Here is a 62,752-nt window from a genome sequence, read left to right as displayed (position 1 = left end):
ATTGTTAGCAAGGAAAAATCAGAATTTTTTTGAATAAAAGTTTGATAACAAACTTTATCTCTCTCACGTTAACTTCATCATGCTTTTTTTTATTTAATTTTTTTTTAAAAGATAAATTATATTATAAAGTTAAAAAGATTAACCAACATTTCTTACTTATAAAAAAAATTAATTAAAGAAAATAAATATATATTTTTTTTTTGTAAATTTTCTTTTCTCTTGCAAATAGAAATAAAACTTATACTCAAAGAATGTGAATGTATTTTTTTCATTTTTTTTAATTAAATTTTTTTTCCTTCAAATAAGACCTATTAAGAGTAAGACAAAAGCTTAAGATATCAAGATTAGATCTAAGGGAAATATTTACACTAAAATAGTAAAAAATTCGAGTGTAGTCAAAAATTAGTTGTTCACAGCATGCACACATGACATACAGGCATAGAGATGCATTTTTCCTCATGTTGCACGGTATCACGTCATTCATGACTTTTTACACACATTGATATGTGGGCATAGAGAGGTATTTCACACTTGCTATCTGGAAAGAAAATGAAACATCTAATTTATTATGGAAAGGATTTTTTGGAAAATGTACAATTTTCAATCTATTGCATATTTTACGACGATTTCTGTAAAGGATTTGAGTTTTCACTGATGTTCTTGAAAGGTGGAACTATTTTCGGAAAACTTTGAAAAAGCTGAGCATTTTTATCTCTGAGTTACTTTCTTAGTTAGATGCTCCGCGTTGTTATGAACTGCTATTGGTTACTGGTGTTGGACCCGACCTATGTTCCGTCACTCCTTTCAACCTAAGGTTAGGTTTGTTATTTACTTAGTATATGGGGTCGGTTGTACTGATACTACGCTTCTGCACATTGCATGTTGATGTTGGCTGCAGTTGTTGCTGTGCTCGATGGTTGCCGGATTTGAAGACGTACCTGCGTTCCTGTTGTAGCTGCCTCTTGTTCATGGTAGCCTTAGATTTATAAAAACTTCGTTTATGTATTTTTCAAACAGAAGATGTATTTACTTCATATCAGCTTTGTAAATTCTATTCTTAGAAGCTCATGATTTGTATTACCAGTCCTCAGGGAAAGTATAAGATTCTGAAAAAAATCCTTTTGTTAATTGTCTTGTTAATATTATTGGAAATTGGAAAAGTTATTAGTTGGCTTACCTAGTGGGTCGGGTTAGGTGCCATCACGACTAGGGGTTTTTTGGGTCGTGACAGATTGGTATCAGAGCTCTAGGTTCCTAGGTTCTACAAGTCATGAGCAAGTGTCTAGTAGAGTCTTGCGAATCGGTATGATGACGTCCATACCTATCTTCGAGAGGCTACAGGGCATTTAGGATATACTTCCCATCTTTCATTCCTTATCGTGCGGCATTGATTCAGCTTGAAGCGTAACTCTTTGAATTCCTTCCACGCATTCGTATGCGCACATGAGCACTCGGTATTAGCTGTACATCGACGGCTTGTGATTCCCTAGATGAGGTGCGAGATGTGATTTCAGTATGCTGATGATGGGCCAGTCTAGAGGACTTGAGGCTAGGTTTTGATTGTAGCTTGAGCACAAAGGTGTTGATTGTGTGAGCATGTGCTTTTGGATTTATATGTTCGGTAGTGTCCCTATTAGTGGAATTTGTGGCTGGATGGCTACGTGATGAGTATGATGTGACTGCGAGATGTGTTCATATGGTTTGAATTTGACGAGAAGGGTTTTCTTCAGGTGCAGAAATAACTATTGGGTGCTTGATTCCGTCTTGATTTGACGTATAGTCTTGAGTTATGGGTGTGTTGAAGGATCTTTTCATGTTGTTTAGTTGAGGAGTGAAGTAGATTTTCATGTCGTGATATGAGCTCAGACTCAGGAAGATTAAGTGATTGTGTGATAGTTATGACTGTGGAAGGGAATAGAGAGATGCCAGTTTGAAGCAAAGCATGTGGCTTATCTCCTGCGGGTGTCCTGAGATTTGTGTGATCCCTATGTTGTTTTGTAGCAAGTTCTCTTTTAACAGTGAATTATATGTGTTGCAGTTTGAGTTTTGATCATTTATGAGAGCTGGCTTGACTATTACAGAGGTGAATGGGAGATTTGCAGATGATTTGCGATATTAGATGGTTTGTGTTACATGAGCTTATGGAGGATTTAGTTGAATCTCACTGCGGTATTTGGCGGTAATAAAGTATAGGCATTGTGAGTTATTGTGTGTTTTGATCTATAGCTTTGAGCCAAGTGGGGGAGGCCGCTAATGATAAGTTGATTACACGGTTGTTTGTTGTATTGGTTTTGGTTTGAGGTATACTTGTGAATAAATTATGTTCTGCAGAGGGTGAGATCGAGTAAAGAAATTTCTGGATACGGGTTGTATTATGCTTCATGAGGATATGGGAAACGTGGAATAATTGAGTTGTTATGCGTAAAGGATGTAGAGTGCGAGTGGGGTTTCACTTGGTTGCTTAGAGGTGTGGATTACTTCTTAGGGTGTTGGTGTGCAAATGGGGCAACAGGTCGTCCAGTCCGTTTGATCAGTTGATTAAGATTTAAGCAGAATGGATGACTCTCGAGGATGGTTCTAATGGATGCAAGATTTAAATGTAGCAATTGGGAACTTTAGGATTTGTATATGGCTAGAAACTGAGATTTCCAGTAGATGGTGTCGAAACTTGTGGCGTTTCTATATTCTTATGGATTCTACATTTTTGTGTTAGGAAGGTGAAAGAGCAGCTTGAAAATTCGCAGGAGGTCTCTTCGGAGTGAGTATCTCGGCTGTGGTATTTTGGGGGTGCTTAAGAGAGCATTCAGCGGCATATGGGCCTTAGGGCAGTGTGGTTTTACGCTAGGGTCTCGTGTGGTGAGTGTTAGTTGAGGATTATGGTATTATGGCGAGGTGAAGTATCAATTTGAAGGTAATTCGGGAGGAACTCGGAGAAATAGGACAGCTTGGTAGTAGGTTGGATTGGCATGGTAATGGGTATGATCGGTTCTTTGGGTTCTTATGACGTGGTGAGTTTCTACAGGTATTTTGTGGCGATACTCTTGGGTTTGATGGCCTGCATAGCTCGGTTAAGTTAGATGGATTCAGTCCTGACGGTTTGGTTATGTGCAAATGGGATTCAGAGAGTTCTTGATGGTTTCTAACACGTTTAGAGGTGTATATTTCCTACTGGTATGTGGAATATATTATGTATAGTGATTTTCTCCAGATGAAATCAAATGGAAGGTTCTTGGCTAATTGAGTATATAGTTGTTTGTGACTCGGAGTGGATTATGAAGTTGTCGTACTTTTCATATGATGGCATAATGGGTGTGGTGTGTTGTGTAGTATTGAGATTTGCAGGTGCAAGGTCACGCTTCGATTTTGGAAAGGTCTTGAATTCTTAGGCATCATGGACGATCTCAGATGATTAGATAGATGATATTACTATTAGATATGGCTTGATGAGGGTGTAGGTTTCAGAAGGGGCATTGTGTTTTGATTTATGGATACTTCATTAGTATCGTGGCACTCTCCTGGTTGATCGCCTGTTGATGTCCAAATTTCGCTTTGTGGCGCAGAAGAATTATAGAAGTATTACTCGTAGGATGATCGTGTATTAGAGAAGTGTTAGACATTCAGGCGGTGAAGTTGAGATCGGATATGGTGATTCGTGTGTTCTATGGATTTGGAGATCGGAGTTACCATGGGTAGATTGTTTCGTGGTTGTGGACTGTAAAAATGTAGCCAAGTTTAGTCATAGGATAGTATGTGTTGTGATTCAGTCATTGTGGGATTTCGGAGGGTTATTTATCTACTGTGGGTGACCAGAGTCGATTTGGGGTCCATTAGCAGGCCCAATTTGGGTGTGTATTCGACACCGAGTCGGGTTGGTTGGCTCCATACTGCTGTTGTTGAGGGATATGTCATTCGGTTGTTGTTGAGCTTATCTGTGTTCTGAAATGATCTATGAGTTACTTTTCGATGCTACGAGGAGTTGTGATTTGTTAGTTATATGCACACATGGTGCGGTTCTATTTGGGCTTTATAGCTGAATTTGAGTGAGATGAGTATTCGAGTGTTGCATGATTGATTGCGCATTGGTTATGTTCTTTCGGGCTTATGTGGCATTGCATCATTTGCTTCTCCGTGGTTATGGTAATTCACTTTGGGAACTTGATGTCAAATCGCGTATGGTTGTTGATTTTGAGCAAGGCGGCTTGAGGCATATGCCGTGGACCAGTGGTTGGATAGGGTCACGCATTGTAGCAGAGTTTTATTGGGGTATGATCCTTTGTGATAGATTCGGGTGTTTTGGTTCTACGGCGTGTGATGGGTTCTTAGCATTGTGTTGTGGTGGTAATTGTTAAGCCTGCGGGGCAGTTCTCTCATTTGAGTCATTTTCCATGATTAAGTACATTTGGAATGTTGCTAATTGGTGCACGGGTTGCACAGGTGGTGGTTTTAGATTGTATTAATGGGTCATGCCACTAGAGTGGACGGATTGGACGAGATGAGGTCATTGAACCTAGGATGGATACTATCGGATTTGATTGGGGTATATTTGGAAGGATAATATCGAAAGTCGGCTTGGAAATCTGCCATAGTTCTTGTCGGAGGAGAGGAAGCTCCACGACCTATTGATCCGGTGAACGGTTATGAGTTTCTGCGTGGTTTTGTCATCATTGGTAGTGTATGAAGGTGTTATGACAAGGCTTTGTTTGATAAGAGGTTTATTACCGGCATTGAGTTGTTTTGAGCAGCTACTGTGATTAGAAATTATTGTTATGAGCATTTGAGTTATGAGGTATATCATGTCATTGTGTCTTGGATTATGGTTATGGCTTGATACAGTTTGTTCAGACTTATACAGTGTGTAGGTTGCAGGATTCAGATCTTATAGGAAATTTAGATGTTGGAAATTGGATTCTAAGGCTTGTGGGCTTGGTTGAATTGAGAAAATTTCAGTTATGTTGTGTTATCGGACCTGTATGGGATAGGGTGACGTGGGTTCACCCTCGGGTATGTGCATGGTAAGGTTACACTACAGTTTGATGGCTTTGAGAACAACTCTACGTTTGAGGACGAACATATGTTTAAGTGGGGGAGGATGTAACGACCAGACTTGTCATTTTAAGCATTAACACTTCGCTCGCTTGTTTGAGGGCATGAGTAGCTCTGTATAATGTATTATGACTTATGTGAATCGTCGGTTTTGATTTTCAGGTTATTCGGAATTGATTTGGAAGAATGATTCTTAGCTAGAAGCTTTGAATTTGAAAGGTTTGACCAAGTTTTGACTTTTTAGTATTTGACCTCGGATTGGATTTTTGATGGTTCCGTTAGCTCCATTGGGTGTTTTTGGACTTAGGAGCGCGTCTGGATCGTGATTTTGGAGGTCCGTAGTAGAATTTGGCTTGAAATGGCGAAAGTTGGAATTTTGGAAAGTTTGACCGGGAGTGGACTTTTTGATATCGGGGTGAGATTCCGATTCTGGAAGTTGAAGCAGGTCCGTAATGTCAAATGTGACTTGTGTGCAAAATTTGATGTCAATCGGATGTGATTTGATAGGTTTCGACATCGGTTGTGAAAGTTTGAAGTTTCAAAGTTCATAGATTTCGAATTGAGGTGTGATTCATCGTTTCGATGTTGTTATGTGTGTTTTGAGGTCTCGAGTAGGTCCGTGTTATTTTATGGGACTTGTTGGTATGTTTGGACAGGGCTCCCGAGGGGCTCGGGCATGTCTCAACCTTTATCGCATTCGCGAGGCAAGGGTCGCGAATGCGTAGTGTATTTTGATGACAGTGGCATTTTCTTCATCGCGTTCGCGAATATTGGTCCGTGATCGCGAAGAGTTGGGGCTAGTCTCCTTCGCATCCGCGTATGAGAGATCGCGTTCGCGTACAGTTAAGCTGGGAGCTGGAGCTGGAGGATCTTTCTTCATCGCGTTCGCGTGGCTCGTGCCGCGTTCGCGTAGTTTTGTCTCCAGTTTGTATCGCGTTCGCAAGGCTTGTGCCGCGAATGCGTAGAGCATTTGGTGGCTGATAATATTTGTTCATCACGAACGCGATGGTTATCCCGCGTTCGTGAAAAAGAATGTCTGCCAAAAGTATAAAGTACTCTATTTCGAGGGTTTCAGTCATTTTCACATTTTTGGAGCTATGGAGTACGGATCGAGGCGATTCTTGAAGCAATTTTCACCATATAAATTGGAGTAAGTATTCTCTACTCGGTTTTGGTTATATTCCATGAATCTATCTTCGATTTTAGCTTTTGGTTGATGAATTTTAAGGAGGAAATTGGGGATTTTGGCCTAAAGTTTCATAATATGAATTTTTGAGTTTTGAACATCGAATTGGAATCGGAATTGAGTGAAACTAGTATGGTTGGACTCATAATTGAATGGGTTGTCGAATTTTGTGAGTTTTATCGGGTTCCAAGGTGCGGGCCCGGGTGTGATTTTTGGCCGGATTTGGGATTGTATTTAGGATTCGATCTTTATCATTTTGGATTGTTTCCTTGGGCTTTATTTGATGTATTTGAGTTGCTTTTGGATAGTTTTAAGCCGTTCGGAGGTCGCTACGCGCGTGATGGCATTCTTGGAGCATCGCTTGGCTTGCTCGGTATTGGAATTGGCTTGTTCGAGGTAAGTAACTCTTCTAAACTAGTGCTGAGGGTATGAAACCCCGAATTACGTGTTGTGTGATTGATGTTGAGGTGACGGGCGTGTGGGCGTGCACCCTGTGAATTATGACTCTGTTGTTTCCATGCCACTATATAATGGCCCTATTTTATTGATATTTATGGTTTCACCATGTGATAAAGTAACTGAGCTATCAATCATGCTAGATATCATGTTTAGGCTTTATGCTGAAGGAGCCCCTCCGGAGTCTGTAACACACCCCCAATGAGCGCGGATGATATTATTGAGGGATGGATTTCCCTGGACATGGATTTGTCCGAAGTACTTGATACCTGGAGAATGATTTCTCTACAGGGTTGGAGTTCCCTTTTTCTCGGTACTGGGTGACTTATAGTCAGTGTTGTATATGTTCTGGGATGGATTTCCCTGGGCCGTATGGGCCATATACAGTACTAAGTGGTTGAGCATGATGATTGGAAAGTGTGAGACAGTGAGATTAAGTACTCTGAGAGTGTGAGCACACGATTCATCTCTGAAATACATGGCATTGCATGCACACATGACATACAGGCATAGAGATGCATTTTTCCTCATGCTGCACAGTATCACGTCATTCATGACTTTTTGCACACATTGATATGTGGGCATAGAGAGGTACTTCACACTTGCTATCTGGAAAGAAAACGAAACATCTAATTTATTGTGGAAAGGATTTTTAGGAAAATGTACATTTTTCAAACTATCACATATTTTACGACGATTTTGGTAATGGATTTGAGTTTTCACTGATATTCTTGAAAGGTGGAACTATTTTCGTAAAACTGTGAAAAAGCTGAGCATTTTTATCTCTGAGTTACTTTCCTAGTTATATGCTCTACGTTGTTATGAACTGCTATTGGTTATTGGTGTTGGACCCGACCTATATTCCAGCTCATCACTGCTTTCAACCTAAGGTTAGGTTTGTTACTTACACAGTACACGGGGTCGGTTGTATAGATACTACACTTCTGCATATTGCCTACAGATGTTGGTTGTTGTTGTTGCTGTGCTCGATGGTTGCCGGATTTGAAGACGTACCTGCGTTCCTGTTGTAGCTGCCTCTTGTTCACGGTAGCCTTAGATTTATAAAAACTCTGTTTATGTACTTTTCAAACAGAAGATGTATTTACTTCATATCAGCTTTGTAAATTCTATTCTTAGAAGCTCATGATATGTACTACCAGTCTTTGGGGAAAGTATAAGATTCAGAAAAAATTCCTTTTGTTAATTGTCTTGTTAATATTATTGGAAATTGGAAAAATTATTAGTTGGCTTACCTAGAGGGTTGGGTTAGGTGCCATCACGACTAGGGGATTTTGGGTCGTGACATGTTCCTTAAGTTGGCTTAAAAGGGAAAGTTTGACTTCGGTCAACATTTTGAGTAATCAACCTTGAAATCGGGATTTGACGGTTCCAATAGGTTCGTATGATGATTTCAGACATGGGCGTATGTTCGGATCGAGTTTTGGATGACCCGGGAGCGTTTTGACGCTTAATGGTGAAAGTTAGTTTTTGAAGATTTTAGAAGTTCTTTAAATTTGGTTTGGAGCAGATTTTGGTGATATCGAGGTCCAAACATAATTCTGAGAGCGGGAATAGTTCCGTAATGTCATTTAAGACTTGAACGCAAAATTTGGTGTCATTTCGAGTAGTATAAGTACGTTTCGACGCATTGGAAGTAAATTGAAGAACTTGAAGTTCATAAGTTTGATAATTGGTTTTGGGGTGTGATTCTTAGTTTTATTGTTTTTTCGGGCGTTCTGAGAGGTCGAGCGAGTCTGTTTTATGATTACAAACTTGTTGGTGTGTTCGGGCGGGGCCCCGGGGGCCCCGAGTGTCAATCAGACGAGGCTCGGACAAAGTTGGAAATTTAGAGCAAGAGATAAAGCTACACCTATTGTCATAATCGCACCTGCGCTTGGCAAGCCGCAGGTGCGAGCCACGAGCCGCAGAAGCGAAAGAGTGAGGGCAGCCCAGGCACCGCAGGTGCAAAAGTTTTGGCGCACCTGCGCGACCGCAGGTGCGAGATCAGTGATCGCAGGTGTGGGCTGGTGCGCAGATGTGGTCCCTTGAGCCCGCATATGCGAAGCTTGGCAAGTAGGGGAAAATGCGCACTTGCGATGGCTTTTCCGCAGGTGTGGGACCATAGATTCGTCCAAGGCACCGCAAATGCAAATTCGTTGGAGGCAGTGAGGTTCATTTAATACGGGACTTAAGCCATTTTTACACATTTTCTTTCACTCTTGGGCGATTTGAGAGCTTTTAAGGAGGGGATTTCGACCTAGCTTTTGAAGGTAAGTAATTTCTACCTAATGTGAGTTTAATACATAGTTTATGGGTAGATTATAACATGTAAAATTGTGGAATTTATGGGTTAGATGGAAAACCTAGGTTTTTGATAAAAATGAGATGTAACCACGAAAATGATTATGGAACTTAGTGAAAATCATATATTTATGTTCCTAAGGTTATGGGTAACAACTTCCTTCGAAAACTTTCGGAATCCGGGCACGTGGGCACGGGGGTAAATTTTAGGAATCTCGCATTTAGGGTTGGGTAATTACTTTAATAATGGAATATGAACTTTTGAGCATAGATTGATTAATTTATATAATATTTGACTAGATTCGAGTCATTTGGCACCAAATTTGAAGGTTTGAGTTCATTCTTGAACCGGGAAGGCTTTGAGATGAGGTAAGTCTCTTTTCTAGCCTTGTAAGAGGGAATTAACCCCATAGGTGAATTAAATAAATGTGTATACCTATTTCTGGGGGCTACGTACGTACGAGCTGACGAGAGTACGTACAAGGTAACGAGAGTTCGTACGTATCTACTATTATGCTATTGTCCGGGTAGTCTAGGACCTGTACCATGCTTTATTTGAAATGTTTGCATCCCTACTTGTTGATTTAATTGCTTAAGTCATATTGGAAGTTGATAAAAGAAATTTCAAAAGGTAAAAGTTACTTACTTGAAGTCACGAATGAGACACTTGACTAAATTTGAGAATATGTGTTTTATTTGAAATATTTTCTATTTGTGGAACGGGCCGAACGCCTCGGTAGCAGATAGATGCATCTATGGTTCGTGTCGTTCGACCCTCGGCAGTGCACAGTTTAAATATTATGTTGGATCGGGCCGTACGACCTCGACATAATTTGCGCATGAAAATTCTTTGGAACTCTTCATAATTGATATTGCTTAAACATCTTGAAATGCAAGTTGTTAAATGATAAAACTGGACTTGGAATTTAACATTTGTGAAAGAAGAATTATTTATTTCTTGTTATTGAACTTTCAGTATCATTCATAAAATCCATGCTTAGCCAGTTGCATTGGCTGTACCTGAGCCTAGACCAGTTGCGGCTGGCGAGCCGCAGAAGCTTTTGGACAGATGGACTAGGCTACACCCTCATGTCTTCGGAGGTGAGCGACATGAGGATCCCCAGGACTTCATTGATAGGTGCAGGGACAGACTGCTCAACATAAGGATATTGGAGTCGCATGGGGTGGATTTCACTACTTTCCAGTTGGAGGGCAAGGCCCGTAGATGGTGGCAGTCTTATCTTCTCGGCAGGCCAGTGGGTTCTACTCCCATGACTTGGGACCAGTTTACACGCTTATTCTTGGATAGGTATATTCAACCCTCTCAAAGGGAAGAGGTACGGTTTCAATTTGAGCAGCTCCAACACGGTCAGATGTCTGTGACCGATTATGAGGCGAGATTCTATGAGTTATCTCGCCATGTACTTATGATACTTCCTACTGATGCGGAAAGAGTACAGAGGTTTGTAGCGGGGTTGCACTCGGGTATTCAGGATACTATGGCCCGGGAGGTTGAGATGAGGACTTCTTATCAGCTAGTAGTGGAGATAGCTCGGAGGATTGAGGGTTACTGTCTGTGGGGTAGAGCGCAGATGTAGAGGGACAAGAGGGTCCGTTAGTTTAGAGGTGCCTCGGCTGGGGGCCGAGGCCAGTTTGGGAGGGGTCAACCTAGTAGGCCCACATATCCAGCACCACCACCTCCTCGGGGTGCTCCGGCGCGACCCTATTTCAGCTCTATGCCAGAAAGTTCTTACCGTCCACCAGCCATTCAGGGTTCTTCCAGTGGGTACTCAGGCCACCAGGGATCTTGCAGCTCCTATTTCAGTGCCATGCCAGAGAGTTCATACCGCCCACCAGCTATTCAGGCTTCTTCCAATGGGTCTTCAGGCCATTAGGGTCAGACTTCAGGTCACCAGATCACCGCACCGAGGGGTTGTTTCAAGTGCGGAGATCTCAGTCACGTGCGGAGATTCTTCCCCAAGCTTCGGGGCAAGGCAGTGCAGCATGGCCAACAGCCCATGATCTCACACCGGCTTTCCGGCCACCTAGAGGCGGAGGGCAGGCTGGTAGGGGCCATCCTAGAGGTGGAGGCTAGGCAGGGGGAGTTTAGCTAGCTACTGTTCAGTCAGGCGGAGGCCAGCCAGCCAGCGCTCCAGCCAGGTTCTATGCCTTTCCAGCCAGACCAGATGCAGTGGCCTCAGATGCCGTGATCACATGTACTATTTTTGTCTGCAGTAGGGATGCTTTGGTATTATTTGATCCAGGATCTACCTATTGTTGTGCCCCCTTTTTCTCGCGAAATCGGGTTTATGACATTTGGTATGGAACAACTCGTTCCTTTTGGGAACTGGGTTTTGCATTTTTGAAGAGTCGCCACCTAATGATTTAAGGTGCATTAGGACATCAATAGGGTTCTAAGTTTTGTTTGAATAACCAGAGATAGGGTAAGGGCTTGAAATTATCCTAAGGGGAAGGTGTTAGGCACCCTTCAGGATCCACTAGTGTGGTTCCCGGCCAGACAGTTGATTGTGAATTTGGTTCAATTGACATATAAACAGATAAGGCTTAAATAAGAGGTGATTTTAATAAACAACTGTTTGAAAGTAAACAAAGTTTGAAAGAGAAATTAAGGCTGATTCTAAACAAGGAGTTGCAATGCTTTTAAAAGAAAAGGGAAATAAAGGAAGGGGGTCCTAGGTTTATTTAAAATATGGATCACATTAATGCAATACCCGGTAATCACTCCTCAAAAGAGGGGCTACACGTGGTATTAGCGCACCGGTCATCATATCCATATCTACCTTTCCCACCCCGTTTAAGGTACTAAAGCGCGGATTGGTCTTGACCACTATTGCATGCTATTACCCGTCCTATTCCTATCAGTCCCGGAGGAATTTAGGACTACTATTCCTAAAGGGGAGGGATATTAGGCTGATTTTGGTTTCAAAAGGTAAAAATCTAAGGAGACATACAAAACAAATAATACGGCATGTAAAGGGAAACATGTAAATAAGTAAAGCTCACGTATACCTCCTCAAACAAACACATAAATAGCATGACTTGCACATACATTCAGGGTCTGATTAAAAATACTGACAACGAGGGGAGTTCAATTGTTGGAGCAGACCAGCTTAATACATAACTCAGATAAGAAGTCCGAATCAGGCCTGCCTGCTGGTTGTAGCAATTTCTAAAGGCGGATTCAATTTTATTGCTATTACCCTAAGGCTTGCCTAAGTGTTTGGGTGAGCTCTTAGGAACCTAGTATCTACTTACTGATTTAGAAGTGTGGCAAAGCAGAACAACTTTTAAACGAATGGTTTGAGACCCTATAGGCATGCTTGCTAGACCTCGTTAAATAAGGAAATTAGATTATTTAAGACTGGTTCAGAATAAGCTGATTTTAAAACAGACTAGTTTCAGATTCTGCAGGCGATGGTATCTACTATTGCTGATTTTAAATCCTATGGACATGATATCTAACATTGAATGTGAATAGAAACGAACCAGATTTTTCTTTACTTACTTTGGGAATCTCTATAGGCATGATTTCTACGAAGGGGTACTGATTTTAATGATATCTGAATTTAACCATTTAGATCCTAATAACACGGTATCTAAAATGCAGAATTAAACATGCATAATCTAAAACAACAGATCCTATAGACATGATTTCTATTGTGGCCATTTTTAGTTCCTATAGGCATGATTTCTAAATTGCAGAATTAAACATGTAGAATCTTAAGTCCTATAGGCATGATTTCTAAATTACATAATTAAACATGCAGATCTTAGGTCCTATATGCATGATATCTACCCCCAAGCATGCATAATTCCCAACCCTTTTCACTAGCCAACCCCAGTGTTTATTACAAAAATTATTACAGACCCAGTAATGAATTACATCAGAAAAGTACTAAGAAAAGTTACAACCAGAGGAAGCCTGATTCTTGACTTCCTCTCTGAGTTATGGAATAAACCACCTCAAATGCCATTGATCCAAAGCCTTTCTCAGACTTGAGTGTGTCAAAGTTCCCTAAGGGCCTCAAGAGGACCCCGGGCAGTGCTCACACCCAAGTTACATAACCAGAATAGAGATGAGTGCAATGTGGAAATGCCAGCCCTTATGTGTCCAAGTTCAGAGGGAACTCATGGGTCCCAAGGCAAGGCTCACACAAGAGGGGCAGAACCTAAGTCTAAGAGTAGAGTGGAAGTGCAGGAATAAAGTTTTAAAACTGAGGGGGTAAAGGATAGGGGTAAAGGGTGGTAGGGAAACAGTAATTAGTAAAATACAGAGTTGATAACTTCATACAAGGGGGTCAGGGGTTGGGAATTCATTGTAAGGACTCCAAAAATCTAGCCTTGGCTTTCAGCCGTCTAAACAGACATTAGCACAAGTAGCAGTAAAGCAAGAGAGAGTTTTTGAGTGTAAGTGTGTGTTTTTAACTTAAAGTTGTTTGTCCTTGAAAGAAGAGAAGTACAGGGTATTTATCGCTTTTTTGAAAACGAGTGAAAGAGAAATAATAAGCCACAAACATGGAAACAATCACTATTCAGAATCAATTATACAAGTGACTGCCTTTAATCAAGGGATCATTTGCTTAACGGGCAGTGACAGGTTCAAAATAAGGAAAGAAATCAATTTGTAAGCAGGCTGATAGTTGCCATAAGAGAAGTAGCAAAACATTAAGTAAGCAATCGAGTCTAGGTACAGAAATACACTAATTTTGGAAAGAATTCGGTAAGGCAAGACAGGAAAAGAAATCAATTAACCTTAACAGGCGAGTGAAATCATGATTTCACAAAGGAAAAGTTTGAAATCAGTCACAAAATTGAAGGTCAATCAAAGATGGAAACTCAGCACATAAATAGAGTGCATAAACACTAGACATGCGAGGCCAAACTATTGGCAAAAAGAAACAGCGTGAAATAATAGCATAAAGTTAGCAGACAGCAAACATTCGAAGCATGATAGTCATGTAGGTCAGGTCATATTGAATCAGTAGTGAAGAAACATAGAATATCAAAGCATGTGAAGATCTCATAGTAGCAGGTGAAGAAAACCCCCTTTGAAATTTAAGGTTTCGAGCATAATCGAGTTTCGAGCAGAATCAGAAGAAACACACAAAGGAATAAGAGATTTTGAAATAAAGAACTTCAAATCGAGTCATGTACTTAAACGAACGGTCTCAGACCCAAAGCCATAGGGCTTTCAACAATAATAGAGTTTTAAAAGAGGCTAAACAAGCGAATCAGACAAAACTCAAGCAAACAAGCATTCGTCTAATAAATAGTCAAAAGAAATTAGGGCTTTTAACATGCAAACCCAGTAGAAGAACGATATAAGCAAACATAGCAAAAGAAGGGACCTCTGCGCTGGAATCGCGAACATACGCCAGATAAGCTAAACACCCCTTCTCGACCATGCGTCGAGCCTTCACATATGAGATAACACTGCGAGTGGCATGACCTGGGGTCCCTCTCCACTCCAATAGGGGCAAATCTGGCAAAGCCAAGGTCACGGTCTTGGCGTGACAATCCAAGATAGCATGATACGGGGAAAACCAATCCATCCCTAATATAACATCGAAATCCACCATGTCTAAGAGTAATAGATCAGCACGGGTCTCAAGACCCTCAAACACTACCACACAGGAATGATGAACTCGGTCGACCACTATAGAATCACCCACTGGTGTAGATACATATACAGGAACACCCAAGGCATCACTAGGCATAATCAAGTAGGATGCAAAATAGGACGACACATATGAATACGTAGACCCAGGGTCAAATAGCACTGAAGCATCCCTATCACAAACCAGAATAGTACCTGTAATGACTGTATCTGACGACTCAGCCTCTGTCCTGGCTGGCAAGGCATAACACCGGGGTTGGGCCCCACCTCCCTGAACCATGTCTCTGGGACGATCTGCTACTGGCTGACCCCTACCTCTGTCGGTCCGAACTCCACCTCTACGGTCTCTACCTCCACCTCTATGATCCCTACCCCCGCCTCTAGCTGGCTGGGCAAGCTGTGTATCACCTGGTGCCTGAATCATAGGACGAGGACCCTGCTGCTAAGAACTACCAGAGGCTCGAGGGCAAAATCTGACAATGTGACTCGGGTCACCACAACCATAACAAGCTCTCGGCTGCTGAGACTGCTGGCCCTGTCGACCTGAATATCCTCCCCGAAAACTCTGAAGTGGCGGTGCACTGATGGGCTGCTGATCAGAATAATGCTGCTGAGAACCACCACCGCCTGGAGTACCATGTGAGACCTGTAGGGCTGACTGAAAGGGCCTCGGAGAATGGCCTCTACCATAAGAATCCCTACCTCCAGACGAGGTACCACTGAACCTACCAGAATGACGAGGCCTCTTATCCGACACATGACCACCTCCCCGTGCAAGGGCCATCTCAACTCTGCGGGCCAAATTGGACGCCTCCTGAAAAGAAATCTCACTACCAGCTCCCATAGACATCTGGAGACGGATCGGCTGGATCAATCCATCAATAAACCTCCGCACCCTCTCTCGCTCTGTGGGGAGTATAACAATAGCATGGCGTGCCAAATCAATGAACCGAGTCTCATATTGAGTGACTGTCATAGAGCCCTGCTGGAGGCGCTCGAACTGCCTGCGAAGAGCCTCTCGCTGAGTAACTAGGAGAAACTTCTCCAAAAACAACTCTGCAAACTGGTCCCAAGTCAATGATGGTGACCCTGCTGGTCTGGATAAACAATAGTCTCTCCACCAAGTTTTGGCAGATCCTGCTAGACGAAAAGTGGCGAAGTCGACCCCATTGGTCTCCACAATACCCATAGTCCGAAGAACCTCATGGCAGCTATACAAGAAATCCTGGGGGTCCTCTGAAGAAGCACCGCTGAATGTGGTGGTGAAGAGCTTGGTGAACCTATCCAGTCTCCACAAAGCATCTACGGACATAGCCGCTCCATCGTCGGTCTGAGTCACAATACCCGGCTGAACTGCCACAGCTGGCTGAACCGCTGGAACCTGAGCCTGGGGAGCTACCTGCTCCGGGGTACGTGTAGCAGGAGTCTGAACTCCTCCTCCAGCCTGAAAAGTGGCTGGTGCTACTGGAAGCAAACCCGCACTAGTGACGCTCTCCACAAAGCCTACCAATCTGACCAGAGCGTCCTGAAGAACTAGGGTGGCTATGAACCCCTCTAGGACCTGAGCTGGGCCCACCGGAGCTGCTGGGGCTGGAACCTCCTCGTCATAATCAACATGAGGCTCCACCTCTGGGACTGCTGCCCGGGGCTGAGCTCTGCCCCTGCCTCGGCCTCTGCCCCTCGCAGGAGCTGCTACTAGGGGCTCGGGCTGCTGCGCGGTAGAAGAGGAAGCATGTGTTCTCGCCATCTGCGAAAGAACACATTAGAAGGACAATCAGTATTTGAGAAACAAAATCGCACGACAGGAAAGAGCAAAAGTGAAACTTTTCCTAACTCCGTAGCCTCTGGGGATAAATACAGACGTCTCCGTACCGATCCCTCAGACTCTACCAAGTTTGTCCGTGAGTAGCGAGACCTATGTAACCTAGGGCTCTGATACCAACTTGTCACGACCCAGATTTATTTCCCACCATCGGGAGTCGTGATGGCGCCTACTAACGGATCTAGGCAAGCCAAACATCTAAACATTTTCAGATAACAACACAACAATAATAAAACAACGAGTCTTTAAATAAAAGCGGAAGTCTTTAGAATATAGATAACTGAAAACCCAAAAAAAATGTGGAAGTTTAACATTTCTCTACCCAAGACTGGTGTCGCTATCTCACGAACTACTAGAGAGTGCTACAAACAAGTCTGATTAGAATTACATAAGTGTCTGTCTCGGTACAATGAAAACAAACTGAAAACATAGAAAGGGACTCCGGCCTGCGAACGCCAGCTAGGCTACCTCGTAAGTCCCTGGACTGAAGTCAGCTCCCGATCAATATCCTACTGCTGTGGTCCAAAAACTGCTCCGGTACCGTGATCTGTGCAAAAGAGCACAGAAGTGTAGCACCAGCACAACCGACCCCATGTGCTGGTAAGTGCCTGGCCTAACCCCGGCGAAGTAGTGACGAGGCTAGACAGGACTACCAATCAACAATTCAATATGCAGTTCAATGTATATATATATATATATATATGCAATGCAAGGAAAGAATACAGAAGTTAAACAGTTAAGAGGGAGGGGAGCATACTATGGGGGAGTACAGTCCGGATATAAAATCAACAATTTAAGTAAGAAACAGGGCAATAACAATAATTAATGAGAGCAGGAAAATCAACAGTTGCACGGCATCAGCCTTCGTGCTTTTACTCTCATTCTCACCAAAAACAATCAATAAAGTACACGGCATCACCCTTCGTGCTTTCCCTCACATAACTGACATATCATGGCACGGAATGTTCCTTCGTGCAATTATAATCAAATCAGAGCACGGAATGTCCCTTCGTGAATAAATAATCAAAGCATGGCACGGCATGACCCCTCGTGCAAATATAATCAAAACATGGCACGGAATGACCCTTCGTGCATTATCACTCTTCCTCACCCAAACAGTAATCACAACCAAACGGGGCGAGGGGATAAACAATTAATAAGAAATGTCCCGGCAAGGGAAAACACATTTAAACAGCTAAATCCCGGCAAGGGAGTAACAACAACAACCTTCACATCCCAGCAAGGGAGATAATCAATATACTAAAACTATCCCGGCAAGGGATTTAATCATATCTCTTTCCATTTCTTTCATTTCTTACTCAATAGTATTTTTATTGTTCGAGCCAACGCTCCAAGAATTCACAATTCATAACCAATCCTCAAACTCTTCACATTATATAGAATTCATCAATTAGCATAGAAGAGTCCCAAAAATATCAGAATAAGTACAAACAAGGACCCACGGTCATGCTGGACACCGGTGTATAGATACTCGTCACCATGCCTATACACCGTACTCGATCATTTAGCAATTAGCAATTAATAACACTCTAATCCTATTCCCTCAAGCCAAAGTTAGATCAAACACTTACCTCGAATGCTCCAAACTCAACTCAATCCTCTAGTATAGCTTTACCCCTCGAATTCACCACCAAACCGCTCGAATCTAATCACAAATTACTTGAATGTATCAACAACTGCTAATCGAATCAATTTGAATGCATGAAAAATGAATTTCCCAAAGTTTTACTCAAAAATTCCCAAAATGCCCCGGGGCCCACGTGGTCAAAACCCGAGGTTCGAACCAAAACCCGATTACCCATTCCCCCATGAACTCAGATATGTGAGTTATTTTGGAATCGGACCTCAAATTGAGGTCCAAAACCCCCAAATTTAGGAACCCTAGTTCTACCCTAAATTCCCAAATTCCCCCATTAAAATCTTTGTTTTGAAGTTGAAATTATGTTTAAGGATGTTAAGGAGTATAGAAAAATCAGTTAGAAATCACTTACCAATCGTTTTGAAGAAGTAGGATCATTTGGAAAATCGCCTCTTATGTTTTGGGTTTTGAAAAAGTGAAAAATGACTGAAAATCCCGACTTTATATACTGAACTGGAGACCCGGCGCGAACCGCACAAAATGCCCCACGGCCGCGCCGAGGAAGGGAGGGAAAACGACTCTCTGAACCTACCCAGCGCGGACCGTACTGATTTTGGTGCGCGGCCGAGCTGGAGGAATGGACCAAATTCCCACTCTCTGAATCTCCTAGCGCGGATCGCGCTGATATGGCACGCGGCCGCGCTGGGCGACCTAGGACCACTGGCCCTCTGAACCTAGCCACGCGGACCGTGCAGAAATGCATCGCGGCCGCGCGGCTTCCAGCGCGGACCGCGCGGAAATGACCGCGGCCGCGCTGGGGGCCTGCAACACCTGGACCTGCAAATTTCTGATACTTTTAAGTCTAAGACCCTCCCGGGACCCACTCAAAACTCACCCGAGCCCTCGGAGCTCCAAACCAAACATGCACATAACTCCAAAAACATCCTACGGACTCATCCGTGCGATCAAATCGCCAAAATAACATCGAATTAGGCCTCAAGACCCATGATTTCCTTCCAATTTCCATGAAACATCAAATTTTACTGCTTCTAGCTCAAAACACGTCAAATGACGTCCAAATCTAACCAAACTTCACAGCAATTGCTTAACTCATATTTAAGACTTGTGCCGGGCGTCAGAACCAAAATACGTGCCCGATACCACAGTGTTCTAAACGAATATCACTTTCCAATTTCTTTAATTATTTTCAGAAAATAATTTCACGTAAAAATTCATTCATCGGACTCGGGACCTCGGAATTTGTTTCCGGGCACACCCCCAAGTCTCATATTATCCTACGGACCCTTCGGGATTGTTGAATCACGAGTCCGGGTCCGTTTGCCCTAAACGTTGACCGAAGTCAAACTTAATCAATTAAAACATCAAAATTTTATTATCTTTCTCACAAATTCATATTTAAACGTTCCGGCTACGCGCCCGGACTGCGCACACAAATTCGAGGCAACCCCCAAGTGAGGTTTTTACTGCCTCAGAAATACAGAGTGAGTAGGAATACAGGTGATGACCCTTTGGGTCGTCACATTGTGTTGCAGTGGGACTTACTGGTTCCAATTTACTTGTTTTAGGAGTATTGACTCACATTGCATGTTTTTTTTGTTAGAATTGATAGATTAGTTTTGCCAAACATTTGAATAATGTTGTGACACTATATTTACAAATATTAATTTATTTTGTTAATCATGAATTCCATGATATTCTTACAAAACGTATATTTTTAGTTTTTGCAAGTATCTAAACTAAATATTATTATTTTAAAAAATATATATAAGACAAAAAGAATTGACCCTTGCACTTGGAGACTGGAGTATCTTCATTCTTTTCTATCAAAACTGAAATTATAGAAATTACTACTACTATGTCTATTACTATACTTGGGCCGCTTGCCTCCTAGGCTCTGCTTCTCTTTGGCTTCTGCATCGGACCTGTCGAAGTCCTCTATCAGTAACAATCATCAATTCAGTAAGAAATATTTCTTCACTTCTCCTTCTTATTGTGAAGTTTTCTCATGGCTGTAGCTTAAAATATATGTGTATGTACAGGCTTACTGGCTTAGGCAGAGAGCAAAGAAAGATGTCTAATTGGTCTGGGGGGGAAAAAGAGAAATGATATCATGGGTATGAAGTAAAAGTAAAAATCTTAGCTTACAAAATTTAGTCTTTGATGAAAGTGCATTTGGATCCTGATTGATACATGCATGTTAGATGTTCGACAATATGTTTGTCTCAGAATGGTTTTGGCCTTTCTACTGTAGAAAGTTTTATCTATTTTTAGGATGATTTTGTGATGCCTCTGAACTGGGATGAGAAACATAACAGAAATGGAGTTTCGGGATTTCTTCCTTATTTTTGTGTGAGCTTGCTCACATTGCCGGTCCCAAGCCCGGATAAATGAGGAGGGTTGCGGTAGACTGGTAGCCTACATAAAACTAGCCAAATATTGGCCTGAGATGAGTTTATATGGAGTAACATGGTCAGTGGGCGCCAACTTATTTAGGATTGAGGCATACTTGTTGTTTGAGTTTTTTTATTCTTGAGGTTAATGAGGCTTTCAGCATTTTTCGGTTACTCAAAACTCATGGATAACCAACAGTATAGCTATTTGTATGTGGATATTTCAAATTCTATTTAGCCACTCTTATGCTATATCCAAATTGAACTCTATGCTTGTGCTTTAATCTTTTTCTGTTTCTAGGGTGGCCATATCTCCAATTGATGTTTGAGTACTGGAAACATTACATGCTTTTCAGGATGCTATAGCTCAATTCATAACACATTTGAATGATGGACATGTCAGTCCTTAGTAAGATTAAGAAAAGTAAGAGTTTGTTGAACCACAATCATACCAAGTGAAAACAAAAGGTTGACAATTGAGGTTACTCTAGTATAGCTAATCACTACTAGATTAGGATTGAGGCATAGTAAAGTGGCTCTCATATCACCTTCAAAAGGTTGACGGAGAAGGTAATACTCCTAACTTTTTGTGTATCGATGTCCTTATCGCCCTCTTTTCTAAAAGTAGGCTCCTAACTTTTTGTGCATCGATATCCTTGCCACCCTCTTTCTAAAAGGTAGCAAAATTTGAGGGATTCATTTATCAACTCAACTCATACAAGCTAGACAAAGAAAAACAATGAGGAGGTAAGTGTAACTTTTGGATTAACTAAAGGAACAACTGAGTGAAAGAACTGGAGGAAGCGATAATTATAATTAGCTCTTGCTTTTCCCATTTCCTTGTACACATCCGTCATTTCTGCTTTCCTAAGTTTGTACTGGTCCACGTTGAAGCCTCTGCTTTACAATTCCATAAGAACCTATTTCATCACTCCTCCACTTTTGCAGGAACTCACTTATCTCTGTATCATATATGAATGTAAAAGATATGCAGATGCATACATGAATGTTTTTAACAAGAGAAATTGGTGAAGTCCGGTCTTGTCATCTTGGAAAAGTTTTGGCTTTGATGAATTTACAGAGCAAAAATCAAATTCCCTATACGGAAAGTGTTTCAGAGAGGAAGATTGTGCTCCTCTTCTGTAGGAAGATTTACCTTGCGTTTGGGAAACTTATCTCTTCAATGATACTTTGAGCTGGGGCTTTTTTGAGCAAGTCCTTCTCCTAGACGAGCTAAAGTAGCAAGCCAGTAACCAAATTACTGGTGCTTCAGAGAAATCAAATTTTGGATAGGCTATCAGTAAGTCAAGAAATAAGAGTTTGTTGTCTCAAGAAAGATGAGACTGCTTTCACATCACTTTAGCTCCAAGGATCTATTGTATATGGTCATGTGCTCTTCTACTTGGCTGTCAAAGGCCCAGCCACTGTCTGCCTTGTGCAATTTTAAATGCCATTATCGTGAACAACAGCCAGAGCAAGGTAGAAAACAAAATCAAGCAGGTGAAGAAAAAAAACAGAACAAGAAACAGGGACCTTCTATTGGCTCTCCAGCTCGTATCCAGAAGCTTATTGCTTCCCAATCAGATCCACTCCTTGCTAAAGAAATATTTGATTTAGCCTCTCGAGAACCCAATTTTCAGCACTCATATGCCACTTTCCACACTCTCATCCTCAAGCTTGGCCGTTCCCACCAGTTCTCTCTCATGCAGTCCGTCCTCTCTCTCCTTAAGTCACAGCAATATTCCGTCTCCCCATCTCTTTTTTCACACATCATCCAAATCTATGGTGATGCTGGCTTACCTGACAAAGCCCTTAAAACTTTCTATACTATCCTGGAATTCAATATGAAGCCCCTTCCTAAACATCTCAACCTCATTCTTGAAATACTCGTTTCTCACCGAAACTTTCTTCGCCCTGCATTTGATCTCTTCAAATCTGCACATAAATATGGAGTTTTGGCCAACACCACGTCTTACAACATTCTAATGCGGGCGTTCTGTTTGAATGATGATTTAAGTATTGCCTACTCGCTGTTTAATCAAATGTTCAAGAGGGACATTGCTCCTGATGTAGAGTCATATAGGATTCTGATGCAGGGTTTGTGCCGAAAAAGTCAGGTGAATAAAGCTGTTGACTTGCTGGAGGACATGCTGAATAAAGGGTTTGTTCCTGATGCTTTAAGTTACAGCACTCTATTGAATAGCTTGTGTCGGAAGAAGAAACTTAAGGAAGCTTACAAGATTCTTTGCAGAATGAAAGTAAAGGGTTGCAATCCAGATATTGTACATTACAATACAGTTATTCTGGGGTTCTGTCGAGAAGGTCGCGCTGCTGATGCCTGCAAGGTCCTTGAGGACATGCCATCAAATGGGTGTCTTCCCAATTTGGTCTCTTATCGGACATTAGTGGGGGGGCTAAGCGATCAGGGAATGTATGATGAGGCTAAGGATTACATGGTGGAAATGATGTCAAAAGGCTTCTCTCCACATTTTTCTGTGGTTCATGCGGTGGCGAAAGGTTTCTGTAATGTAGGTAAACTTGAGGAAGCTTGTGGAGTAGTGAGGGATATTTTGAGCCACGGCGAAGCCTTACATACATCTACATGGGGAGAAATTGTATCCCGGATCTCTGAATGGGATGGTGCTGAAATTGGGAATATCTTGGAGGAAATTATTAGAGCTGAGATAAAACCTGAAACAAGAATAGTGGAGGTTGGTTCTAGATTGGGTGAATACTTGATGAACAGAATAAAAAGTAAATCAAGAAAGGGGTGATCATTTCACAGGACAAGTATTGCTCCTGCTCAAACCTGATATATACATGTAAAGGATGTTTACCTTGGAAGATAGCAAATGCACATGAAACCTGGTAGTGTTTATACAACTGCCCAAAGGAATCGGGTTAATTTAGAATTATCTTGCTAACTTTTCTGGTCAGTTAATTGACATAATGATTTTACTAGCACTGTGCATGTTTGGCTTAAAGTGACATACTTCATTCATGGCCCATGGTTTCTCTATCCAATTCGTGAGGAAGCTGTTGATTTTTTAAGCACTGGTATAAGGAAACCTTTGAACCGATTGTAAGTTCATTGTTAGAGATACAGAGAATGAGATGCACCTGGGGAGATCGTTGTGATTTGCATAGACATAAACATCTGGAAAGTCCGCGACCGATATTATATTTGTTGCTCTTTTAGTGCTTGTAATCACCTTTTAGCCGTTTCTAGTGTCGGAACTAGGAATTTGTATAATAAGTTAAGATTTGAACGTGTGACCTAAAACAATTTAGAAACCCCTTTATCATTGTACTAAATCTCCCTTTACATCAAGGGGAATCAATAGTTTATACATTATGCATATATTATCAAGGAAAAAATATTTTTGCCTTATTTACACTACAATTTTTTTTACTACAGTGGACTTAATTTAATTGAACCTTCCCTCCACCTAGACCCGCCACTGGTTGTTTCTCTAGTTCGTTAAGAAGGTCCCTTGGGATGGTCAAAATTCCAGTGTTGTTGCAGGAGGCTATAAAAACTTTTAGTTAGTTGAACATCTTATGATAATAATAAGATAGAACTTGCCGTCTAAAGGAAAAGATATTCAAAAGGTTTGACATTTTTCTATTTTTATAATCCTTTAGAAAACTATTCAACCACTATTTCAATATTTTCTTCTGATTTCATTAACACAATACAATAATTAAATTTATACGTCAAATTTTGTACTCAATCAAATACCAACCTATAATATACACTTTTCCAATATAAAGTGCTGAAAGTGGTATTGCATCAGGGACCAGCTCTCAGCCTGTTTTTCTATGCCTTGGTTATGGATGAATTGACGCGACATGTTCAAGGGGTGGTACCTTGGTGCATGTAATTTGCGATGACATAGTATTGATTGACGAGGCGCGATGCAGTGTCACTAGTAGGCTGGAGGTTTGGAGATAGAACCTTAAGTCTAAAGGTTTCAGGTTGAGCATGACTAAAACATAATACTTGGATTGCAAGTTTAGTGACGTAACTTATGAGGCTGACGTGGAAGTGAGGCTTGATACACAATCATCCCAAAGAGATCATCTAAGATAGTGGGGAGATGAGCAATGATATCACACATCGTATTGGAGCGGGATGGATGAAATGGAGGCTCGCATCCAGCGGAAATGAGGATGTTGAGATGGATGTGCGAGCATATTAGGAGAAATAAGATTAGGAATGAAAATATTCGGGATAAGGTGGGAACGACCTCCAAGATGGAAAAAATGCGAGAAGCTAGTTGAGATGGTTCGGTCATGTGAAGAGGAGATGCACCTATGCTTTAGTGAGGACGTGTGAGAGGTTTGACAATGATGGGTCTAAGGAGGGGTAGAGGTAGGCCGAAGAAGGATTGAGAAGAGATGATTAGGCATTACATGACAAATCATCAACTTACGCGGACAAGACCCTTGATAAGAGGGTGTGGAGGTCGAACATTAGGGTAAAATGTTAGTAGATAGTCGAGTGTATTTCTTTTCCACACCAGTAATATTAGTATTATTCTCGTATTTTCTTATTCTTATATTTCTATTACTACCTATTGATTCTTTTGTTTCGACCAGCTTATTATCTTGATGTTATTACATGGCTTCCCCACCGCTATATATTTTTTCAATACTATTGTGATTACGCTTTCCTTGAGCCGATGGTCCCTCGGAAACAATCTCCTTACCTTTACAAGGTAGGGGTAAGATCTAGAGGCAAATCTAGGATTTAAATTTAATGGCTTTAATATTAAGATTATGAACATTGAATTTATTTTACCATTAAAATTATGTTTCAGATTTAATATTTGTTGAGATTTCAGAAGATTTTATATATAAATTTATATTTCATGTCAAAAGTTTTAGGTTCAGTTGAAATCGTAGCCTAAAGGCTATATCTGCCTTTTGGTAAGATCTACGCACACACTATCCTTTTAAATTCCATTTTTGAAATTACACTCAGTATATTGTTAGTGTTATGGTGTGTCCATTTCCGAGAACCAGTTTGGTTTCATGCCGGGACGGTCGACTACTGAGGCCATTCACAGTGTGAGGAGATTGGTGGAGCAGTATAGGGCGGTGAAGAAGGATTTGCATATGGTGTTCATTGAGCTAGAAAAAGCTTATGAAAAAGTCCCGAGACAGGTTCTATGGAGATGTTTGGAGGCTAGAGGAGTGTTTGTAGCATATATTAGAGTGATTCAGGACATGTATGATGGAGCTAAGACACGGGTTAGGACAACAAGAGGAGACTCTGACTATTTTCCGGTTGAGATGGGGTTGCATGAGGGATCAACACTTAGCCCGTTTTTGTTTTCCCTGGCGATGGATTCATTGACGCGACACATTCAATGGGAGGTACCTTGGTGCTTCTTATTTGCGGATGACATAGTCCTGATTGATGAGACGCAAGGTAACGTTAACGAGAGGCTGGAGGTCTAGAGACATACTCTGGAGTCTAAGGGTTTCAAGTTGAGCAGGACCAAGACAGAATACTTGAAGTACAAGTTCAGCAGTTCTACTCAGGAGACAGACGGGGATGTGAGGCTCGATACGCAAGTCATTCCCAGGAGAGAGAGTTTGAAATATCTGGGGTCTATAATGCAGAAGGATGGGGAGATAGATGAGGATGTCACACACCGTATTGGAGTAGGGTGGATGAAGTGGAGGCTCGCTTCCAGTGTCTTGTGTGATAAGAATGTGCCATTGAGACTTAAGGGTAAGTTCTACAAGGTAGTGGTTAGACCGACTATGTTGTATGGGGCAGAGTGTTGGCCAGTTAAAAACTCCCATGTCCAGCAGATGAAAGTAGCGGAAATGAGGATGTTGAGATGGATGTGTGGGCATACTAGTTTGGATAGAATTAGGAATAAAGTTATTCGGGACAAGGTGGGAATGGCCCCTGTGGAGGCAAAGATGCTTGAGGCAAGGTTGAGATGGTTCGGGCATGTTAAGAGGAGAAGCATAGATGCCTCAGTCAGGAGATGTGAAAAGTTGGCCTTGGGAGGTGAGAGGAGGGGTAGAGGTAGGCCAAAGAAGTCCTGGGGAGAGGTGATCAGGCGGGACATGGCGCAGCTTGAGCTACGACATGACCCTAGATAGAAGGGTGTGGAGGTCGAAGATTAGGGTAGAAGGTTAGTAAGTAGTCGTGCGTTTCCCTTTGTCTTCTCTAGTTCGATAGTATTAGTGCTCGTACGATACCCTTTGTTTCCTTAGTTTGCTATATTCGCATGTCTTGTTCCGTTATTACTTGCCATCGGTAATTCCGTATTTTGCTAGTAGTACTTCGTTCATATTCTCGTTTGTTGCCTTGGATTTAGTTTTCTAAATATATTGTCTTGCTATTACTTGTTATCGGTACCTCTTTCGTATTCTCCGTTGCTATCTTCGATGTAGTTTTCTAATTATTTGTCTTGCTATTACTTGCTATCAGGGTCTCTTTCACCTTCTTTAGACGATAGTCTATCAGAAATAGTCTCTCTGCCCTTCGAGGGTAGGGGTAAGGTTGCATACATCCTATCCTCCCCAGACTCCACTTGTGAGATTATACTGGATTGTTGTTGTTGTCGTTGATGTATGGTATATAAATTGCTGGAAATCAAAAGTGAAATGGAAGTGGGCTTGGCTAAGGCATGTAATTTGTGTCCTAATTAAACCCAATCGTTGACTGACCATGTCAAGTTGTCAACCAGGGCTGGCCCGACGAATTTTGTGGCCTAAAGCCAAACTTTATGAGGGGCCTTAACTTTTTAATTTTTTTTTTATAATTTATTTGAAGTCTACTTTTTTTAGCTTTTCTTAGATACAAAGTTATTAATAGTTTTCTTATAATCAATAACTTCTAATAAGTATTTATCAATTGACAATATAGGTAATTCATTTAACCTTTCTTGTGACATTGTTGTTCTTAGGTAAGATCTTATCAATTTTAATTTTGAAAACTTCTTTCTGATGAAACAACGGTAACATGAGTTATGAACATTATTCCATAAACAATTTAGGCATTTGGAAAAAAAAAATTAAATCTTTTTATTTGATTAAGTATATCAATTAAACCGTTATCTTCTAATTGTACTATTTTTCTTAATACTTCGAATTCAAAAAATAAATCTAAATCATCAATATCGAATTAATTGTTATGCTTTTAGGAATATTCAAGATTAAGGCAATATTTTTTCAAATTTCCAACATCTAATGATCTTAGTTTTTATTGCCAAATAGAAAACCAAAAATATTTTCATATGCTTCGAATTGTTCAAATCTATTTTGAAGTAAAAAATTAGCCTTGTCTATTATGTATAAAAGTAATCAACTCTAAAGGACTCTTCAAAAGATTTTGAGATTTCATTATCAATATTCGCATCAAATTGTTACTTCCTATATATCACACATTTCTTACGAAATTCAGGTTCGATATTCATTTCAAGTGCAATTTGCTTGGTAGAAATCATAGCAGTTACAAATCCTTATTCTCTATATTTGTTAAAGAAAGAAATCAAACTTTTTTACTTTATAGAATTCTTTTTTAAACTTATATATAGTCTATTAGGTGTAACAAAAAATAGAGCCCCACAAATTTGGACCTAAAGCCATTGCTTTAGTTGTTTTACGGAATGGCCGCCCCTGTTGTCAACACCGCTACATATGCACACGGCACACGCTTAGAGGGTGTTTGGATTGGCTTATTTTAAGTGCTTATCGGCTTTTAAGCACTTTTTTTAGTTTGTGTGGTGTTTGACAATGATAAAAAGTGCTTAAAAGCACTTACTTATAGCCTTAAAAAGTACAAAAATAAGTCAAAAGCCAAAAGTTGGGTATTGCCAACTTATGGCTTTTGGCTTTTAGCTTAGGGAAAAAGGCCAAAATTGTACCTCTACCATTAAAAATATCCACGTTAATATCCCGTTCTACTTTCCGGCTAAAATAATACATGTCGTTACTAAAGTAGGAGAATTTGTACCTAAATCTAACGGACCTCCTACGTGGCAACCGGGACCCCCATAATAATGTGCCAACTAGGCTTTTTTTACCCGCCCCACTTTATAATAGCCCGCCCCGCCCCACTATATAATAACTCCCCCTCATAACAATTTCAGTCGAATAAAAATAGGGTTTAGGCACAAATTCCCCAAATTCTCTTTCTTCTCCTTTGCTCGACTCTATCCTCTCTCATCTTCATCAATGTCGCAGAGCAGTACTTCTTCTCAGAGAAGGTGTCGATGTGGTATTATTGCCAACCATTTCACATCAACCACTCCCTCTAACCCCGGTAGGAAATTTTACAAATGTGCACGCCCTAAGGTAAGGTGTCGATGTGGATTTGTCTAATCTTTATAATCTTTCTAGCTGTTTTGATTTGAAAAAAAATTGAATCTTTTAAATGTTTCTTTGGCAGAATAATTCATTTGGTTATTTCGAATGGGAAGATGAAATATCCGCGGATGGTTCCCAGCTTGAAAGAAGAGACTTGAAGTCGTCTTTGAATGCCGTTACGATTGAAAGAGACAAGTTCAGAGAAAAATTAATTGACATGGAAGCCATGAACAAATCTGAAGCTGCTAAAGTCAAAAAATTGGAAGAAAAAATTGTACAACTAATGATGGTGATAATTGGTTCTTGGGCAACGTTTGTTGGATTCTTTGCTGCCTGGATAATGAAGTAGATTTCATTATGGTTCTTCCTTGTTTAGTTAATTATCATTGCGTAGTTAATTGACATGTATTGTTTAGTTTGGTAGGGAATTAGTTAATTATCATTGTGTAGTCAATTAAGTAGATTTTCATGTAACTATTTTTTGGACTGAATTTTACCTTCTGTTTAGCTTCTGTTTTCTGTGTTTTTTGGACTGAACTAGTCACTTTTAGCTTCTGTTTTCTGTGGGAACATATTACCTCAAAGTCTTTGACCAAATTTACAACCTCAATGAGAACATATCAAAATAGTGAAATGAATATGACGGTTAATAACGGTTAGTAATAGTTAATCGAATTAGTAACACTAAATCAGCAGGTTAGTAGGTGTTAATCACATTCTGTTATAGCACCCATATGTGTTCAAATTTAACACAAATTGTTAATAACATTTACACAGCAGCAGGTTACTAAAATTTAACACAAATTTAACACAGCAGCAGGTTACTAACATTGACAGCAAAGGACAGTACAGAAAAGGGAACATAAGTTGTTAATAACATTTAACACAAATATTTAACATGTACCAACTGTTACTAACATTGACAGCAAATTAACAGCTAACTGTTACTAACATTGATACCAACTGTTTTAACATGTACCACACCAACTGTCATAACATTCATAACACCAACAAACATTAAACACTAACTGTTACTAACATTGACAACAAACTAATAACACAAACTATTTTAATTACATCAACCATCAAAAAAGAGATGCAACCAGCAAAAAAATATACCGTCATAGCAGTAATTACATCAACCAGCAAAGGATAACAATAGTATTGTCATAGCAGTAATTACAAGCCTTCTAAACTTCAAATTCACAAAAACTTCCACTACACAAAAAAGTTGTCCACCTATAGTTCAAGTCACATTAGTTTTGTGACTTGCCATTACTCTTTCTTGTCTTCAACTTGGCCATCTTCTCAAGCTGGTTTCCTGTTATAGCTTTCTTTCTCACACCAGATGAGTCACCAACAAAATTGATGGTCCTTGTTATAACCGGTATGGTTCCTTGCTGTCTCATAAGCAGTCTTATCCTTTCTTAAGAGAAACTCCTTGACCTAATTTCTGGGGCAGAATTTGATTCAAAATTAGAAAACTCAAAATCTGGTGGGACAGTGTTGTTGGGAGGTTTCCTTTGCACTGATGGAGTTGGCATAAACTGAAAGTTTGAGTCTTGTATTGGATGACTTGACTGACTTGCTTGACTTAACAGTGGTGCTGAAAGTTCTATGTCCTCCTCAGCTGGTATATTTGCAGCAAGTGGTGACATGAGTTGTTCATCATTACTGTCGTGAGTTGTTAAACATCTTTGCCTCTTTGTTTGCTTGCCCTTTGTCTTACTTGCCATTGGTTGCTTTCCCTTAGAATTCTATTTAACAAATAGGTAAGAGTAAATAGGTAAATAAAATAGGTAAATAGGTGAATAAAATAGACAGTATTGAAAAAAAAGTATTACCTTTGCTCAGCCCCTAGCATTGTGTCCAAGATGACCACATGTGGAACACTTCATTATCCTCCCCTTCCTGGACTGCATCCATTCACCTTGTCTGTTGACTGTTTCATTTTTTTTCTCTTGTTCTTTTGACTTTAGGCATGCCAACCATCTTAAGAAATTCTGGTGGTTCCATTGCATGAGATGCTTCAACCTTCCAGAATTTTTCTCCTCTCACTAGTTGAAGTTTATGTGAATATGCTAGGAGATAGGCCTCTTTGGAGTACCACCAGTGTATTTCAGTCAAAGGATTCATTTTGCTGTGTTGCATTGCTTTGATTGCATGAGGACAAGGGATTCCATTAAGGTCCCATGTCCTACATGTGCATCTCTTGTTGACCATATTCACTGTGTGTCTGTCACCATCTTCACTTACTTCATACCCTTCTTGACCATTGGAATGAACATGACACTTGTTTGCAATCTTCAAGTATTGGCTATACAGTTGCATTGTTTGGGGACTGAAGTCATTACTCCATGACATCACATCAGATTCATGTTCCCTTAGCATGTTCATAACCTTTACTCTAATATCCTCAAGCATCTTGATAGTTGGCTTTAATCTTGCTTCCTTGATCCATGAATTGAAGGACTCAGTTAGGTTGTTGTCCACTGAGTAGTTCTTGCAAACAGTGTCAAAGTATGCTCTACTCCAACTTTCAGGTAGGTACTTCATCAAATCTTCAACGGCCTCCTTACCATCTTCATCCACCTGTGCCATATTCCTTAATTGATCTTTAAAATCTTCCTCATATGTGCTCCATGTAGCCCATCATAATTACTTCTTATATTCCCCATGTCCCCATCTTTTGCATCAATTTGCCTCTATGTGTCTTACACAATATCTATGGTGTGCTTCAGGAAGAACCAAGTGGACTGAATCAATCAAACTCCATGTCACTTTGGTCTCTTTATCAACAACAGCCCAAGCTAAGGGATAAAAGTGCCTCATGGAGTCTTGAGCAACAGCTACTAACAATTGACCCTTGCATTTTCCTTTCAAAAAGGTTCCATCAAGCCAATGAATGGTCTCAACCCACTCTTAAACCCCATTTTCAATGCATGAAAACATATGTACATTCTTAGGAATCTTCTTTTACCTTCACTAAGTGCATCCTCTGAAATATTAATCACCACATCTGTTCCTGGATTACTAGCCTTAATTCATTAGCATAAGCCTCAAGTTTGTTGTACTCATCTGCAAAACTACCCTCCATTTTCTCCAATATCATTCTCTTGGCTCTCTTACACTTTGAATGACTAACATTGATGTTAAATGCGGCTTTTACACTTGCCATCATCTCCTTAATATCTTAGGATTATCTTGAAGCCCTCTCTTAAAGTAAGCAGCTATGGTTTTTGCATTTACCTTATGGTTATCATATGCAGTATTACACTTATGTTCTTCCTTTAAAGTCTTGAATTTAACGTCGGGACCTTTAAAGTCTTTGGAAATATGACAGACAAATGGGCAGTCTTCATCTAAACATCTGTACCTAAGCTTTTGGGGGCAACTCTTAAGTTGTTTTAACCCATAACCATTAGCAAGAGAATATATGTTGATGAATTTTCTAGCTTCTGGAATGTCTTTGAATGTCATGGACTTGTGTAACTCCTTAAAATCAGTCAACTTATCAGATATCTTCCTCTCTTTTTGTGTATGCAGTCTTTCTAATGAATCAGATTCACTATCAGAATTATCTGAAGAATCAGAAGAGTGACAGCCATGTTCTTCGCTGTCATCTGAACTACAGTCAGTAGCAACATCAAGTTCTATTATGTTTGACTCAATGTGCTGGACTATATTATGAATATTAATACTTAACTCACACTCATCTACAGCAAAGAAGTCAATAACATTAAACTGATCACTAACCAAAGACAGTAGACTCCTAACACCTTGATCACTTTCTATTTCATAATATCTACCACTAGGTCCATTTACAATTACTTGTTGAACTCCAATAAACCCCAACTAAGAAGTAAATTCATTTACTGAATAGTTATAAGACAATTGGTCAGAGTTAAAACCTTTAACAATGTGCACAAGCTTCTTTGAGTATAAGACTTGTGGATTATATATCCAATCACCACCATAATGAAAGATCAGATCCAATAAGACCATTGCATATAAGCTGCAGAATAAGAAAGGGAAAAAATTAACAAAAAAGTAACATTACAACCTATATAATATGCTGACAAAGTGGACCATACAATAAAGACATAAGAACCACATAAAGTGAAGACAAAGATACAAAAACAAACAAAAAAAATAGTGGGTTGCCACACATGAAGACACAACTACAATAAACAAAGAGATGATGGGGGACGAAGTATATAAACAAAAAAAAAAAAAAAGATTCTGACCCACTTGTCTCTTAACTCAACGCATGTGTATAAGAAATAGGGGACCAAGCACCCAAAATAAGAGCATCAAAGAAACAGATCCAACACAAAGGGACCCCTTTTCTGTCAAATACCATATATGTAGGACCACAAAAATTGAAACTCTAAACTGAAACAAAAAGAAAATACTAGATAGAGATGATTCCAATACAAAATACAAACCCTAAACCACCAGTAATAAAGACCAAAACAAGAAAAATAAATTTAGGGTTAAATCGAGTATGAACAGACCACATGCAAACAAAAACAACAAAAATCAGACACACCTCTTAACTAAAAAAATATATATCTACATGAATCAGTCAAAACCCTAGTCAAAGAAACAAAAAATCAAAACTAAATGCAACGATATGCTTCCGTCCATACCAAAAACAAATCAAAGAAATGACGATTTACTAATTTTCACAAGGAAATAGGTACCTTTGTATGCATCCACGATGAAGACGATAAAGACGATTTTTACAGTGAAGAGAGAAGGTGAGAGATTTTTCTGTAAATGAAGGTGAAAGGTTTTGACCGGGGTTGGGAATATTTTACTAGGCTAATTAACAAATTAAAAGTGGGGCGGGGCGGGTCATTATAAAGTGGGACGGGTTATAAAAAGGTGGGCGGGTAAAAAAAGTCTAGTTGGCACATTATTATGGGGGACCCGGTTGCCACGTAGGAGATCCGTTAGATTTAGGTACAAATTCTCCTACTTTAGTAACGGCATGTATTATTTTAGCCGAAAAGTAGAACGGGGTATTAAGGTGAATAATTTTCAATAGTAGAGATACAAATTTGACCTTTTCTTTATATAAGGCAATCCAAACACACTCTTATACTCATCCGGTCTTCAAATCCACAACTACAACAATAAAAACCCTTCGTTTTCAATTTAAACCACCATTATTCTGACGTTACCAGTCAAAATCCATTTCTCAATCAACACAACAATGTCATCCTACGGCAACAGAGCAACTTATTCTCCTTCAGCACCACCTCTCTCCGGCCCAAACGAGCCCCCAGTAGCCCATCCCTATCATCCTCCTCCTTCTCCTTCTTCGGGAAATTACCCAAATTACCCTCAGTCTCAGCAGCCCCAGCCACAGAGTAGTGGTTATGAATATGGGCCTACTTCTTCTTCTTCTTCTTCTTATGGTTATAATTACCAGCAGCCTACTCCAAATTATGCAACTTTTCCTCCTGGCACTGACCCACAAATTATTCAGAGCTTCCAGATGGTGGACAGGGACCAAAGTGGATTTGTTGAAGAGAAGGAGTTACAACAGGCTCTTTCTTCGGGTTACCAAAGGTTTAGTCTTAGGACTATTCGTTTGCTCATCTTTCTCTTCAAAAATCCCTCTGACCAGTTCCCACGCATTGGTAAGCTTCTTTTTTTTCCCCTTCTTGGGTTTCTTATTTGGTCATTTTTTTAAAAATAAGTTTGCCTTTTTGCCATGCTTTTAGTTGTGGGGTTCTTTATCCAGATATATTTAGCTATGTTTTTTGCACAATTTCTCCAAGTATGCTTTTGGATTACCCCTCCTTTCCAATTTGTTCCCTATAGTTTGATTCAACACTAAGTTTAAGAACAAAATGAGGATTTTTAAAACTTGTGGTTTTAAACATGTCATAACTTTTGGAATGTGTGGTCTTAAATGCCATAACATTAGTGTCTCATTGACTTTAAAATGGGAATTTTAAAGTTAGATGTTTCCGGATATAGAAATTGTATCAATCTTTTGGAACGTATGCATAGGGAAATAGTGCCAACAAATTGGAGCAGAGGGAGATGTTTTTCTTTTAAAGAACGTTTGGCACATTAATTTTCCCAAAAAACAATCAGTTAGCTGAAGGGGTGGTTGGAGGATTTTCTTTCTGAGAAAAGCTCTTTTTCTACCCACTAAGCAGTCCGATATCTTTAAAAAAAATACAGCTGCGCAAACATATATCTTTTTTGAAAATATGCAAAAAGTTTCTCAAAAAGTTGTCCAAACGGCTTGGCAAGAGTTAGTTCAATTTTTACTCTTTTTTTTTTTTTGAATTTAGGTCTTCGCTTTTTGCTATTAGTCTAATCACTTCGTAGTTCGTATATAACTTTTCCTTTCTATCAATGTAGTTCAAATTCACAATGGTGATTTTGTTGTTCTGATAAGAACTAATGAGTAGAATATATGGCTTGTATTTTGCTTTGCTTCTAAAAAAAATTGTGGGTGTTAGCTATATGACATTGCTGTCTACTTTTGTTGCTCCAAATATTGTTTTTGCTATATCTTATTTAATTGAGCTTTGCCATGTATTGCTGAACAGGACCAAAGGAATTTGCTGCACTATGGAGTTGTCTTGGTCAATGGAGGGTACACAGTTCAATTGCTTTCTACTTTAGGTTTTTATTTAAGTATTAACAGTCAAGAAATTAGAGTATCAAAACCTTTATCAGGAAAAAAAAAAGATATCAGAAATGGAGGTTGACATGAGTAGTAGCAGGCTGTAGAGGATGGAGGGGTGGGAGGGGATTGAGGAGGGGGGGGGGGGGGAATGACACTAAATAAATTATATGCAGCCCAATAAGTCCTTGTCCTGGGGTAATTTTCTAGGTTTTCGACGCCTATGGAACATTAGGGAGAGAAGCTACTGCAGTATAGAAAGTGGTTGGTAAACATTTTGGACAATTTGGAGAGAAAGAAATTATAGATATTCTGAGAACAGACATTCATCTTTATCATGCGTAAAAATTAAAGCTTTACAGTTCTCGTTCTCATAGTGTAACTTGAAAGATGCTCATAGTGTGGATGTTTTTGTGGACTTACTATGGATGAGTTTAGGAATTCTTTTTTGCCTCCAAAAGAATTATGGAGGAGAATATTAACAATTAAATAATTATGGAGCGCAGTATTGAGGATAACATAGTGGCTGATATACCATTGTGCCTCCCTCTCACCTTACCACTGTCTTCCGTTTTTGTTTCCAAAATCATTTTTACCGCTTTGCAAATTATAATTACTGCCTCTGACATTGATCCTCTTGTTTGTAGGCAATATTTGAGAGATTTGATAGAGATCGAAGTGGGAAGATTGATGCAACAGAACTAAGGGATGCTCTCTACAGTCTTGGATACATGGTGCCACCTTCTGTTCTTGAAGTTTTGATCTCCAGATATACTGATGGAAGCAGTCGGAGGCCTGAACTATGTTTTGATAGCTTTGTCGAGTAAGCCTCATAATGCAATAAACCTTTTCATCGAATAGATAGGTTCTCAAGTTGGCTATGTTCTGAACATTATGTTTTAATGATGCAGATGTGGGATGATTGTGAAGGTAAAATAACTGATCTCTTTCTATAAATACTTTGCTACTTGATATCTCAATTTCTGTAATACATCTGCCTGGCTTTTATATATTTCTTTCCTCATTTTAGTCATTGGTCTGACATTACCCTCATTAGCTAGGGGGTGCTAGAACATCAGAATCTTAAGCTACTTTTTTTTTTTATAAAGATGAATCTTAAGCTACTATATGAGTTGCATACACTAAAATTGCTGCACCCCTATGTGTACTGTTCTTTGAAATTGCCCCTTTGCAGAAAGTGATACCAACTTCCCCCTATTAGAGTTTCCTCGAGAAACACAAATCTACTTTAGGCATGTAAACAACATACAAGGAAGTATAATGTATCCCAAAACGTCTAGAACATAGTTATAAGTAGACACATGTAACTTGAACTATACTTTGTTAAGAACCGCAATAAACACATGATGGAATCATCAAATATAGTATCAATCAAGCTACTCAATTTGTTAGCCGAAACTTAAAATACGCCAATACAAGCATCAGGTTGTCCTTGCATGTGCAGGTTGGAAAGCATATAAATAAAGCGTACTTAAAATCTGAGATCTTATCATTCTGTCCAAAAACATACATACTTCTGAGAAATCATGCTAGTAATGAGAAATCAATTAAAGATAGGTTTCTACTCATCTCTAAGCTCGAATAGTTGCTGGTATTTACTACAACTAGTCAATCCAATCACTTCCTTGCGTTATTGAGTGAAAAGCATGAGGAATTAACATGTTCCCATCATTGGGGTTGATAATCATGTTTAACCCTTGCTTATAATTTTAACCCTAATTTACTGAATTGAAGAATCCCCGTCGCTTAATTTCCTAATAAAAGAAATCAAATTTTAGGAGTTCAATCCTTACCTCTGACTTGAAAATCCTTGATCAACATTGGGTCAACTCAAATTCTACTCTCCAATATTCCCTTGGCTGCTTACATTTGAAAGGGGTATAATGTGTACGGTTAAAATATGAGAAAGCTGTATATCCTGGGCTACATCCATCTTCAGCTTCTCAGAAGAACCTTGAGGATTGGATTCTGCCTCTTTTGCATGTCAAGTTACTCCTTGTCCACGAAGAAGTAAGCCCTTATCTGCCTCTCAGATAAATCTTTGTAACTGTCTTGTGTTTGCTAGCCTTTTCTAAAAGCATTAGTTACCTAGAACTCTTTTCATTTCAAGTAGAGAAAGGTGGAAAATAAATTCTAGGAGGGTGATCACTGAATGAAAAAGCGTGTAACGTCTATATAATATGTAAATGTAAATAAGAACGTGTATATCAACTAGCATAAAAGAGGATTCTGCACTATGGTATTTCACTAGGAGGGTGGTTAATGGAACTTCTAAAAATAGTTTGGAGTTGTATGTTGTCCATCTAAGAGGCAAGTTGATGAAGCTCTGGTATTGAATTTTGTCCTATCATGCTTAGTCCACCCCTAGATCTGCTCTTCTGTTAAGTAACCCTCTTCAGTTATGGAAAGCTTCTCAATATGCTTTCAGACCTTTCCACCTAGAAGGAACCTATGAATGAGAATTCTCTAGTATAACCTTATCTTCTGCCATGGCTACCAATCCTTAACAACTAACATGATACTGTTACTGTTTAGGATCCGCTATGAAGTCGAAAATTCAGTTTATCAATTTAAATGCTTCTCAAGATTTTCACCTTGTTCCTTTGTCCACACACCGTCACCTTAGCTTCTCCATTTTGCAATCATTAGTCTTCTTAGTACCGAAACTTCTCAAATCGACTTTTGGAAAACTGAATCATGGTGAATTCGTGTTTTGGGAAAGGAGAAAAAGGAAAAAAAAGAAAGAAGAAAAAGCAGAACAAAACAAAAGAGAAAAAAGAGGAATCTATGAGGACATTCAAGAAATGGTTCTCCTTTTATTTCAGCTACCTCACAAACCAAATTTCACAACAAATCTGTGGACAAGTTAGATTACCTTGCATTTTCTGAAGACAGTAAGTTCAGGATTGCTTGTTACGGTAGTCAATTATAGGCTTTTACCAGGCCTTAGTTATCAGATGTGAAGCTTGATCCTCGATGCAGGCCAGCATAAGTGAATGGTAATGGTAGAAAGTGCTATAGAGTAGGAATAAAAAGGTGTAGCATGTCATGGTTTATTAGAAGTAAATTAATGGCTATTGGGCTAGTAGTGGTGGTCTTGTAGGTGATGACGATTGAGATGTTGGGTTATCAAGAAACTAGCACTATAGTTTGCTGAACAGTGAGTAATGAGCAGATGATTGCTGAGAGGAAGGAGTTGGTTAATATAGGCTATGCAAAGAAATAGTTTGGTGGTTAATAGGCCAAAGAAGGTGATGTTTGAACAAGTATCCAAAGAAATAGTTTGGTGGTTAATAGGCCAAAGAAGGTGATGTTTGAATAAGTATCCTAAGGTAATTGTACCATTGGAGGAAATGCATTGCCATTACAAAACATTAGCTTTCTGTGGTCGGGATTCTTTGTTATTTGTCTGAGAATAAAAATAATGGTAGAAGGTGCAATGGAGTAGGAACAATAGGATGTAGCATGGAACTGTGTATAAGAAGTAAATTAATTGTCTTATCAGAACAATAGGAACATTGTATTGTGCATTATTCGGATACAGTAGGAACAGCGTATTGTGCATTATTTGAGCAAATATGTAATAATCTTTATTAATCTTCCAGATTTTCTTTTGAATTTTATGTTATATTATTGATTTTTATCCTTTATTTTGTGTAGATTCTTTTTTGTTTCAAAAATTAAAATAAATCGATCTCGAAAGGCTAATTCCTTGCCCAAGAAGAGTGAAGCTCCTCCCTTTCTCCTTTTGCCCTTAAAAACATTGATGTGAATTATGTACTTCCTCAGATCATAGACATTTGACAGGTTTATGAAGGTAAAATGCACATTTCTCAAGTCGGTCAGAGTATGTCTACCTGTTGATCATAGGGATCTTGGGAATAGGTTGTGCATTGAGAACTTCTCTGAGTTTCAGAATATATTTTAAAATGGTTACATATCAGAAACATAGAAATCATCCAGATGGTAATAGATATAGTGTGCCTTTTCTGATATATTGCCTTAAAAAAAAGAAATGAATTGAGGTGGAATTCAACTTCAATATAATATTGGGCAAAGGGTCAAAATTACCCCTCTACTATTGTTTATTGGTTACTTGTGCCACCCGTTACAGTTTTCGTCCATTCTTGTCCCTACGTTAATAAAGTTTGAAAAAATACCCCTAACCCTAACGTTTTGACACTGTGGCAGCTGACCCCTCAATTTTTTCCATGTCAGCTGCCAAGTCATTAATTAACCTACCCCTTTTCTTATTAAAATATTATCATCTTCTTCTCCCTCAAACTCCCTCGCCTTCCAACTTTACCAATAGCCATTATCCCCATCCAAAATCCACTGCTCCTCACACTCTATGATCATTTAAAAACACCAAACAAAGAACCAATTTACTCTTAAGGCCGCAAGTGCTTAACTAAAGAAACAGAAATTAATAGAAAACAATAATAGCTTGCACCGTCATATATCTTTTCGAACAATAAATAGTTATTTGCAGCTGACTCGATCAATAGGATAAAACTCACTTTAAACAAATTGAAACTTGATACATTACATAGTACAAAAATTTAACGCCGGAGAATTGCCGACTGAATAATCTTTAATTATTTGCAAGTAAAACCCACAAAAATTGTTCATAGCTTTAGTAGAAAGACAACACAACGAGAATTGGCCACCACAATTCGTACATATCTGTACATTAAAATCATAGACGATAATTTTTGTGGTTGTTACTCGATCACCGGCAATATACTGGTGGTGGAGCTGCTTCTACCCCTTTTTCTTATGTTTGTACAGATCTATGTATGTGTGCGTGTTTTCCCCTGACTTTGGCATTTTGTCGAGCACCTGGCATGGTCAACTCTGCAGAATTTGTTTTTTCAGATTCGAGAAGATTGGCCCGTTGTTGTTGTCGTTTGAGGTGTTGGGAGCAATGTCCTCATCAGCAGAAATCATTTCGCGTTGGTTTTGGTCGATTTGGACGGCCGGAACTCCATTTCCGGCCACATGGTGCTCATCGGAGAGTTGCAGAGGTTTGGGGATGACGATTGGCACGGTAGAATGGCCTGAAATTTGGTGGAATGGTCTGGTACCACTCTTTCTCCGCTGAAGCTTTTTGAGGCTTTTCCACCGGAGGTGATGGCTGCTCGGTTAGTGGCGGTGATGACGACAATGATATCGGTGGTGAAGGCTCTTGTTATTCGTTGAGCTCAACTGAAATGGGGTCGTTTTAACTTGGTGGGGTTAATTAATGACTTGACAGCTGACATAGAAAAAATTGAGGGGGTCAGCTGCCACAGTGTCAAAACGTTAGGGTAAGGGGTAATTTTTAAAACTTCATTAACGGTAGGGACAAGAATGGACGAAAAGTGTAACGGGTGGCACAAGTAACCAATAAATAATAGTAGAGGGACAATTTTGACCCTTTTCCCTATAATATTTGCACACATCACATGGAATTCTTTTTAAATTTGTCAACAGTAAGTATTTTGCCTTCATGTTACTGTCTCTGAATCCTTCTGTTTTTGCATTTTCAGGGCTTGACTGAAAAGTTCAAGGAGAAAGACACACGTTATACCGGCTCGGCAAAACTGACCTATGATGAGTTCATGTCCATGATCCTACCTTTTATTGTGTCATACTAGGATGTTAGAGATTCAGTTTTTATTTTATTTTATTTTATTTATTATTTGACACGTTTTCCGGTTTTGGAGGGGATGTCGAAAGTTGGCATTGTATATGTACAATCTCGTCTGTACAAGTTTTTTCATATCTATTCTTCTTCAATTGTATTTTGATCATCTCTTTATTCTTCGACTGGTATATTAGAAGGTGTGTTGTTCAAGTATGGTTGTGTATATAAGTAGCGCGATAAATATTTGGGATTTGGGGAATCAAAAGAAGTTAATCTCCTCGTTTGCAAAAATGTGGTTCAGTTGGTATTCAAGTGCTGGCTGCAGCTGCCTCGAGAGGAATTGAACAGAATAACGAAATTTTGTATGTATTACTGCAAGACTTGTAATATAGTGATATTGGCCAAAAGGATTATAATCATGTTGCCAAATGCAAGTCATTGTCCGGATATCAACACAATCTGATATCATTGATCCAAAAAGAATATTCTGTAGAGAGTGCCAAAGAGTTAAATAACTCAGGTCCATATGTCATTCTTGGTGAATATTGCAGATAGCAGCATTAATACTTTTACAATCAAACTCCATTGTCTTCATCCAATTCTCAAAATCTCCAATTTCCTGCGCCAAAATAGTGCATTGAAGCTACTGATATATATATATCTCAACTATGTATCTGCGGAATTGGATAATACCAACAGACAGCATATCAATACAAAAATTCACACTTTCCACTGTATAGAAGCATCTCATTTTGCTACACCTCACCAACATTCGGTCAAAAGGAGAATCTAATAGCCAGGTCTTTCACATAACAAAAGGTTCACAATGCTTGGACCAAAAAGCAAAACTAAAGTATTTTCACAGGATCTGGCTTACCTAGGGCAGTGGATCATGAAAAATAGGAAATTGTCGGAGTTAAATTGGGTTTCTAACAACCATGGCTATGACATTTTATCTGAGCGAAGAGCAACTAACAAATATGCTTCTACTATTACATAATTAAACTTCTGTAATATATGAACATATGCAAGGATTGTGAACTTCTCAATAAGTGAAGACTAAGATTGATAAACTATGCCAAGTCAACTAAATAGAAGATCATGAATGAATCACTGAGGTTTCATTTAATTCTAATTTCCATCTTGAAGTATACCAGTGGAATGGAACTTTAGCAAAGTAAATGTGATTACAAATTCAAATTCTATCCACAAAAGACCAGCATGTATGGCCACAAAATTATAGGCTTCTATTCAGATTTCCCATTTTTCCTTTTTCTATTTTGGTTACTTTACTCTTCCTAAAAAGTAGTCCAAAAGAACTACTATGCTCAAGCCTCGAACAGTTCTATAATTACAAGTGAACAAACTAGTTCTACTAATATAAGGCGAATTTACTTTGGCTGGGACTTCATCAGAATATTCAATCTTTTCTTTTTTGATAATGGGTGGTGTCTTGCTCACCAGCACCAGGTACTTGCTAACTCCCACCAGCAAGTAACGGTAACTCTACCCACCAAGGCCTAAGACACATGCAAAGCAATCACCTAGCACTTTGTTGTCTCTGTTAGCGCGTACAATATTCAATCTTGAAAACATAAAGGCAAGTAAAGTGAAAGAAAACTGCAATTGGAAATTAAGACTTCAAAAAGCAAATCACTCATTGAGGTGTTATTTGATTTTAATTTCCTTCGTGAAGTTATACCAGTGGGATGGAATTTTAGCAAAGTAAATGTAACAAAAAATTCGAATTCCATCCCCCAAAGATCAGCATGTATGACCACAAAATTAGACATCTCTTAGGGTTGCCCGCCCTTCCTTTTTTTTGGTTATGTTACTTTCCTCAAATAATAGTCCAAAAGAACTACTATGCTCAAGCCACAAACAGTTCTATAATAATAAGTGAACATACTACTACAACAACAACAAACCCAGTGAAATCCCACATGTGAGGTCCGGGGAGGCTAGTGTGTACGCAGTCGATACCCCTAACTTGAGAAAGTAGAGAGACGACCTCGGCTCAGAAAAATAAGTGAACATACTAGTTCTACCAAAACAAGGTGCCATTTATTTTGGCTGGCTGTTTTAGGTTAGAAGCTACATTTTTTTCTTTTTCTTTTTTCAATACTGAGTACTTGTTGCCCTCCACTAGAAGCTACATATTCATCAGAAGAATTCAATCTTGAAAACTATAAACACAAATAAAATTGAAACAAAAATGCAATTGGAAACTAAGACAACACACATAGCAATATGGACTGACCTTAATTGCAGTATTAATGGAGTGAGAAGCAGCAAGCCACTGATCAGTTAGCTTCCCAAATTGCAAAATATTTGCAGCCAAAGCTCGAATTTCTATTTCAATTCTCTTTTGCATTACAAAAGATTCTTGCACTTCTCTATTAACTGAGTCCACCAACAGCTCTGAAACCCGTCTCGCACTTCGAATTGCATCCTTCTTCGCCTTCTCTGTACCAAAATTTCAAGAAAACCATAACCCAATTTATAAAATCCGAACTTTCAATTACCCAATTGAGAAAAAAAAATCCAAAAATGCCCCAAAAAATATTTTAAAAAAAATGGAACCGAATTGTGTGACTGACCGGTGGAATCACGGAGCTTGAGAGAGGAAAAATGGTGAAGGTTGATGAATTGAATGAGTGAAGCTTCTAAGCCATGAGCAGAATCTCCTTGTTTTGACCGATCCATCTCCTAAGCACACTGCAATTGCAGCTCTAGATTGTATATGCTTTAAATTCTCAGAAGTTTGCTAAACTCCGAATTGAGTCTTATAGTTTTCAGAATGTGAACATGTGGTCCAAAGTTAATTAAGGAGCAATTTGTACGGGTGGAAAACCAAAGTATTTATCCAATGCTAAACTTGTTATATATACGGAAAAAGGTCAAATATACTCCTGCACTGTCAGAAAAGGTTTAAATATATTATACTATTTGTTCAAGTTTATCCCCTTTTCGTTAAGTTTGTCCAAAGTGGACATCCAACCTTACATGACACTGACATTTGATAAGGTGGATGCCATATGGCTTGCCACCTCAGCTCCCCTAACCCATTATACCCCTCCCTTCTATTTTTTTCCACCACTAAAATTTTCTTCCCCTTCACCACTACTACCATCATTACCGCTACTAGGGGTGTACAAAGAAAACTGATAAATTGCACCAAACCGATAATCCGAATCAAACCAAAAAAAAAATTTCGATCATGGTTGGTTTGGTGTTGGAAAAAAATCGACTATAATTGGCTTGGTTTTAACTAAAAAAAGTCATACCGAAACCAAACCCAACCTGACTTACATTTATACAATTTTTAATCATATTTTATACATATAGATATTTATTGTAATATTTCTTAAAGTTTTGAATGGTCCAATAAATTTTATAGTCCATAAAGATAGTAATTCAAATAAACTTCAAATCAATACTAATGCTAACAAAGGAAATTCAATTCAACACTAGAAATGGCAATACTGTTGGATATCTATTTTTTTAGTTTTGCATTGATTTATAATGAAAATGCATAACTTAGTTTATCTTTTTCTTTAGTGCTTAGTTGTATAATTAAATGTACTTATTTAGCATGACCTATATACTAGTTTTAGATTATGTTAATTTTTATGATGGCCTTTTAGTTAGTAATATTTTCTTTATGGATGTTATTATCTTTGTTATTGAATATTTTAGTACAATGCTATGACTCATCTCATATTGTTGTGTTATTTGTCTTGAAAAATACAGGCAAAATACATAAGTTAGCACCTGAACTACGGACTAATTACCTATTACACACTTTTTTTGGGCGAAAATAATATTACAGACCTTTTAAAAGTGTATCTAATACACACCTCCTTTGACCAGGACTCAACATGTGTATACACCATGATAGAAGCGCGTCTATCAATATAAATACTGTCTAATTAAATATTTAATGCCACATGTCAACAAATCCCTCATCTTCCCCGCCCTTCCCATGTCTCTTCCGCCGCCACCCCCCCTCCCCCCCTTCTCTTATTTTTCTTTCTCCCCTTTCTCTTCATTTTCTTTCTCAAAATCATTACCTCTGATTTCCTCTTAAATAAATATTTTGCATAAGTCTCAGGCTTCCAATCTCTTTCCTTCTTTAGCCTTATTTTTGATATGTTTGATTTCAGTCACCTTCAATAAAATTTTGTCTTCAACGCAATTTTTTCTATTAATATAACTTTTTTTTCTTGTGAATAATTTCTGCTACATCTATTGTGTGCATCTGCTTTTTCCTTTGATTTTGTGGTTATCTATCTCAGATTTAGGATTCTTAGCTTCTGACGTTGAAGAGGAAGTTGAATTTTTTATTCTAAAAGTTGGTGGTGGCGGCGCCAACTATGGGGATGACAAACAAAATTTTTGGGAGAGAGCTATAAATAAAAATAGCCAGTTATATCTTTGTTGATGTAGATAAGCTTCAGTAAATATGGTACCCGAGGAGTTGTAGAGAGAAGGCTGTTTTTTTTTCTATTTTCGATTACCTTTGCCATTGTTGCGTTTTCTTTTAGCAATGGCCTTGTTGAGGTGGTGATACGGTGGTGTGGCCATGGCTAATTGGCTTTTGATGCTTTTATTTCTTTTTGGGATTAAATCATTTGGGGTCCTAATTTTTGGGTTGAATTGTGTTGTGACGACCCGACCCGTCCTCACGTGAGTTACCGCCCCGTTTTCCCCATTTTCTACTTCTTTATGCTTCATTATAAGAGTCTTGTGTGAACGAGTTGATTTGGATTGGTTTTAGAAGGAAATGAGACACTTAGTCTCTTTAAGGAAGGTTTGGTTTGGAAAAGTCAACCGGATGTTGACTTATGAGTTAGAGGGCTCGTACGTGATTTTCGGTGATTCGGTTAGCTTCGGGGGATGATTTGTGACCTAGGAGCGTGATCGGAAGTGATTTTGGAGGTCCGGTGTAGAATTAGGCTTGAATTGGCGAAGTTAGTATTTTGGCGAATTTCGGTTGATAGGTGAGATTTTGACGAAGGTCGGAATGGAATTCCGAGAGTTGTTGTAGCTTCGTTAGGTGATTTGGGATGTGTGTGTAAAATTTTCTGAAATTCGAGAAGTGGGCCCGGGGCTCGGGTTTTGCAAATTTCATGATTTTCGATGTTTTTCGATTGGGTTATGTTCCCTTAGCCTATTGTGACGTATTCGTTGTGGTTTTGGTCAAATTCGACGCGCGAGGAGGCCGATTTGCGAGGCAAGGGCATAGCGAGCTAGGATTTTGGCCGGCTTGAGGTGAGTAATGATAGTAAATGATATCCTGAGGGTTTGAAACCCCGGATTTGCACAACGTAGTGCTATATTGAGGTGAAACACGCGCTTAATGACGAGCGCGAGGTTGTTTACTATTGGGGATTCTAACTTGGTCCGTCCCGACTTATGTTTTTACCGCGTATTTGATTGAGATGTGTTTATTATTAACATGACTTGGGCCTATTGCCATAATTTGGGCTTCATGCCGACTACTTGAATCCTTCGTGGACTTTTATCACTGTTTCCTCACTATTTTGATATACTACTTGAACTCAGTCTTGTTGAATATACTGTTTTACAAACTCAGCCGCTTTAATTGAACTCTGAGACTTAAATGATAATTCCACTGTTGTTTGGGCTGAGCACTACTATTTTATTGATGCCCGAGGGGCTTATGATGCTTTTTCTGGACTGAGTGAGGCCGATGGCCATATGTGAGGATATGTTGAGTGATGTGAGGAGGCTTTCAGGCCTTATGAGTGATGTGAGAAGGCTTTCAAGCCTTATGAGTGATGTGATAAGGCTTTCAGGCCTTATAAGTGGTGTGAGAAGGCTTTCAGGCCTTATGAGCAATGTGAGAAGGCTTTCAGGCCTTATGTTGATATAGCGCTTGGGCCGTAAGGGGCCCCTCTGGAGTCTGCACACCCACAGTGAGCGCGGGTACCCATATGATCTGAGAGTGAGCCCGAGGGGCTGATATTTTGCTGAGTGACTGATGCTGAGCCCGAGGGGCTGATACTGTTCTGAGCGATTGATACTGGGCCCGAGGGGCAGATTTCTACTCACTATTTATTGTTGTTTTACCTGATTTACCTGTTTTTTAAAGGAGATTTCATTTGACTCTTTACTGTTTTACTGCGTTATGTGATTTACTGCCTGATATAGAATTTCCTTGTGCACTTATGTGTTTTCATGCCTTCGGTTATTATTTATTATTATTACTCACTGGGTCGGAGTACTCACATTACTCCCTACACCATGTGTGCAGATTCAGGCATAGCAGAGTCCGCACCTGAGCGCTGATTCCTTCCAGACCAGGCAGCGATTTGGAGTTACGAGGTAGCTGTTGACGTCCGCAGCCCCTTGTTTCCCCTATCCTCTATCATTTATGTTCTCTTCAGACTATTGTATCGGATATTACACTTTGTAGACTGGTAGAAAACTCTGTAGTAGCTCATGACTTGTGACACCCCGGTTTAGGCTGTATCGGGATGGTTTCCCCTTGTTATTATCGTTGTTCCCGCGCGTATGGTTATCTTAAACATGTGTTAGAATTGTTAATGTTAATTAATTACTGTAAAAGGGGTCTTTGCGTTGTGCTGGCTGGCCTTGTCTTCACGAGAGGCGCCATCACAACCGGGTTCGGGAGTTGGGTCGTGACAAGTTGGTATCAGAGCCTAGGTTACTAGGTCTCACGAGTCATGAGCTGGTTTAGTAGAGTCTCGTGGATCGGTACGGAGACGTCTGTACTTATCCTCGGGAGGCTGCAGAACCTTTAGGAAAACTTCACATTCTTGAAATTCTTGTCGTGCGAACTTGTTGATCCGAGTACTAAACTTCTCTTTATTCTATTCTCTCACAGATGGTGAGGACTCGCGCTACCGGACGTGGCGGACGACCACCAGTGCCACCCACTGAGGCCACCAGAGGCCGTGGACGCGGTCGTGGCCGTGGTAGAGGCAGGGCAGCAGGGGCAGCGCCTGTTGATCCACCAGTTGCCCCAGCTCAGGATCAGGCTCCAGCAGCACCAGTTCAGGCACCAGCTGTGCCCATCGTGATTCCGGGTCTTCAGGAGGCCTTGGCTCAGATTTTGACAGTTTGCACCGGCCTGGCTCAGGCAGTTTCAGCCACCACAGCAGTAGCTACTTCGCAGGCTGGGGGAGGCAATCAGACCCCCGCTGCTCGCACACCTGAGCAGGTAGTGCAGGGATTACAGACTCCAGAGGCACCTCCAGCTCAGCCAGTTGCACCAGTGCAGGAGTTCAGGGTTCCAGCTATGCCTGAGGATGAGCAGCGTCGTCTTGAGAGGTTTGGTAGACTCCAGCCTCCGACATCAGTGGTGCTGAGGGCGAGGATGCCCAGGGTTTTCTTGACAGATGTCAGCGGATGCTCTGTACGACAGGGATTCTCGAGTCTAGTGGTGTGGCTTTTACCACCTTTCAGTTTACTGGGGCTTCCTTCACTTGGTGGGAGGCGTATGAGAGGCGTAGGCTGACTGGTGCAGCACCTTTGACTTGGCAAGAGTTCTCCACTCTCTTCTTGGAGAAGTATGTACCGCATTCCCGCAGAGAGGAGCTACGCAGGCAGTTTGAGTGGCTACGGCAGGGAGATATGACTGTGTCTCAGTATGAGATGAGGTTTTCAGAGCTGGCTCGTCATGCCGTTTGGATGGTTCCGACTGATCGCGAGCGTATCAGGAGATTTGTTGATGGCCTTAACTACCATCTCCGTGTTCTTATGACTAGAGAGAGAGTATTGGGTGCTACATTCGAGGAGGTGGTTGATATAGCTCGAGAGATTGAGGCGGTTCGCCGTCAGGATCGAGAGGAGAGGGAGGCCAAGAGGCCTCGAGGTTCTGGCAGTTACAGTGGCGCTCCTTCGAGGGGCCAGTTCCAGCATGGTAGGGGTCGTTCTTTCAGGCCCGCTCAGTCGGCTCGTCCCGAGTATCGTGGGGCATCTTCAGGTCGTGGTTATCATGGTTCTCAGCAGGGTCAGCTTTCACTCAGCGCTCTTCCAGCACAGAGTTCATCTCGTGCCCCGTCTGCTCAGGGTTCTTCTAGGCCGAGTGCGTCAGCTAGTCACTCCGGCGCGAGGGGTTCCCTTCAGTCCCATTCTCCAGCACCTGGGAGTTGTTATGAGTGTGGAGAGTTTGGACATATGTGGAGGTAGTGTCCTCGTCGTGCTGCTAGCTCATCTCAGCAGAGGGGTCAGCCCTCGTCTTCTGGTCCAGTTTCTTCAGCACCCGCCCCGCCAGCTAGGGGTGAGGGTCAGGCAGCCAGGGGTCGCCCCAGAGGTGGAGGTCGATCAGGCGGTGGTCAGGCTCGTTTTTATGCTCTTCAGGGCAGGACAGATGCCATTGCTTCGGATGCTGTCATTACAGGTATTATTTCAGTCTGCCACAGAGATGCCTCAGTCTTATTTGATCCCGGTTCCACCTATTCTTATGTGTCCTCATATTTTGCTCATCATTTGGGTACGTCCCGAGGGTGTCTTGCTTTACCTGTTCATGTATCTACCCCGGTGGGCGATACTATTGTTGTAGACCATGTGTACCGGTCATGTTTGGTGACTATTGGGGGTCTGGAGACCCGAGTTGATCTATTGCTATTGAGCATGGTGGATTTTGATGTCATTTTGGGCATGGACTGGTTATCTCCGTGTCATGCTATTCTAGACTGTCATGCTAAGACAGTCACTTTGGCTATACCGGGTGTACCGAGGATCGAGTGGCGTGGTGTGACTGATTATGTTCCTAGTAGGGTGATTTCATTCTTAAAGGCCCAGCGTATGGTTGGGAAGGGTTGCCTTTCATATTTGGCGTTCGTGAGGGATGTTGGAGCCGAGACTCCTAGCATTGATTCTGTCCCAGTTGTGAGGGAGTTTCCCGATGTATTTCCTGCAGACCTGCCGGGCATGCCCCCGGACAGGGATATTGATTTTGGTATTGACCTGGTGCCGGGCACTCAGCCCATTTCCATTCCGCCATATCGTATGGCACCAGCGGAGTTGAAAGAATTGAAGGATCAGCTTCAGGAACTCCTAGATAAGGGGTTCATTCGGCCTAGTGTGTCACCGTGGGGTGCACCGGTTCTGTTTGTGAAGAAGAAGGATGGCACCATGAGAATGTGCATTGACTACAGGCAATTGAACAAAGTAACAGTGAAGAACAAGTATCCCCTGCCTCACATTGATGATTTATTTGACCAGCTTCAGGGAGCGAGGGTGTTCTCCAAGATTGATCTCCGTTCGGGCTATCACCAGTTGAAGATCAGGGATTCAGATATTATTAAGACTGCTTTCAGGACTAGATATGGGCACTATGAGTTTCTTGTTATGTCTTTTGGGCTGACTAATGCCCCAGCAGCGTTCATGCATTTGATGAACAGTGTATTTCGGCCTTATCTGGATTCGTTCGTTATTGTTTTTATTGATGATATTCTGGTGTACTCGCGTAGTCAGGAGGAGCACGCGCATCATTTGCGAGTTGTATTGCAGAGATTGAGGGAGGAGAAGCTTTATGCAAAGTTCTCCAAGTGTGAGTTCTGGCTCAGTTCAGTGGCTTTCTTGGGGCACGTGGTGTCCAGCGAGGGTATTCAGGTCGACCCGAAGAAGATAGAGGCGGTTCAGAGTTGGCCTAGACCGACCTCAGCCACAGAGATTCGTAGTTTCCTTGGTTTGGCAGGTTATTATCGCTGGTTTGTTCAGGGATTTTCCTCTATTGCATCGCCCTTGACCAAGTTGACTCAGAAGGGTGCTCCATTTGTATGGTCGGACGAGTGCGAGGAGAGCTTTCAGAAGCTCAAGACAGCTTTGACCACAGCTCCAGTATTGGTTTTGCCATCAGCTTCAGGTTCTTATACTGTATATTGTGATGCTTCGAGAGTTGGGATTGGATGTGTATTGATGCAGGAGGGTAGAGTTATTGCATATGCTTCTCGCCAGTTGAAGCCCCATGAGAAGAACTACCCTGTTCATGATTTGGAGTTGGCTGCTATAGTTCATGCTTTGAAGATTTGGAGGCACTACTTGTATGGCGTATCTTGTGAGGTATTCATCGATCATCGCAGTCTTCAGCATTTGTTCAAGCAAAAGGATCTTAATTTGAGGAAGCGGAGGTGGCTAGAGTTACTTAAGGATTATGACATCACAATTCTGTATCACCCGGGGAAGGCCAATGTAGTGGCCGATGCTTTGAGCCGAAAGGCAGTTAGTATGGGGAGTTTGGCGTACATTCTAGTTGGGGAGAGAGCCTTTGTAGTTGATATTCAAGCCTTGGCCAATCGATTGGTGAGACTAGATATTTTGGAGCCTAGTCGAGTGTTAGCTTGTGTGGTTTCTCGGTCTTCCTTATATAATCGTATCAGAGAGCGCCAGTATGATGATCCACATTTGCTTGTCCTCAAGGACAGGGTGCAGCATGATGATGCCAGGGATGTGACCATTGGTGATGATGGTGTGTTGAGGATGCAGGGCCAGATCTGCGTGCCCACTGTGGATGGGCTTCGGGAGTTGATATTTGAGGAGGCCCATAGCTCGTGGTATTCCATTCATCCAGGTGCCGCGAAGATGTATCAAGATTTGAGGCAACACTACTGGTGGAGGAGAATGAAGAAAGATATTGTGGGATTTGTGGCTCGGTGTTTCAATTGTCAACAGGTGAAATATGAGCATCAGAGACCTGGTGGATTGCTTCAGTAGATAGATATCCCCGAGTGGAAGTGGGAGTGGATTACTATGGACTTTGTTGTTGGACTTCCTCGGACTTTGAGGAAATTTGATGCTATTTGGGTGATTGTTGATCGGCTGACCAAGTCCGTGCACTTCATTCCTGTGTGTACTACCTATTCTTCAGAGCGGCTAGCAGGGATTTATATTCGGGAGATTGTTCGGTTGCACGGTGTTCCGGTTTCTATCATCTCAGATAGAGGTACTCAGTTTACTTTGCAGTTTTGGAGAGCCGTGCAGAGAGAGTTGGGTACTCAAGTGGAGTTGAGCACAGCGTTTCATCCTCAGACGGACGGACAGTCCGAGCGTACCATTCAGATATTGGAGGACATGTTGCGTGCCTGTGTTATTGATTTTGGGGGTTCTTGGGATGAGTTTTTGCCGCTTGCAGAGTTTGCCTACAACAACAGTTATCAATCGAGCATTCAGATGGCTCCGTATAAGGCGTTGTATTGGAGGTGGTGTAGATCTCCAGTTGGTTGGTTCGAGCCCGGCGAGGCTAGGCTATTGGGGCAGAGTTGGTTCAGGATGCCTTGGAGAAGGTGCAGCTGATTCAGGAGAGGCTTCGTACAGCACAGTCGCGTCAGAAGAGTTATGCGGACCGGAAGGTTCGAGATGTGTCTTATATGGTTGGTGAGAAGGTCTTGCTGAAGGTTTCTCCCATGAAGGGTGTTATGCGGTTTGGAAAGAAAGGGAAGTTGAGTCCGCGGTTTATTGGGCCTTTTGAGGTACTTAGGAGGATTGGGGAGGTGTCTTATGAGCTTGCCCTACCACCCAGCTTGTCGGGCGTGCATCCAGTTTTTCCTGTTTCTATGCTCCGGAAGTATATTGGAGACCCGTCCCATGTTCTATATTTCAGTACAGTTCAGTTGGAGGGTGATTTGACTTATGATGTAGAGCCATCAACCATTTTGGATCGTCAGGTTCGGAAGTTGAGGTCAAAGGATGTTGCTTCGGTGAAAGTGCAGTGGAGAGGTCGGCCCGCGGAGGAGGCTACCTGGGAGACCGAGCGGGAGATGTGGAACAGATATCCTCACCTGTTTGAGGCTTCAGGTATGTTTCTTTACCCGCTCGAGGACGAGCGTTCGTTTTATTTGGGGAGGATGTGACGACCCGACCCGTCGTCACGTGAGTTACCGCGCCGTTTTTCCCATTTTCTGCTTCTTTATGATTCATTATAAGAGTCTTGTGTGAACGAGTTGATTTGGATTGGTTTTAGAAGGAAATGAGACACTTAGTCTCTTTAAGCAAGGTTTGGTTTGGAAAAGTCAATCGGATGTTGACTTATGAGTTAGAGGGCTCGGATGTGATTTCCGGTGATTCGTTTAGCTTCGGGGGATGATTTGTGACTTAGGAGCGTGATCAAAAGTGATTTTGGAGGTCCGGTGTAGAATTAGGCTTGAATTGGCGAAGTTAGTATTTTGGCGAATTCCGGTTGATAGGTGAGATTTTGATCCAAGGGTCGGAATGGAATTCCGAGAGGTGCTGTAGCTTCATTTGGTGATTTGGGATGTGTGTGCAAAATTTTAAGTCATTTGGAGGTGTTTTGGTTGGGTTTTTGATCAAATGTGTGCTTTGGAAGTTTTAGAAGAACTTAGGCTTAAATCCCATGTAATTTGATGGTTTTGGTGTTGTTTGTGGTGTTTTGATGATTGGAGCAAGTTCGAATGATGTTTTAGGACGGATTGGCACTTTTGGTTGAGGTCCCGGGGGCCTCGGGCTGATTTCGGATGGCCATCTGGATGAATTTTGGACTTGTGTTGTTGCTGAGTTTTGCTGGTTCTGGTATTTCCGCATCTGCGAAAATAGGACCGAAGATGCAGTCTCGCAGATGCGGTGAGGGGCATCGCAGGTGCGGATTTTTTCTATTGGGGGATTTCCGCAGAAGCGGATGATTTTCCGCAGAAGCGGAGTCCGCAGATGCGGACCTTGGCCGCAGAAGTGGTCCTGGCTAATAGTGGAACTCCGCAGGAGCGGAATAATTTCCGCAAAAGCGGAAACCGCAGAAGCGGTTTATTGATCGCAGAAGCGAAAATGTCTGGACAGAAAAGGGTTCTGAAGTTTCATTATATTCCGCGAGCTAAGGTATTTTTCCACCATTTTTGAACATCCTTGAGAGCTTTTGGACGAGAATTAAAGGGAATTTCGACTGGGATTGATTGGAGGTGAGTTCTATGACCTAAATACATGATTTAATGGTAGAATCAACCTAGAAATTCATGAAAATTTATCAAAAAGGGGGAAGAACTAGGGCTTGAGTTTTTGTATTTCAAATTGGGTTTTGATGGGTCATTTGAGCTCGGATTTGGGAGTTCTTGAAATGCATAGACTCGTGGTGAGATAAGGAATCCGTTGATGTAAAATTTGCTGGAATTCGAGAAGTGGGCCCGGGGCTCGGGTTTCACAAATTTCATGATTTTCGATGTTTTTCGATTTTTTTCAATCGGGTTATGTTCCCTTAGCCTATTGTGATGTATTCATTGTGGTTTTGATCAGATTCGACACGCGAGGAGGCCGATTTGAGAGGCAAGGGCATAGCGAGCTAGGATTTTGGCAGGCTTGAGGTGAGTAATGATAGTAAATGATATCCTGAGGGTTTAAAACCCCGGATTTGCACAACGTAGTGCTATATTGAGGTGAAACACGGGCTTAATGACGGGCTCGGGGTTGTTTACTGCTGGTGATTGTGACTTGGTCCGTCCCGATTGGTATTTTACCGCGTATTTGACTGAGATTTGTTTGTTATCAATATGATTTGGGCCTATTGCCATATTTTGGGCTTCGTGCCGACTACTTGAATCCTTCGTGGATTTTATCGCTGTTTCCTCAATATTTTGATATACTACTTGAAATCAGTCCTGTTGACTATACTGCTTTACAAACTCAGCCGTTTTAATTGAACTTTGAGACTTAAATGATATTCCCACTGTTGTTTGGGCTGAGCACTACTATTTTATTGATGCCCGAGGGGCTTATGATGTTTTTCTGGACTGAGTGAGGCCGAGGGCCATATGTGAGGATATGTTGAGTGATGTGAGGAGGCTTTCAGGCCTTATGAGTGATGTGAGAAGGCTTTCAGGCCTTATGTTGATATAGCGCTTGGGCCGTAAGGGGCCCCTACGGAGTCTGCACACCCACAGTGAGCGCGGGTACCCATATGATCTGAGAGTGAGCCCGAGGGGCTGATATAATGATGAGTGACTGATACTGAGACCGAGGGGCTGATACTGTTCTGAGCGATTGATAATGGGCCCGAGGGGCAAATTTCTACTCACTATTTATTGTTGTTTTACCTGATTTACCTGTTTTTAAAAGGAAATTTCATTTGACTCTTTACTGTTTACTGCGTTAAGTGATTTACTGCCTGATATAGAATTTTCTTGTGCACTTATGTGTTTTCATGTCTTCGGTTATTATTTATTATTATTACTCACTGGGTCGGAGCACTCACATTACTCCCTACACCATGTGTGCAGATTCAGGCATAGCAGAGTCCGCACCTGAGCACTGATTCCTTCTAGACTAGGCAGCGAGTAGGAGTTACGAGGTAGCTGTTGACGTCCACAACCCCTTGTCTCCCCTATCTTACATCATTTATGTTTTCTTCAGACTATTGTATCGGATATTACACTTTGTAGGCATATAGCAAACTCTGTAGTAGCTCATGACTTATGACACCCCGGTTTGGGCTGTGTCGGGATGGTTTCCCTTGTTATTATCGATGTTCCGCATTATTGGCTATATTAAGCATGTGTTAGAATTTTCAATGTTAATTAATTGCTTTAAAAGAGGTATTTGCGTTGTTCTGGCTGGCCTTGTCTTCACGAGAGGCGCCATCACGACCGGGTTTGGGAAATGGGGTCGTGACAAAAACCAATTGAATCAAACTCATGAACTTCAAGTTCTTCAATTTACTCTCAGTGCGCCGAAACGTAATTAAACTACTCGGAATGACACCAAATTATGCGTGCAAGTTTTAAATGATACTACGAAACTATGCTCAGTTTCGGAATTCCATTTGGACCTCGATAACACCAAAACCCGATCCAAACCAATTTTAAAGAACTTCTAAAACCTTCAAAGAACTATCTCTCAATATTAGGCACCAAAACGCTCCCGGGTCATCCAAAACTCGATCCGAACGTATGCCCAAGTCCGAAATCATCGTACGGACCTATTGGAACCGTCAAATCCCAATTCCGAGGTTGTTTACTCAAAATGTTGACCGAAGTCAAACTTGGCCTTTTTAGCCAACCTTAAGGAACCAAGTGTCCGATTTCAACCCAAACCCTTCCAAATCCCGGACTAATCATCCCCGCAAGTCATAAAATACTAAAAGCATGTACGGAAAATCTTATTTAGGGGAACATGATTCTAGGAAGCAAAACGACCGGTCGAGTCGCTACATATACATTCTACAACAGCACAACTACACTCCTGTCTCAAATAAGCTGGAGTACGCTATATAAAATTCTCATTGGATATTTAATTCAGTTTAATTTTTTCAGACCAATATTATGCAAAATAAAAACAAAAATAAAAAGTATTAAAAGTTTCCTCTCTTTGTAACTTCCAAAACTTTTTCATAGTGATTCCTTTGTATGCCTCATTTCAGAGAGAATCTAAATAGCTTTTTGTATTTATTAATTAACAGAGAAATTTATGGATTCTACACTCGGAATAAAATAAGTACAAAATGTAATATAATTTTTACAACGATAATGTAAAATTGAACATAAGAAAAATGCTTGAAGCAGGAAAGGGCAGCCCAATGCATTAAATATCTTGTATTTATGTAAGGTCCGGAGAAGAGCCGCACCTATGGAATGTGATGTCGACAACCTACCCTAATACAGGCATTAATGGCTACTTCCATAGCTCGAACTCGTAACCCCCTAAAAAACAACTTTATTATTCTCCAAAGCCCCCCTTCAACAATAATGTGAAATGGATCATGAGAAAAAACTCTTGAAGCAGCAGAAGTGAATTTTAATAGCACAGCAAGCATTTCATTAGTTAAACATCAAAATAACATATATCTTCTAATCATCACAATTTCGACGCACCAACAACTAGACAGATTTCGACGCACCAACAACTCACATAGGAAGCAACAATGCAACTCACAAAGGAAACAAAAAGACCCAATATTAGGTTGACGGATTTAGAATTTGGTTCTACTTTAAAGCTTTTTAGTATTAAATTTATTATATCCATAAAATCATAAGTTCAAACTTACTATTTAATACAATTTACATATGTATATTTATGTTTCGCATTAAAAGTATAGATCCGGATAAACTCAATGCCCGAGTGCTCCATTCGCCTCTTGGGTTCTTAATACTATTGTTATATCGTCCAGCTCCAAATGCAAGTTCATTACAATTTTATCAGATGTCTCCGTAGAGACGACTCCAAATGTTCAATGCTAGGTGCGTAATAGAATATATAATTGCTGTTACTCATATGGTTCTAAGCAATCCATACCTCATAAGCTAATTTATAAGATTAAATATGGGGTAAAGTTAAAAAATAACTATAAAAAATATCCTTAAAAGTTGAAATTAATTAGTAACAAGAAAAGAGAACCACACAGACTTCAACTATATGACAATTCGTAACCAAAGTCACAAAACACTTATAAAAAGCCTAAGAAAACGGTCTAAAAGGGAAACACTACAAGAGTAAATTACATTACAACTCTTTTAGCTCATTGTTATCCCTAGATTTTTAGCTATGGAATCCTCAACCAAAAGCCAAATACCAACACAAATAGAAGAAGAGCGTAACTGCACATATGCCATGCAACTATTAACATCTTCAGTCCTCCCCTTTGTATTGCATTCAACAGTTCAATTGGAAGTTTTTGAAATATTAGCCAAAGCTAATGACACTAAACTTTCAGCTTCTCAAATTGTTACTCAAATTCCAAACTGCAAGAATCCTGATGCTGCTACTATGTTAGATAGGATGCTTTTTGCCTTGGCTAGTTACTCATTGTTTACTTGTTCCATTGTTGAGTAAGAAAATGGTGGATCGAAAAGAGTGTATGGTTTGTCACAAGTAGGAAAAGTCTTTGTTAGAGATGAAGATGGTGCATCAAGTGGGGCCTACTTTTGGGCTTTTGCTTCNTATAGATACCATTTGCTATATTACAGATTGTAGATACGTTTTCTGTTGTTATAAGATGTATTAGATGTATTTAAGCTACTGTATTCATGAATACAATAGCAAAAATAGGCGTGAATCAGGGAAGTCCAGCTAATCAGTTGTTGTATTCGAGTGTACTCGACTGTATTCATGGCGTGAAACATGGGATTACAGCTGGAAGATTATTGTATTCGACTGTATTCACGGCGTGAAGCAAGGGATTACACTGTTTTTAAACGAAAAGTGTATCAATTAACATAATAGACTCCTAATATAATTCAACAAACTCAATTAATATAACACACAAAATTTGTATTTCCGGTTGTAAAAAAGATTCTCAACCGAAAAATACCCCAAAAACGTAGCAATCTTCAGAGAAATTATATAATACATCTGAATACATAAATTATATTAATTAAAAAAACATATGAATACATTCATGGTATATAGCGAGACAGTGAATACAATGAAATAGATAGAATACCGCGGGATACAATGAAATACAACGAAAAAAAAGACAGCGAATACAACGAAATACATTGAATTACAATGAAAAAAAGACAATGAATACAATAAAATACATGAAAATACAGCGTGATACGTTCAAAATACATTGAAATATATTAACAGAAAATCAAGGTGCTCAGCCCCAAAAGAGTCATGATGACACCTAGTCTCTAAAACTAGGTAAGCCTAACATTAACAGAAATAACGACAATATTTACTAACCTCGAACAATTTCGAAATAGAAATCTCTGTATGTGATGACCCAAAAGGTCATCTCGTATTTTAGAGCCCAATTCGGGGTTTCGAGGCCTTCAAAATTTCATTTTTTTCTTCTCGATTTGCGTGCACAGTCCGGACGCGTTTCCGGAAAGCCATTATGTGAAAATTTGAGAAAATACTAAATTTTGCCTTTAAAATTGATTTAAGTTGACTTCGATCAACATTTTGAGTAAACGGATCCGAACCCATGTCTTGACAGTCCCGGAGGGTCCTTTATAAAATATGGGACTTGGGCGTATGCCCGAAATCGAATTCCGAGGTCCCTAGCCCGAGAAATGAATTTTTGAAGAAAATTATTAAACTTAAAATATAATGGTTTTTAGAAATTGAATAATGGTTGATCTTGTTGGTATCGGGCCCGTATTTTGATTCCGGAGCCCGGTACAGGTTTAATATGATATTTAAGTCATGTCTGTGAAATTTGGTGAAAAACAGAGTTTATTTGAACGGATTCGGACCTTTGGTTGAAAAGTTAGAAGTTTTAAAACTTCTTGAAAATTCATACAATTTGGTGCTAAATTCGTAGTTCTAAGCGTTATTTTGGCGATTTGATCGCACGAGCAAGTTCGTATGATGTTTTAAGACTTGTGTGCATGTTTGGTTTGGAGCTCCAAGAGCTCGGGTGAGTTTTTGATAGGCCACGAAGTGTTTTGAATCTTAGGAAAATTGCTGGTATGCTTCAGGTCTGCAGACTTCGCTTCGCATTTGCGAAGTCTGGCTTGCAAATGCGAGCGTCGCATTTGCGAAGAAGCTTCGCATTTGCAATCAATGGGGCTGGGAGGGGACCTTCGCAATTGCGAAGCTCAGCATCGCATTTGCGATAAGAACAGGTCGCATTTGCGAACAAGTGTTCGCATTTGCGATAGTAGCAGGTCCCGGACATTCTTCGCATTTGCGATGGAATGTTCGCATTTGCAGGGCTAATCGCAAATGTGATATCTGCAACTGTTCAAAAACGATTTTGGACGGGATTTTTGATTCATTTCTCAAATTTTCAAACCCTAAACTTCAAGAGGTGATTTTTCAAAGACCATTTCTTCCCCAAATCATAGGTAAATGATTCTTAACTCATTTCTTTCAATCCGTTTCATCTTTTTACAAGATTTCATCTTAGAATCTAGGGTTTTTCATGGTGGAATTGGGTGTTTTTGGGTAGAACTTAGGAATATCAAAATTTTAGGATTTAGACCTCAAATTGAGGTCGGATTCCAAAACCAATTGTATATTCGGGCTCGGGGGTGAATGGGTAATCGGGTTTTGGTCCGAACTTCGAGTTTTGACCAAGCAGGCACGGGGTCGGTTTTGACTTTTTGGGGAAACTGTTGGGAAACTTGTAGTTATGCATTGGAATTGATTTCTTTAGCGATAATTGATATTATTAAGTTAATTATGACTAGATACGAGTGGATTGGAGGTGGAATCGAGAGGTAAAGCGGTAATTGAGGCTTGATTTTGCCCGTGGAATTGATGTAAGTATTGTGGCTAACCTTAGCTTGAAGGATTAGGTATTGTTGCCTTATTTGCTACATGTTTAGTTGTTGAGTACGGCGTATAGGTGAGGTGACGAGTATTTATACGTTGTTGTCGGGTCATAGCATGCGAGTGAGTCTTATACTTGTGACCGTTGTGTTTCTTAATACGTACTGTTCATGCTTAAAGGTTATTCCTCATGTTAAACAAGTCTTATTATGTTTTCCTGGTCTTGGAGATTTGTTAAATATTGACTCAAGTTGAGATTTATATTGTGAAGTTAAATGTTGAAACGGGGTTGCTTATTGATGATTCCCTTGTTGGGTTGTTATTGTTTCTGCTATTTGAGTGAGGAAGAGTGTAAAGCACGAAGGATGATGCGGTGCAATATTTTGTGAGTGAGTGATAAAGCACGAAGAGTGATGCTGTGCAATATTCTATGAGTGTTAATGCATGAAGGGTGATGCCGTGCCGTATTCCGATATTGATAATGCATGAAGGGTGATGTCGTGCCATGTTATGAGAGAGTTAATGCACGAAGGGTGATGCCGTGCCGTTTCTGTTGTTTCTTATGGTGAGGACGAGAGTAAAAGCACGAAGGGTGATGTCGTGTACATGTTGCTATGTTATTATTTCCGTTGGTTCAAAGCATGATAGTTACTGTGTTTTGTACTGTACTATTTTCAAAATTTGACATTCCCCTCAGCATGTTCCCCCCTTCCCGTTATTATCTGTTAAGTTTCCGTTATTATTATTTCTCGTATATGATTTAGCTGCACAGGTTCATGTTATTTGTCGTGTCCTAGCCTCGTCACTACTTCGCCGAGGTTAGGCTCGGCACTTACCAGTACATGGGGTCGGTTGTACTGATACTGCACTCTGCACTTTCTGTGCAGATCCCGGTACTGGACCGCACTGATCAAAGTTTGGGTTGCTGCCTTCAGTCCACAGGAGACCTAAGGTAGATCTGCCGGCGTTAGCAGACCCTGGAGTCCCCTTCTTTATATCCTAGTTTCCCTGTTTTCCTGTATTTCGAGAACAGATGTATTTCTTTTAAACCAGTATTTGTAGAAAATTCTTAGAAGTTCGTGGATTGTGATACCAGATCTTTAGGGTAGTCGTGTATAAGTGTTTTAAACTGTTATAGAATTTCCGCACTTCTTATTTGTTTAGTTTAAATTATCGTTAATTACTATTTTGGTTAGTGATTAATGTGTTAGAACTGTATCTGTTGGCTTGCCTAGCATTCTAAGAGTTAGGCGCCATCACGATCCCGACGGTGAGAAATCCGGGTCGTGACACTGTACAATTTACAATCCCAAAATTGGTAGTACAAGTCATAAGCCTTTGTAGGAGTAGTTATCCATAATGAATACATCACTGTTCTAGAACAAAATGAAACAATGGACATAAATACAATAGAAGGTGACTTCGGGCCTGCGAACGCCCAGCAGGTGTACCTTGAAGTCTCCAGCCACACCAAGCATAAGTCTCAAAACCAACTCGATCAGAAATATCCGTTCTACACAAAAATATGTACAGGAGTGTAGTATGAGTATACCACGGTGGTACCCAGTAAGTGTCAAGCCTAACCTCGGTAGAGTAGTGACGAGTCCAGGTCAAGACACCTACTCGAACATATAAACCTGAGCAGGATATGACATAAAGCTAACAGGACAGGGATATCAAAGTAATGCCAATAGCAGAAAATAATTAAACTACAAAACAGTAGTGACGATAAGGGGAAAACACGAATGGCAACGAGAATTAACCAAGTAATTAAACAACAACACAGTTGGGATACAGATAAGTGTAAATGTGCTCAAGTAGGGAAAACGATGTCAACACAACCAAACAAAATATTTCTAATACACGATTCCAATAATTCCATTTCTCGTAATCTCAAACCATAACCACAACTTCCAACCCTTTAACACACACGGCACCTTGTGCCCACATCTTTCCATCTCACTTTGCACCGCAAAATCCACGTGCTACTAGGTACATAGTATCCGTGTCAATTGCTAATTAAGTGTGACGACCCGACCCGTCGTCACGTGAGTTACCGCTTTGTTTTTCCCGTTTTCAGCTTCTTTATGCTTCATTATAAGAGTCGTGTGTGAACGAGTTGATTTGGATTGGCTTTAGAGGGAAATGAGACACTTAGTCTCTTTAAGGAAGGTTTGGTTTGGAAAAGTCAACCGGATGTTGACTTATGAGTTAGAGGGCTCGGATGTGATTTTCGATGATTCGGTTAGCTTCGAGGGATGATTTGTGACTTAGGAGCGTGATCGGAATTGGTTTTGGAGGTCCGGTGTAGAATTAGGCTTGAATTGGCGAAGTTAGTATTTTGGCGAATTCCGGTTGATAGGTGAGATTTTGATCCGAGGGTCGGAATGGGATTCCGAGAGTTATGGGCACTATGAGTTTCTTGTTATGTCTTTTGGGCTGACCAATGCCCCAGCAGCGTTCATGCATTTGATAAACAATGTATTTCGGCCTTATCTGGA

General features: G+C 40.4%; 3 protein-coding genes across 6 annotated transcripts; 2 read left to right on the top strand and 1 right to left on the bottom strand.

Moving 5' to 3' along the window:
* Positions 1-19,874: 19,874 nt before the first annotated feature.
* Positions 19,875-23,836, top strand: LOC109215333 (pentatricopeptide repeat-containing protein At4g01400, mitochondrial). 3 transcript variants are annotated; one of them, XM_019379376.1, is made up of 3 exons: positions 19,875-20,026; positions 20,107-20,181; positions 21,406-23,836. In XM_019379376.1, exon 3 carries the CDS (start codon positions 21,795-21,797, stop codon positions 23,229-23,231), a length of 1,437 nt encoding a protein of 478 aa, XP_019234921.1. In that variant the 5' UTR covers positions 19,875-20,026; positions 20,107-20,181; positions 21,406-21,794; the 3' UTR covers positions 23,232-23,836. The 3 variants fall into 3 exon arrangements, with proteins under 3 accessions (XP_019234921.1, XP_019234920.1, XP_019234919.1); XM_019379375.1 differs by lacking the exon at positions 20,107-20,181; XM_019379374.1 differs by having other exon boundaries at positions 20,107-23,836.
* A 10,082-nt stretch (positions 23,837-33,918) lies between these two features.
* On the top strand, positions 33,919-41,273 carry LOC109215330 (probable calcium-binding protein CML48). Of its 2 annotated transcripts, XR_002066337.1 has the most exons (6): positions 33,919-34,445; positions 35,373-35,419; positions 36,097-36,272; positions 36,361-36,379; positions 40,349-40,779; positions 41,002-41,087. XR_002066337.1 is itself a non-coding variant. In XM_019379372.1 (5 exons), the coding sequence occupies exons 1-5, from the start codon at positions 34,016-34,018 to the stop codon at positions 41,107-41,109; spliced, it is 780 nt and encodes a 259-aa protein (XP_019234917.1). In that variant the 5' UTR covers positions 33,919-34,015; the 3' UTR covers positions 41,110-41,273. The 2 variants fall into 2 exon arrangements, 1 of the variants encoding a protein (XP_019234917.1); XM_019379372.1 differs by lacking the exon at positions 40,349-40,779 and having other exon boundaries at positions 41,002-41,273.
* Positions 41,274-41,439: 166 nt separating this feature from the next.
* On the bottom strand, positions 41,440-43,866 carry LOC109215332 (biogenesis of lysosome-related organelles complex 1 subunit 1). Its single transcript, XM_019379373.1, has 3 exons — positions 43,700-43,866; positions 43,360-43,565; positions 41,440-41,718 (listed from the first exon to the last, which is right to left on the bottom strand). Exons 1-3 carry the CDS (start codon positions 43,803-43,805, stop codon positions 41,629-41,631), a joined length of 402 nt encoding a protein of 133 aa, XP_019234918.1. The 5' UTR covers positions 43,806-43,866; the 3' UTR covers positions 41,440-41,628.
* Positions 43,867-62,752: the final 18,886 nt, after the last annotated feature.

Source organism: Nicotiana attenuata, unplaced genomic scaffold, assembly GCF_001879085.1.
Source record: "Nicotiana attenuata strain UT unplaced genomic scaffold, NIATTr2, whole genome shotgun sequence".
Lineage (NCBI taxonomy): Eukaryota > Viridiplantae > Streptophyta > Magnoliopsida > Solanales > Solanaceae > Nicotiana > Nicotiana attenuata.
Note: the sequence above shows the minus strand (reverse complement) of the source record. Positions and strands in the feature narration are given on the sequence as shown.

Excerpts from the sequence above, each read along its gene's own strand:
- LOC109215333 (XM_019379375.1), top strand. The coding sequence starts at position 21,795 with ATGAGACTGCTTTCACATCACTTTAGCTCCAAGGATCTATTGTATATG.
- LOC109215330 (XM_019379372.1), top strand. The coding sequence starts at position 34,016 with ATGTCATCCTACGGCAACAGAGCAACTTATTCTCCTTCAGCACCACCT. Across the intron at positions 34,446-35,372 it reads TGACCAGTTCCCACGCATTG|GACCAAAGGAATTTGCTGCA; the intron begins GTAAGCTTCTTT and ends ATTGCTGAACAG. Across the intron at positions 35,420-36,096 it reads GTTGTCTTGGTCAATGGAGG|GCAATATTTGAGAGATTTGA; the intron begins GTACACAGTTCA and ends TCTTGTTTGTAG.
- LOC109215332 (XM_019379373.1), bottom strand. The coding sequence starts at position 43,805 with ATGGATCGGTCAAAACAAGGAGATTCTGCTCATGGCTTAGAAGCTTCA. Across the intron at positions 43,566-43,699 it reads CAAGCTCCGTGATTCCACCG|AGAAGGCGAAGAAGGATGCA; the intron begins GTCAGTCACACA and ends ATTTTGGTACAG. Across the intron at positions 41,719-43,359 it reads CCATTAATACTGCAATTAAG|GAAATTGGAGATTTTGAGAA; the intron begins GTCAGTCCATAT and ends ATTTTGGCGCAG.